At 36.8% G+C, this 72,089-nt stretch overlaps 2 protein-coding genes across 3 annotated transcripts; both read right to left on the bottom strand.

Annotated features, from left to right (window-relative positions):
- Positions 1 to 22,230: 22,230 nt before the first annotated feature.
- LOC132181372 (uncharacterized) lies at positions 22,231 to 38,905 on the bottom strand. The gene is made up of 7 exons (XM_059594565.2): positions 38,686 to 38,905; positions 30,611 to 30,758; positions 28,006 to 28,197; positions 25,687 to 25,815; positions 25,206 to 25,375; positions 23,264 to 23,394; positions 22,231 to 22,642 (listed from the first exon to the last, which is right to left on the bottom strand). The coding sequence occupies exons 1-7, from the start codon at positions 38,900 to 38,902 to the stop codon at positions 22,562 to 22,564; spliced, it is 1,068 nt and encodes a 355-aa protein (XP_059450548.2). The 5' UTR covers positions 38,903 to 38,905; the 3' UTR covers positions 22,231 to 22,561.
- A 2,744-nt stretch (positions 38,906 to 41,649) lies between these two features.
- LOC132181936 (uncharacterized) lies at positions 41,650 to 59,197 on the bottom strand. 2 transcript variants are annotated; one of them, XM_088516278.1, is made up of 17 exons: positions 59,078 to 59,197; positions 58,827 to 58,987; positions 58,233 to 58,277; positions 58,105 to 58,145; positions 57,882 to 57,963; positions 57,223 to 57,267; positions 54,985 to 55,041; positions 52,791 to 52,850; positions 52,577 to 52,704; positions 52,043 to 52,310; positions 51,881 to 51,947; positions 50,060 to 50,130; positions 49,892 to 49,981; positions 47,373 to 47,481; positions 45,231 to 45,322; positions 42,501 to 42,606; positions 41,650 to 42,037 (listed from the first exon to the last, which is right to left on the bottom strand). In XM_088516278.1, exons 2-17 carry the CDS (start codon positions 58,950 to 58,952, stop codon positions 41,913 to 41,915), a joined length of 1,512 nt encoding a protein of 503 aa, XP_088372404.1. In that variant the 5' UTR covers positions 58,953 to 58,987; positions 59,078 to 59,197; the 3' UTR covers positions 41,650 to 41,912. The 2 variants fall into 2 exon arrangements, with proteins under 2 accessions (XP_088372404.1, XP_088372403.1); XM_088516277.1 differs by lacking the exon at positions 59,078 to 59,197 and having other exon boundaries at positions 58,827 to 59,052.
- Positions 59,198 to 72,089: the final 12,892 nt, after the last annotated feature.

Here is a 72,089-nt window from a genome sequence, read left to right as displayed (position 1 = left end):
GAAAATTATGGGTAATGATCAATTGCAGCAGAATGGTTTCAGCAAGTAATTACCTTTGACGATCCATTCATGTAATCCACTGTAAGTATTCTTACTTACTGAGAGTGATATTGATATTCAATAATACAGCTCTTTGTAGTTTTATTAAATGTCTGGCCTTTTGATATAATTGCTTCAAAAATGATTTATATTATTGTGAATCAATTGACTCATTACTTTACAGTTTTTGTAGTGCTTGAAGGAATGGGAAGTCAATGTAATTATGCAGTTGTAATTAGAGCTTCATATTTGAGATGTACAGAGATTCTAAATTGGTGAAATTTGTCTAGAGATAATACAGTCAGATAGATTTGTATAAATGCATTGTTCGGCATAATTGTGGCTATTTTGTATAAAGAAAAGTATTTTTAAGAGTATTGTTTTGTATTGATAAATTTTAGATTTTCCACTGTGTAAGATTATTTCAGCGTAACACTCGATTTATTTACAAGATAAAAGAAGAGAAATATCGGGATGTTACAGAATGAATAAGAAATTATCTTGATGATGGCAAAACACCACCAAGGCTTCCTTCTTCTCCTCCAAAATCACTCCTCACTTCTAGGGTTAGGGTTTCTTGGTGTGAGGAGAGGATGAACAAGAAATTACCTTGATGATGGTAAAACTCCACCAAGGCTTCCTTCTTCTTATCTAAAATCACTCATCACTTCTAGAGTTAGGGTTTCTTTGTGTGAGGAGAGGCTGATAGTCGAAGGGAAGAGTTTATATAGGGGCTTAGGGTGTGCGCTTCTCTGAAAAGGTAGAGAATGGGTTAAAATTACTTTTCAGAGTTGTCAGCGAACGTTCGGGTCTATGGGGTGAACGTTCGCGTACTATTACCCAATGGATAAATGGATTCAGGCGTATGTTTGGGTATTAGCCTCGTGCTCAAAGACTGGTCAACGAACTTTCGTGGTGGTCCCCTTAGTGTATGCTCGCACTCTAGGTCAAGGGCGTACGTTTGGGTGGTCCCCCTAGCATATGTTCGGTCAGGGAGTGGGTGTCTAGGGTTTTGCTTAAAATGGGCTCAAGGAGTTTGGCTACCCATAAGGGGTTTGGGCATTGGGTTATAAAATCTTGCTTTAAGAAAATATTAGTTGCTTTGTAATAAATTATTTGCCTTTTAAAAACTTGTGTTTTATCGGGGTATTACATAAATAAAATGACAAGATAATATGAAAACACAGTAAAGGTTCAAGGGTTACCCTGAAGATGGCAAAAATCTCCCTAAAATCCTCCTTCTTCCTCTCTAGAACTCTCTTATCACTTTAGGGCTAGGGTTTTTGGGGTTAAGGGTGGCTGAGGGGCGAGATGGGGGTATTTATAGGGGTGAGGGGCATGTCTCATGCTGCAGAGGTGGATAATGGATTAAAAATGCTTTTCAGACTCTTACCGAACATTTGATACTATAGTCGAATGTTCAATGTACTATTGCATAGTGGTTTTAAGGTTGTAGATTGAACGTTTGGTCAATACCAGTGGATCAAATTTTGGTCAACGAACGTTTGGCGTGGTCCCCTCCTAAACGTTTGCACTAAAGACAGGGTCGAACATTTGGTGGTTCCCCACTGAACGTTCGGCCAGAAAGTTGGTTTAGGGTTTTTAGGGCTAATTTCAAGTAAGTGCTTGTTTAAGGCTAAGGAGTACCTTAGAGCATCCACATCAAGCTCTCTATTTCTAACATTTCTCTAAAATTTTAAGAAAATCTACAAAAAGTCTAATTGATCAAACTCTTTATCAAGAGTTAAATTTAATTTATGTTAGACCCCTTCTTCAAATTTAAAGAGACCAGAAGAAAATGTTATTTATTTTATCCGATTATTTTATTTGAATGGCACCACTTTTCATTTTGCTTCCCTCTCTATTTCTATTTCTTTTCGTCCAGAGTTTCATCCCCTCCCCTTTTATTTTTTCTCCCCTTCCATTTTTCTTTTTGTCACACAGCTTATTTTCGTCACACACCCATAGAGCATTTCTCTATAGACCCCTTTCTCCTCCGCAAGCGGGGATCTGTGCAGTGCAGATCTACACACCACCGTCTTCAAGGTCAGCCAATGCTCATTTCTCTCATCAATTGTTATTATTCATTCATTATACTATATTTGGTTCCTTTTTTGTTATGGTTTCAATGGTTGAATGTTGTGTTTCGGGATCGAGAATCCTCATAGGAAAATAGAAGAAATGAAAAAAAAAAAAAAAAATCATCTTTTTGAACCTTTGAGCTTATCGTTATTTGGGTCCTGAATAAAATTGTTCTACGCCTATTACTTGCTTTAGGTCCATGTAACTCATAGTTAGGATTTCATTTTCTGGTAGTTTCTTAATTTTCATTTTTAGTAACCAAATAGGTTCTATGCTTGTTTTCTAAAGTCGAGAAAGATAAGTGAAAATGTATGCCTTGTTGTTACAGACATGTATGTATGCCCTGTTTTCTACATTCATCAATGAAATTTCTTGAATTAAAGATGCAGTTGGGCACAAAAAATAATTCCATGTATGTGAGCATTCCTCAAGTGAGTTTCATGGTAGTTAGTTTTGATGTACAAATTTAATTGTACTCGCAAGCGCACGAGTCGTATGCAATATAGTGTGTGTGCAAGTGCGAGGTCGATCCACAGGGAATTGTGTTTGTGAAATTTAATTTCTATCTAAATCAATTATATCTTAACCTAGTTCCGAATGATTTTGATTTTGAAAATAAACTAACATAAACTAAATAAAATAAAAATAATCAAAAGATAAACGACTAAGGTTTTACAATTCACCTCACCAAATCAAAGCATACATTCTTATGTTTTCATTCATGCATCCGACAAACAATTAAACCCTATATATGTTCTATTGTTTTTTTATAAACCAATTGAATCATTCGATGAATCCATCTCTATTACAAATCACAACGAATATCCAATTGAGATCAAATCATCTATTGTATCCGTAAATCACAATGGATATAAGTCTCAATCAAATCATTCGATGTATCCGTTGGATGAAACACAACGAATATCCAACATTTTCATGATTTATAAACAACAATCAATCACAATTTTGTCACACAATTGAACTGAAACGAACATACATTACATTAAACGACAGATTTGTACGAACGAAACATAAAAATATAAAACTAATCAATGGTGAGGCTTCATCTTCAACCTTAGTTGAAGAATTAGCCTCTCATGACAAAAGAAATCATAAAGAAACTAAATTACTTCATTAAAATTAAAAACTTACAAAAGAATTCGAGTTCCAAGCTACAAAAACCCAGAAAACACGGAAAGCAACCAAGAACGGCGCCCCCGGCGCGTCTTCGTCTGATCCCCCTCAATTGTAAGGCTTAGAGGTCTATTTATAGGGCTTAGGAGAGTCCTAGAAGCCCTAGTAATCCTAGGAATTTCGGAGATTTAAGTCCAAGCCCAATTAGGTTAAAGAAAACCTAAGCCCAAATCGGAATAGGATTCGCCCAGAATTGCGGTCCTATCTTGCGGCGGGAGTTTGGCCTTGCGGCGCTCCGAATTGGGAAAATGCTATTTCACAATGAATTGTATAAGTTTGAGTTATCTTTCTAATTCCGCTTGAATCACCTCAATCGGATATTTGAGCTGAAAGTTATGGCCAAAATACCGAGACGTATTCAGAATCCAATTTTGCATCCAATCCGATTTGACTTCAAATTGAGAAATTCCGAATTAATCCTTTCCTTTATTTGATTAAACTTTAACCATGATTGGTTAAGCTTAATCATATCTTCTAGATCTTCCAAATTTGCCCTTTAAGCTTGGAATTTTTCCAAAAACGCTTTATTTTCTTCCAAAAGCCTATAAAACAAAGAAAATACAAAAAGGAAGTAAAATGGCCTAATTAACCAAAACTAAAAGATTAAAACATGCAAGTTAAGGGCTGAAAATATGAATATTCTAGCACTTATCACACCCCCAAACTTACATATTGCTAGTCCCTTAGCAATACAAAACTAAAAACAAGAATGGAAAAACAGAAAACAAATGATAAATCCATCTTTCGTGGGATGTACGATTGCATTTAGTGTATGCAACAAGCCTTTTAAACCGCTAGGCATCCCTAGAGGACGAGTGAAGTCTCGTGAGGGTTTAATAGAAATGATACCCACAAACATTTTTAGCACTACGTCATTGACAAACACAATTTTCATACAAACATATGGTTCTTATATCATGAGCAGGTTTAACAAAGTAAACACCACAATCAAATCATCAAGCCAACCACAAATCATTCAACTCAAAGGTGGAAATTTGAGACAACACAAGCTCCAAATGTGCAAAGTGAGACTAACACAAAGTTAAGAGGCTTCAATTTTTCTCAAAGTTTGGTGTACCTCAAAATTCATAGGAATTTACACAAATGAAAACACCAAAGGCTTAGATCAAGACATGCATTTTTTTTTTTTTTTATATATATATTTTTTATTTTCATTTTTTTTGTGTAGGCTGTGCAATGTTCGGCTCCCTTAAGCTTTCTAATTGACCTATGTAACGAGTATTGGGCCAGTGACTCCCAAACCAGATGGTTTTAGGGCACTAGATGTAAAACATCCCTAAAGCTTAATTACTCAAGTCAAAAAGGCTACGAAGCCAAACTAGGCATACAGTCAACCAAGTTGAATTTCTCATCTTTTTACGCGAACACTCAATGCTTAGTGAGGCATGAGATCCGGTTACTCAATGAAAATCTCAAACTGATGATGACAATTTTTTTTTAAAAAAATTTTTTTTTAAAAATTTTTATCTTCAAGCCAAGGTTTCATCAACACTTCATCCTACAAATCACAAGGCACACCCTAATCAATCCAAATCTCATACCTCACAAACTTTATGCTAGTGTGCTTGTGATAATCAACTCAGACATGTGAAGTCTCTCTAATCCACCAAATGAGTCAAAGGACTCGGATTTCAAATGACATGTAGTGTTCAAAAAGTTAAACACACTAATGACATGCAAACCACAGTAATGATGTAACTCATGACCAATCAACAACATAGCACAATTTTTTTTTTTTTAAACAAAACAAACAGATAAAAACAAACAAAAAGACACAAACAAACAAAAAGACAATGTGTTTGTCCACACCCCCAAACTTAAATGACACATTGTCCCCAATGTAGCAAGAGACACCATACCGTAGGATGCGGAAACTCGAGTGTGCAAAGGCCAGGGCGTCCCCCAAACTTGAACACCAAAACGCCTGTCAAAATGTAGCAGCAATATTTTCTCATAGAAACAAATATCAAAAGATTAATTGCTGATAGAAATAAAAAGAAAATGACACAAAATGAAATGACAAAAAGGAAAAGAAATCAAAATAAAGTGCTGAAAATAAAAAGAAAGAAAGAATACCACACTTTCCTCGATCGTTTGGGTGTCCAACCAATCCCTTCCATCATTTCTTCTTAAGAATTTGATATCCCTCTGGAAGGATGTTTTGCCGTCTCAGGTAGCCTAGTTGCTTGCTTCGAAAGATCTTCTTAGGAACATGGTTCCTAGATTTGTGACCTTGTGTGCATAGATCCTTGAGAATTTTAGCATGACACGGCTCTTTGAGACATTGAAAAACTGAAGGTTGGGGTTCATGAATTGTCTCAAGAGGGATTTTGATGAAGGAGTGAGCTTCAGTACTCACTCCCTTGTCACTGGACAGATTTGGAGTTGATGGGGGCTCAATGTGATCAACCTGCTCCTCTTTTTCTTTCTCCTCATGGTTACCCACAATGAAAGGCTCAACTGCTAATGAGGGTGAGTTAGGGAATGATATCTCAGTGGTTTCCCCATTTTCAATTCGCATCTTAGGAGTGGAGTCCAATAAGGCATCAGCTTGCTCAAGTAACTTGTCAAGGTCTAGGTCACATCCAAATTGAGCAAAGCACTTTCCCAATGGGTCCTCTAGACTTGTCTCATCAACAGTCTCCTCAACAATTTTCTCTCTCCTAATTGGGGTGGTGGCTTTGACATGCTCATGATAAGGATTGCTAGAATCATCCTCATCAATCATGTAGTGCCTTTCAGCCATCAACTGACTTTGAAGCTCTTCTTCCTCTATTCTAGTGAGTTCAGCAACTAAATAACCAAGCTGTCCTTCCAACTTTTCAATTGCTTGAGTGTTGGCCATGGCTGCATTCTTCACTTCATTTATGGCTTGGGAGTTGACCATGGTGGCATTTTTAAGCTCTTGCAAGGTTTGGCCATTAGACTGTATGAACTCTTTGAGGGTGTTTTCCAATGATAAATCTTGTGGAGGATAATTGCAAGGTGAAGGGGTAGAGGATTGGTTGTCAAACTGCGGATATTCAGGATGGTGCAGTTCATCAAATTGGGGAGCATAATTTCCCGTAGCATTAGCTTGCCACGAGAAATTAGAATGGTTGCTCCAATCGAGGGTGTAGCAATTGAAATTTGATTCAGACCCCAAACTGGAGAAATTGGTGTTCATCTGCTCATGTGAAAAATTGGAAAATTGTCCCCAAGATGGACAATTACCTGAACTATGATAAGGATTAGAGCAGTATGAACATGGTCCATGTGGGTGAAAATGATGAGGATGGTTGGAAAAAGCGGGTGTCCTACAACTAAGGGTAGCATTAAAATTACCTAAAGGAAAATTCATGCTTATCCTCACTCTTTAAACAAAGCACACTTCCACATGAAACATTAACCAAAATTGTTTTTGGATTTTTTTGGATTTTTTTTTTTTTGGTTTTTTTTTTAAAAAATAAAATAAACAAAAATACCAAAAATTAAAAACAAAAAATCAAAACAAAAACTCACAAAACGGACCAAACATAAGTTTGGCAAAATTCAAGGTGTTGGCCCGTTTTGGTGTAGTCTGTGAAGGTGCACTCGAGCGCAAGTGATGTGCGATCGAGCGTACATGGGCGCGGGGTGTGCGCTCGCGCGCACCTGCGGAAGTGTCAAGCGCAGGCACGCGGGATGCTTGCTGTGTTAGGCTCGAATGCGCTCGAGTGTAGGTGATGTGCGATCAAGCGCTTTGGCAGGGACTAGTTCCTTCGGCAGAGCTGCAACAGAAACAACAAAAACAAACAACTTTTTCTCTTTTTTATTTTTTATTTTTTATTAGTAACTATAAACAGAAACAAATAAAAAAAATAAAAATAAAAGGCAACAAATTGTAAAAAGAAAATAACTAGTAGAAAAATAAAATCAATTTAAACAAACAAACAAATCCCCGGCAACGGCGCCAAAATTTGATGTACAAATTTAATTGTACTCGCAAGCGCACGAGTCGTGTGCAATATAGTGTGTGTGCAAGTGCGAGGTCGATCCACAGGGAATTGTGTTTGTGAAATTTAATTTCTATCTAAATCAATTATATCTTAACCTAGTTCCGAATGATTTTGATTTTGAAAATAAACTAACATAAACTAAATAAAATAAAAATAATCAAAAGATAAACGACTAAGGTTTTAGAATTCACCTCACCAAATCAAAGCATACATTCTTATGTTTTCATTCATGCATCCAACAAACAATTAAACCTATATATGTTTTATTGTTTTTTTATAAACCAATTGAATCATTCGATGAATCCATCTCTATTACAAATCACAACGAATATCCAATTGAGATCAAATCATCCATTGTATCCGTAAATCACAATGGATATAAGTCTCAATCAAATCATTCGATGTATCCGTTGGATGAAACACAACGAATATCCAACATTTTCATGATTTATAAACAACAATCAATCACAATTTTGTCACACAATTGAACTGAAACGAACATACATTACATTAAACGACGGATTTGTACGAACGAAACATAAAAATATAAAACTAATCAATGGTGAGGCTTCATCTTCAACCTTAGTTGAAGAATTAGCCTCTCATGACAGAAGAAATCATAAAGAAACTAAATTACTTCATTAAAATTAAAAACTTACAAAAGAATTCGAGTTCCAAGCTACAAAAACCCAGAAAACACGGAAAGCAACCAAGAACGGCGCCCCCGGCGCGTCTTCGTCTGATCCCCCTCAATTGTGAGGCTTAGAGGTCTATTTATAGGGCTTAGGTGTTACAGTACTGATATGGATTCAATACTGTAATGGAGAGTAAGCAAGAAAATAATAAAAGATGAAAGAGAAAAGAATGGAAATTGAGAAGAAGAAGAGAACTTTTATTGAGCAATCAGTAACTTCGAGGGTTACAGCCTCCTAAGCACATTCGAGTGTGCCAATCTCCATGTTCATTAAGAACTACAAACAACCAAGCTGCCTTTACAATTGAAGAGAGAACTATTTATAGTGCTCGTGTAACTAACCACCTAACTGAATTACAACTTCATGCTAACCACCTAACTGAATTAACTAATCAGCACGTGGGATTATCTTCATGCATCACCAACACCTGCCAACTTAGCTTGCTAACTCAGCTCCACCAATTCATGCATGTGACAATACTCCCCTGTTTCAGAACACCTTGCCCACAAGGTGTGGATAGGCCCTTTTCAAAGCATAGAACTCTTCCCAAGTGGCATCCTCCTGAGATTGACCTGCCCACCTAACCAGAATTTCAGTGATTGCCTTATGATCTTGAGGTCTAGACCTGCGAGCCAGCACCTCCACTGGTTCAGGCTGAATGATACCATCAGCATTTACTGGGGGCAGAGTAGAGACTACAATATTGCTGCTACCTACCTTAGGCTTGAGCTGGGACACATGAAACACAGGGTGAATCCGAGCATGCTGAGGTAAATTCAATTCATAAGCCACCTCCCCCACCTTCCTAATCACTGTAAAGGGACCATAAAACCTAGGAGACAATTTCAAAGCCCTCCTAGTAACCAAAGACCCTTGTCTGTAAGGCTGCAATCTGAGATACACCTGCTGACCAACTTCTAAAGTCCTCTCTGACCTTCTCAAGTCAGCATACCTCTTTATTCTCTGCTGAGCATGCTGAAGGTTATGCTGTAGAAGCCCCAGGATTTCCTCTCTAGATTTCAGAACCTCATCTACAGCTGCCACCTGAGTTGTGCCTGGCACATAGGTTAATAACCTAGGAGGGAGCCTGCCATAAACCACTTGAAAGGGTGTCATCTTGATGGACTCTTGCCAACTGGTGTTATACCAGTACTCTGCCCAAGGCAGCCGAGATAACCATTGCCGTGGCCTATCATGAGCAAAACACCTTAAATAGTTCTCCAAGCATTTGTTTACTATCTCGGTTTGTCCATCAGTTTGTGGATGATAGCTGGTACTCATCTTGAGTGTTGTCCCCTGCATTCTAAATAATTCCTTCCAAAATGCACTGGTGAAGGTAGGATCCCGACCAGAAACAATAGAGGTAGGCATACCATGAAGTTTGATTATATTGCTTACAAAGAGTTGAGCAATCTTTAAAGCAGTATATGGATGAGCCAGGGGAGTGAAATGAGCATACTTGGACAACCGATCCACTACTACCAAAACCACAGAATGTCCACTAGAAAGAGGCAATCCTTCTACAAAATCCATGGTGATATCAGACCAAATCTGAAGTGGAATGGGAAGTGGTTGCAGCAACCCAGCAGGAGAAGTGTTCTCATATTTCATTTTCTGACAAACTTCACACTCCTTAATAAACTGCTTAAGATCCTTCTTCATGCCCTTCCAAAAAAAATCTCTTTTAGCCCTCTGCATTGTTTTCTCATAACCAGAATGGCCTGCAATGGGATCACCATGAACAAAGGATAGAACTTGAGCCTTAATGGTTGGATCATTACCTAAGCACAATCTGTTTTTGTAAAACAGCAGCCCCTCCCTGTAAGCATACTTAGTGGTATTCAATTGATTAGTTAACCACTTAGTAATCAATCCCTGCATAAGTAGATCCTCCTTATAATGCCTTTTCAACCTATCCACCCAATCCGAGGTAGGGATTGACAAAAGAGCAAGTGAGATCTCTTCTGCCCAACCTTCCCTCCTAGACAAGGCATCTGCCACCTTATTTTCCACCCTTTTCTTAAATTCTACTGTGAAATCATACCCCAACAGCTTGGAAATCCATTTTTGTTGAAAGGGAGTACCAACCTTTTGCTCCAACAGAAACTTCAAGCTTTGTTGGTCAGTTTTAACAACAAAACTCTGCCCCAACAAATAGGGTCTCCACTTCTGAATAGCAGTTACTAAAGCCAATAGTTCCTTCTCATAAGTGGACATGAGAAGAGCCCTTCCCTTCAAAGCCTTGCTCAAATAAGCAATAGGCCTACTGCTTTGCATCAAAACTGCACCTATTCCTACCCCACTTGCATCACATTCAATGACAAAAGGTTGAGCAAAGTTTGGCAAAGCTAAAACAGGAGAATGAGTCACAGCAATCTTAAGATCCAAAAAAGCACCCTTTGCAGCTTCATCCCAAGAAAATGCATTCTTTTTCAACATAGATGTCAATGGAGCAGCAATTGAACCATACCCTCTAATGAATTTCCTGTAATAGCCAGTCAACCCCAAAAAACCCCTCAAAGCCTTGATGTTAGTTGGAAAGGGCCAATCCACCATGGCCTGAATCTTGCCGGGATCAGCTTTAACACCCTGTTGAGAAACAATGTGCCCCAAATAATCCACCTCATCACATCCAAATCTGCATTTGGATCTCTTAGCAAACAACTTATTCTGCCTCAAAATATCCAAAGTTTGCTGCAAATGAATTCTATGTTGCTCCACATCTTTACTGAACACCAAAATATCATCAAAGAACACCAAAATAAATTTCCTTAAATGAGGTTTGAACAAATGGTTCATCAAACTTTGGAAAGTTGAAGGAGCATTTGTTAAGCCAAAAGGCATAACCAAGAACTCATAATGCCCTTCATGTGTTCTAAAAGCTGTTTTGGGTATATCTTCTTCCACTACCCTAATCTGGTGATAACCAGATATCAAGTCCAGCTTAGAAAATTTTGTAGACCCCCAAAGTTCATCCAAGAGTTCCTCTACCACAGGAATAGGGAACCTATCCTTAACTGTCACTTTGTTGAGGGATCGATAATCCATACACATTCTCCAAGTTCCATCAGCCTTCCTAACAAGCAACACTGGAGATGAAAAGGGACTAGTACTGCTTCTGATAACTCCAGATTTCAGCAACTATCTAACTATCTTCTCAATCTCTTCTTTTTGATAAAAAGGATACCTGTAGGGTCTTACTGACACTGGCTGAACTCCTGGCTGTAAAGGAATGGCATGATCATGAGCCCTGCTGGGAGGCAAACCAGTAGGTTCTTGGAATACATCTTCAAATTGCTCAAGTATATCATCAAATAGTCCATTTTTTTCCACTTCAACCTTCCTCCCTGCATGATCTTCTTGTTCTGGCTGCATTGTATTATTAATAAGCTGTAACATGACACCTTTGCTTCCCTTCTGAAGCCCTTGCAATGACTTCCCATCCTCCAAACTCAATTGAGGACCCTGCTGCAGCCCATGTAACACACACTTCTTATTATCAAATTGAAACTCCATGGTTAACTGATCAAAATCCCACAAAATGGGACCTAACAACCTCAACCATTGTATCCCCAACACAATGTCACAACCAGCTAAAGGCAAAATGTACAAGTTCATTCGAAAAAAATTTCCTTGCACCAGAAGTGTAAGGTCCTGACTCTTTCCTGGGCTGGTAATCACCTGGCCATTTGCAATCCTCACCTTAATAGAATCATCACTAGCACTTACAATTCCCAACAGATTAGCTAGTTGAGCATCAACAAAATTATGAGTACTACCAGAATCTATAAGAATGACTACTTGCTGATTTCTTAAAACTCCAATAACCCTCATAGTTTTCGGATTAGGAGTGCCTGTAATGGCATTCAGAGAGATTTCTGGCTCTTCATCTAAAAAAAATTGTCCTGGATCCTCCTCCTCTTTGTCACTCACATCAACCCCAGCAACTACTTTCTGTTCTATAACCTCTTCAACCATAAACAACTTAGGTACAACACACACATGCCCTCTACTCCATTTGGCATCACAAGAGTAACATAAACCCTTCTTTCTCCTTTCATCCATCTGAGCAGGAGATATTTTCTGTACTAGAACCAGTGCTTTAGGAACATCATTAACAATTCCTCTAGCCTGATTAATTCCTCCAACACCCCCCTGAATCTGTCTAGGAGAATTGGAAAACTGCATTCTATTTCCATACAAATTACTCCCTTTAGAAAAACCAGTATTGCCATCATTCCCCCCTCCTTGATTCTTCCAAAAATATTTCCCTGACCTGCTGTTAGTTACCAAACACTCCTCTTGAAGTTTTGCTAAAGCATAAGCATCATTCAAGGTCTTGGGATTAAACATCCTCATAGGAAGTCTAATTTCATCCCTCAAACCCCCCAAAAACATACTCAGTTTATGAGAATCAATCAACAATAAGACTCTATTAGCTAACACTTCAAACTGAGTTTTATATTCATCTAAAGAACCAACTTGTTTTAGTTTAGATAGGGTCTCCATAGGGTCATCATATGCACCCTTACCGAATCTAACTTGAATAGCCACCAAAAAATCATTCCAACTAGACAGATTATGAGTATTACGCAAAGCTTGAAACCAAGATAAAGCTTTACCTTCCATATGGAATGAAGTAATTCTCAATTTCTGCCCTTCCTGAACACGATAGAAGTCAAAGAACTGCTCTGCCCTATAACACCAAGAATCTGGATCCTCACCATTAAAAGTAGGAAACTCCAGCCTAAAAGCCTTCGTAAAAATCCCATCATTGGTTGTTGACTCCTCTGCAAACTGCCTTTCCCACTGGCTCGCAACAACATGACCTTGAACTTGCCCAACTTCATCCCCACCCTGCTGCAGAGGATGTTTCTGCTTGGTCATCATTCCCATCATGGCCTTCATTGCTGCCTTATTTTCGGCAGAGTCCAAAATCAACTGATTTATAGTTGATTTAATTTCAACATTAGAATCCTGAAGATCCTTCATGGCTGACTGCAACACCACACACTCAGTTTGGACTGCTTTTAACTGCCGGCCTTGTTCCCACTGTATTGCTTCTTCTGCCATCGCTGACCTTGTTTTCATATAGACCAAAGAAGAAAAAAAAAAAAAAAACCAGAATATCCCAAATGGATCAAGGGCTTTGATACCACTTGTTACAGTACTGATATGGATTCAATACTGTAATGGAGAGTAAGCAAGAAAAGAATAAAAGATGAAAGAGAAAAGAATGGAAATTGAGAAGAAGAAGAGAACTTTTATTGAGCAATCAGTAACTTCGAGGGTTACAGCCTCCTAAGCACATTCGAGAGTGCCAATCTCCATGTTCATTAAGAACTACAAACAACCAAGCTGCCTTTACAATTGAAGAGAGAACTATTTATAGTGCTCGTGTAACTAACCACCTAACTGAATTACAACTTCATGCTAACCACCTAACTGAATTAACTAATCAGCACGTGGGATTATCTTCATGCATCACCAACACCTGCCAACTTAGCTTGCTAACTCATCTCCACCAATTCGTGCATGTGACATTAGGAGAGTCCTAGAAGCCCTAGTAATCCTAGGAATTTCGGAGATTTAAGTCCAAGCCCAATTAGGTTAAAGAAAACCTAAGCCCAAATCGGAATAGGATTCGCCCAGAATTGCGGTCCTATCTTGCGGCGTGAGTTTGGCCTTGCGTCGCTCCGAATTGGGAAAATGATATTTCACAATGAATTGTATAAGTTTGAGTTATCTTTCCAATGCCGCTTGAATCACCTCAATCGGATATCTGAGCTGAAAGTTATGGCCAAAATACCGAGACGTATTCAGAATCCAATTTTGCATCCAATCCGATTTGACTTCAAATTGAGAAATTCCGAATTAATCATTTCCTTTATTTGATTAAACTTTAACCATGATTGGTTAAGCTTAATCATATCTTCTAGATCTTCCCAATTTGCCCTTTAAGCTTGGAATTTTTCCAGAAACGCTTTATTTTCTTCCAAAAGCCTATAAAACAAAGAAAATACAAAAAGGAAGTAAAATGGCCTAATTAACCAAAACTAAAGGATTAAAACATGCAAGTTAAGGGCTGAAAATATGAATATTCTAGCACTTATCAAGTTTTACTAATAAAAAATAATATGTAGTTAAAGTAGAAAAATTTAGAGAATTTGATATTTGGTAGTCTTAAAAATTGACTAGCTATATCTAAAAAATTACATTTTGAAAGTTAAATTTAACTAAATTTTCAAAAAATAACTTCCTAGGTTTACGCAAAAATGGTTTATTATTGGTGGCGCTTACTATTGGAAACTCGGGGCATCACACCTTTATCTTTAAACATTAGGAGTACGCTTGGTATGCGGAATAGTTATTCCATTAAAAAAAAAAAAGAATAAAATAGTTTAGGTGTTAATGTATACATATTCAACTATTCTCAATTTAAGGAATAGTCATTCTCTCATTGGCCATGAGAATGACTATTCTAATACTATTTCATTCCATCGTCTTCTATTTATAATAAAAGCTATTCCTTTTTTCTAATGGAATAGCTATTCCACATATCAAATGTAACCTAAGTTTAGTGTAGAATGTTTCATATAACTCTTTATAAAATTGGGCTTGTAAACTTTTACTTCAATTTTTTTCTTCTCTAAACATCAGTTCAACTTAGAAAATAATCTTATTAACTTGTAAAAGAACTAAACTTTTAGCTTACTTTTTAATCTCATACTATGGCCTATACATACTGTTATGCTTTGTATGCGTGGGGCTGGACGTAATCCTGAAGAACCTGACGCCACTTGTGGTCGCATGGGTGTTATCTAGGCCATCTAATTAATTTCTAGGTACACTCAGCGTGACTAACTTGATGATAGCCCATACTTTTACATAAATGTTTTTTTAGTATAGTGCACTCCTGTAGTGATCCAAATAATTAATTATGCAAAGATAGCTTAGTTAAATGGTTAATTGGACTTTTAGGTCACTAGGAGTAGCTGGAGGGTCATTTTAGGAATTTTGGACTTTCTGACCGAACGCAATTGTGGGGACCACCCGAACATACGCCTGCAATAGTACACAATCACTCGTGTGGGGACCAGCCCGAACATTTGTTGACTTTTTGTTGACCATTGGATATTGCCCGAGCGTACGATTGCAACCCTACAACCATTGGATAAACAGTACACAAACATTCGACACAATAGTACCGAATGCTCGCTGCACTGCAGGCCTAATCCTACAAAGCTCACAGCTTTTCCTACCCTATAAATACCCCCTCCCACGCCCTTCACCAAACTATTTTGCTCTTTGAGCCCTAAAGAAACCCTGCTTGAGTGTTGTTGTGAGATAGTGAGAGATTTCCTTGGTTTTCTTGAGGAAGGAGGAGGAACTTTTTGAGGAGTCTTGTTGTGTGGAGGTAACTCTCTCTCTAAGTATTTTCTTAGGTTGTTGTGGTAGCCTTGCATTTTTATAGTAGCATAGTTGCTAGAAATCTAGGAGTATAGGTCTTAATATTATTTTGAGTGTTTTCTTTCCATTATATATATTCTTGTTGCATAATGATGTTATTTTGGGCTAGAATGTGTTAGTAACCCTTTTGTAGCTTTGGAACCAATTTAGGACTGCTTAGGAGATTGTTGGACCAAATGAGGTTTCACCTGAAACTCTCTGATTGAATGCTTGGCCTCAAGCCCGAACATTCGCCCATAAATGTTCCAGGGGTGAACGCCATTTTACCCAATCGTTCAATAGTCTATGGTTTCAAAGTTATAGGTTCGTTTTACCTTGGACTTATGACTAATGATTAGGCTTTTCACAGATTTGGAGACTTGGAACCACCAAAGGATTTTTGGAGGATTTATACAACCCGAGAGAGTATAACCTCACATGATACTAGCCATTATTTTTCCCGCATTGCACGACTATTTTGTGTACCAAACATGCATTTTTACAACTCTCATGAATACACTTTGCTATGTTATGAACTCTACATTTTGTGAAAATGTGATACTTAACAAGGTAATGAATATGATGAGATTGTAAGAGCTTGTATGTAAAATACGAACAAGACTAATTACATCGTATGACATGGTACACCGGTATGTGCAGGATAACGGCCATGGGCTTACTATACACGTTAACTCTATGGTCAAATGTGTGTGTGGATGTGTTCTAATGGTTAATTCGTGACCGACGCAACCTTAATTGGCTAGTCACTACAGGATGTACGTCATTAGTAGCGTGGGCCACCCGAGGTAGGACTCGGTTGCGCTACTGGTGTTATGGACAGTAACGTACAATGGTCAAGGCATCGGCATCGTATTATAGGTCCCTCGAGACAGCGCCAACATTGCTGAGAATGAGTAATATTTCGGGTAGACCATACAGTTGAATTAGCATTAATTCACTTGATTATAGCATGTACTATATCAATACTGCATTCATGAATAACTGGCATGCCCAAAACGCCACATATTTTATCATACGGAGTTCATCAATAAATGGCATAAGTACTATATGTATTTTTACTCACTAAGTCTTTAGACTTACTCCTTGTACTTCCCCTCTCCATTATGTATAAATTGCGTGGTTTAGCTAGCTTAGCAGATGATGAATTCAAACAGCCAGCTATTGGTGGCGAAGGACTTGATACAGGCCATCTTTGAGGACTTAGACCCGGTATGGCTCAAGTCCATGTGGGACGACGGAGGATCCATCCGAGCAGAGATGATAGAGATTATTATCATGTTAGCTTTACTTATGCTAAGACGTTAATGTTATTCTAAAACAATTGCTTATGGTCTGTAATATTTTATAATCAGCTTTGACCAATACATTTGAGGATCTATCTATGTTATGATGCTTTATTATTACTCTGGTTATTATGATTATGATTTTTTAGTTATTGATATCTTTATCCTGTGGTTGAAACTTAAAAGTCTTTCGATGTAGTCTCTCTTATAAGAGGTTATGATCTCTGAGTCTTGTTTTGTGAGAGACAAGGCTGAGAGGCGAACCATGTAGTCAATTACCAGTTAATTAATTTCTACGGAACATTACAACTCCACCTAGCTTCGGTCTTTTGTTGCGTCTTCTTTGATATTTTAAGCCAATATATACAAATTATCTCCTTACGGATGCTCTTACTTTCTTTAAACTTTCTCTTATCTGGTAATAGAATTTTATCTTATTTCATAAGCTTAGAGTTATTTTTTGTTTGAAAATAAAGCTTTATTTTATAAAAATATATTTTGTTTCCCTTTATTTATTTAAAAACTCCTTTTTGTAAAAAAAGAAAAACTTATATTCTTATTTTCCTTTAGGAAACTTCTAAAAATTACTAATTAACTTCCTTTCTTTTTTTTTTTTTGCTACAATAATTAACTTCCAAATTTTGTTTATTGGGGAATGGTCCAAAATAGTCCAATCGGACATTTTCTAACTAGCATACTAATGCTAAAGCTCACAAGCACTCTAAATGGGCCAAAGTATAAAATTACCTTCTAACTATAATTGGGCTTAGTTACCTAAAACATTTATTAACACAAAACTTAAATTAAATGGATTAAATGCGCATGCTAAGCATATTTTTACAAAATTTTTAGAACCTAGACATTTCATCAAATCTCTTTATTTATGCAAAAAAAATGGTGTTTTAAAACTAGTTTAATGGTCTTCAAGAGGTAGCTCAATCGGCTGGGACCATGCCTAATGAAGCGGAGGTCACTAGCTCTAATCCCCCTCCCCCTTCTTATGCGGACATGTGAAAAAAAAAAAAAAAAAAAAAAAAAAACTAGTTTAATGGAAATTCATATAAATAAGATAATATAAAACTTTTATAACTAACTATGATGATTTTCATGGAAAATTAAGCCTCGCAGGATTATGACATGGCTCAATTTTAATGTTCGTAATCCGTTTTAAAAATGTTGACCAACATGTCCAGCTTCAATCAAGTATGATTTTACTCATTGACCATTCAAAATAATCTACATATCACTTGTAAGTTCACTAATCTCATAGGATTAAATGCATTGTTATTAGTGGATGTGAAAATATTTATTAAAATTAAATATTTTTCTCGCGGTCCTGTTCAGTATATCAAAAGATATTCCAATGAGTAATGTTAGGTACCATTTTTTTATCCTCCTAAAATCCTTCTAAAGCTGATGTGATTTTCAAAATTACCATTGGATCAAAATTCAAGTATGATTCATCGGAAATTTAATGATGATTTTAAAAGCCACATCAGCTTTAGGAGGATTTTAGAAGAATAAAAAGATGGTACCTAGGATTACTCTATTCCAATATGTTGATAAGAAGTTTCCACTTCCTACATACGGACATTTCTCTCTAGAGAGAGAACGTCTACCTTCTCTCTAAGAAAGAGTAAGTGAGGCTTTCCCTCCCCCTCTGGTGGTTTTTCAAGGGAGGAGGGATGGATCTTTTCCCCTCCCTCTTCCCTTTTCCCTTTTCCTCCGTTTTTACTCTCTTTTTTGTTGTCTCTTCCCCTTCTTTCTTTGTTGTTGTTTCCTTTTCCTCCAAACAACACCGTTGCAGCCCTTCCTCCACCTCTGGCCCATCGTTCCTTGCTGCTGTGATGCTCTCTGCCTCTGTGCCGCTCCCCCTCATCGGCTACCTCACAAATCTGTAGAGGTTTATAGGTGTTGTTTGGTAAACAACAATGCACTGTTCATGAGTGGTGAGAAAAAATATGAGTGTAATAATTAGTATAGAAAAGTGAGAAAGTTGTATTGAAAAGTAAGAAAATTTTGTTTTGTAGTGATTTTTTTTTTATTTAAATTGTAGTAAAAAGTGAATAATATGATATAAAAAGTGAGAATGTTTTGATGTTAATTTTTTTGAAAAATCAGATGAAAAATGTGGGGGAATGTGATGTTGTTTAACAAACAACACAATAGATTTTATTTCTTCAAAGTCAAGTCTATAAACCTTTGTTGAGCCTACGGTCAGACATGCCCCACCACCTTGCTCTTGGGCCTTCCCACTTCCTGCCCCCCTCGTCTGCTCCCCCTTCCGGCCACCAGGTGCTGGCACGTGGCCTCTCCTCTCCTACGCGTAGCGTCTCCAACTCACTACTCCTTCACCGCTACAATTTTTTTTTTTTCGTTGTTTTTCTAGTGTATCCTTGTTATTTCGTTTGTGCACTACTGCGCTTGTTGCTTTTTGTAGGTTATTGTCTCTCGATTTGTTTGTGTTGATCTAGTCACAAAGACTTTTACAACTAGCATTCGTTCCTCATTGACAAATCTCATTCGGTTCTAGGTCATGCCGCCTCCGCTACAACCACTTCAAAGTGGTTGCCATCACCTCTTGGAGCTCCTCATCGAGTCCTTTTGCACTTGTTACTACTTGTGCGACCGGGTCCTTCTAGGATTATCAATGAATCCATTGCCTATTATTTATTACTTTTTAGGTATTGCCTTTTTGATGTAGATTGGAATTCAAGGCTTATCTTATCTTATCTTATCTTTTAGTCTTTTATTAGGTTTCTTTGTTAGTCGTTTATTCTATCTTATCTTTTAGTCTTTATTTGAATTAGATTTCTTTGTTAGTCTTTTATTTAGTTTAGTTGTCTTTCGTAGACTTCTAAATTAACTTTATTTCATTGTTATTTTAGGGCTACGAGTCTTGGGCTATAAATATATGCTTATAGCATTTAACAATTCAGTTTATGATTATTATTGAGTTTGTTTAATAAGAATTACTCAGAGTTGAGTTTCTTTGTGTTTTTTCTTAAATCATAGATAGAATCTATAGTTTTTAAGAAGATTTCTTTGATTCTTGTAATAGTCTCACAATCTTAGAAATATTTATCCCTTCTATTTGCTGTTTTTCTTGCGCCGAACGCATGGACATCAGCACCTTGCGCAAGCTCATGCCAATCGGCGGGTAAGTTGATTCGAACTCAAAATCCCAAAATTCGACGAGGATCTAGAACCGACAAATTTCTGGATTGGGTGTTGGCTGTTGAAGAGGTTTTTGAATTCAACGGGGTGCCCGATGAACAACAAGTCTCTTTGGTGGTACATACATTCCAAGGAAGAGTTGGTGCGTGGTGGCAACAACTGAAGAGAACTAGAAAGCGGGAAGGCAAATTGAAGATCAATAGTTGGGAGAAACTATTGAAATATATGCGCATCGCTTTCTTATCCCATAGTTATACCATGGGCCAGAAGTCACAAAATTGGAGACAAGGGTCTATGGCTGCGACAAAGAAAATAGAAAATTCTTACAAAAAAAAGGTGTTTAGGGAAACATGGAGTGAGGCGAAGAGTCCACGACAGGCCAATTGGGCCCTTACTTGCCAACCACAAATCCATAAACCGAATCCATATTCTGTGGAGGAGGAAAAAGAATCTGTGGATGAAGAGTTTCAGGAGTCCGAATTCATTGATGAAGAGTTCAGACATGAAGATGTTGAAGATCCTTCGCAAGGATTTGTGGATTGGGATTCCCCACCAACCTATGATGACGATGTCAATGAGGAAGAACCGAGTGAAGGACATTTGGCATCTGACCTAGAGGACGAGTACGAAGAGGATGGATTTTCTCCCATGCTTGACGGCCTCTACCCCGAAGAGGATGACCAAGAGGAAGAATACAAAGAAGATGGTTTTTCTCCCATGTTTGGCGGCCTCTACCTCGAAGATGATCAATTGGAAGAAGAAGAGCCCACGGGTGACATCGACAATTATGAAGAGGTTGATGAAGACCTTTCAGGTGAAGTGTCTAATTTTAATGGTGAAGAGGTTGATTATGTTGATTTCCTTGGTGTTGAGGATATTTTAAATTCTCCGAACGAAGATTATGGTGAGTTTTATGCGGATGAGGAAAATTATATGTTCACAAGGGAAACAATGGTTGACCCGTCATGGAGTATCTTCATGGCACATGAGAGGGAGAAAGAACGAGAGAAGAAGAGCAAATCTAAAGTATTGCCAAGTGGTGTGTGGGCTTTCATGACAACTTTCAAGGTATTTCGATGATGAGAAGCGTCACGTTTATTTTGGGATGTTGCCTTGTTTTGATCTTGAGGAAGGGCGAGTGGAATGAGTTGACTGGACATCCGAAGGACCGTGGAAAAGACAGTCCGAATTCGAGGGCGAATTCTCTCCAACCTCGGGAGGATGATGTAGATTGGAATTCAAGGCTTATCTTATCTTATCTTTTAGTCTTTTATTAGGTTTTTTTGTTAGTCGTTTATTCTATCTTATCTTTTAGTCTTTATTTGAATTAGATTTCTTTGTTAGTCTTTTATTTAGTTTAGTTGTCTTTCGTAGACTTCTAAATTAACTTTATTTCATAGTTATTTTAGGGCTAGGAGTTTTGGGCTATAAATATATGCTTATAGCCTTTAACAATTCAGTTTATGATTATTATTGAGTTTGTTTAATAAGAATTACTCAGAGTTGAGTTTCTTTGTGTTTTTTCTTAAATCATAGATAGAATCTATAGTTTTTAAGAAGATTTCTTTGATTCTTGTAATAGTCTCACAATCTTAAAAATATTTGTCCCTTCTACTTGCTGTTTTTCTTGTTCACCATAGTCCTACACTGCATCACTTTTCCATTTAGGTTTTGTTGGAGTGCTCACCCCATCATGGTTGTACAATCCCTTGTAACCCTTTTCTCCCGTTTACTGAATAAAAATAAATAAAATAAAATAAAAGTCTATACTTCCTTAAACTACGATAAATCAAGGGCAAGAAAAGCCAAGCAAGAGGATTGACATGATGAGGTCTAAAAAAAGAAAAAGAGATGACAAGGTCTTTATCAACTATGGCATATGGCCTACATTCATCAAATGAATGACATTGTGCCCAAAACACGTCTCAAATAATAAAAATAAATTTTATTAAAATTACAAAATCTCAAAAATTTGAATTCTGCAGAGCATTATTCCAACCAATGATGACGTCAGTTTGTCAAATTTGGTCATCCAAGCAAACAAAATACAAGCTGCTTGTGCACAATAGGAAGCATATATACTGCATTGGAGCAGCTTTGTTCCATTCATCATTTCTTTGTTGTGAGCAAGTGTTTGTACGAGCAGAAGAAAAGTTTCATGCTACCATATTAGGCAACACTAAATAATGCTATTTAGTAAACTGCTATACGATTGCCAAAAACCTGAGATAACATAACAATAAAAATAAATCATTGATTTTTTTTTAAAAGCGCTAATCTAAGAGCTAATTTTTACTGTCGCGTCATTCAAATTGTACGACAGTTATATAGTAGTCTACTAAATAACATTACTCTGCAACAATTACGATAGATCTTACCAAAAACAAAAGGAAAACTAGGGGCAACAAAACAAAGCACACACTGGGCTTCTATCATAATTCCAACTATTTTGTATAACACACCTGAAATTAACAACAAAGACGATTTAAAAAAAAAAAAAAAAAAAAACACCAACCAGCACAAGGCTAGTATGTATTGATTTCTTATTTTGACGATGCTAACTACCCTTCCAACTCTTGTTTGGCAACTGTACAAGTAACGAGCTGTTCCCAATCATCAATGGTTAGCTTCTATAATTTTCGTTATAAGATTCTTTCATCAAGAAACTCCAAGCTAGAAGTGCTGCCCCAACTGCAGGCTCCACCTGGTGATGATTCAAAAAGGCCCACACAAAAATCGTAATAAATATCACCAATAGACACATTACATGTACTCCGAGCTACCAAATTTCATTTGAAGGCACATGTTTTGAACATCGATTAAAACTATCAAAGTTAATGCACTGGTGCAGTCTTTCATCGGCACAAGTTATTCATTAATATCTTATGAAAGTAATGCTAGAAACCAAACTTTTATCCCAAGGATTGATCCAAAGGTTGATTGGCAGCGTCACATCAGCATAGTGAGATAGCAGTAGAATAAAAATGTGGTTTCTAGCATTGCTCTATCTGATAAATATGAAAAAACAAATCAACTTCACCAATCCTGGTATTCAATCTCTATTACAAGTGTAATTAGGAGCATATTTGAGCACTTCAGAGACTAGGAATTGGATTCAGTAGTTGCTACTGTGGTTAAATGCTAAATTTAGTTTCAGAAGATTTTCAGCTACTTATAGGTTCTGTTCTTGGGCTAATATTTGTAGCTAGGCTAAGTCAAATTAGTATCACTTAAAAGTGGCTAAAAAGAAGCAATGCTGTACTGGAAAAATGCATGTTGATCAGTCCAGATTACTGCTACTCAGATGAATGTGAAATATGCTTACCTTGGGCCTAATTGATTGCACCCCAGGGTAGTCCTTGGAGACGTAGTTTATGACTTCCTTTCCTATATCCCACCTCTTTTTTGCTTCAAGAACGCCACCAACCATTACGAGAGGAAAAGAATCTGTCCCATCTGCAGCAATTTTTTTTTTTTCCCCATTAACATAATAAAATTAGCACGACACATTCAAGACAGAAAAACTAAAAGGCAAAGGCTTTTGTGAGAAACACTTCCCTACCTTTTTTTTTTTTTTTTTAATAAGTAATTCAATTTCATTAGAAAGTAGAAAGATCGCAACTCAAGTACACTTAGAATATACAAGAGAGACATCCACTTAGGGGAGGAAAAAGAACACAAATTAAAAAATTTCAAAAAAAATTTAAAAAGCGAGAACTACTTGTATCAATCATCCACCCATAAAGGGTTTTGAACAAAATATCTTTTAACTACCACTGTTATCACTCAATCTTCAAAGTTTCAGTAGTTGCGTTCTCTCCAAATACACCACATCACACAAAAGGGAGCCCATTCTCCTCCAAGCTTTAAATTGCAGTGACTACAAAATTGGGCTCTCCAACTTGCCAATAACTCTATCACCCGTTTGGGCATTACCCACTCTATCTCAAAAAGATGAAAAACTAAAACCCACGTGTCTCTAGCTACTTCACAATGGAGCAAAAGATGATCAATGAACTTCCTGCTCTTCTACACATGCAACACCAATCCATCAATATGACTTACATTTTTCTTAAATTATCAAAGGTCAAGGATTCTCCCTAAAGCTGCCGTCCAAACAAAGAAAACCACCCTCAAAGGTGCATTGCTTCTCTAAGTGCTCTTCCATGGGAAATAATAACAAGCAGAGAAGCGTATGATAAGTAGATCTAACCTCAAATATCCGCCTTTTGGAAGGGGACCAACAAATCCTATACTCATCTCCTTGTCTCAGCCCAATTGAGTACAAAACGTTGAAGAATGAGGTGACAAGCTACATCTTCCAATCATGCACGGCTTTGATGAAGGTAACATTCTACTGACAGGTGTCGTTTGAAAACTGCACCTGGTCTACAACCGAGGCTTCCTTAAAGCGTGCAACGCTAAACAACACCAAGAAAGCTTCCTTCAAAGTCACATCTCTAGCCCACACATTAAGCCACTTCCTCCTAATGTTTTTTTGACACTAATAGTAGTGGTAAAACTGGCCCAAAAAGAAAATGGAAAAACTGAAAGGGAAAGGGTAGGGTGGTGACAGGCGGAAACTAAAATTTAAATCAATAGGTTCATATGCCTGAAGGCTATCTCAGATCTAAAAATACACAACCAAATTTACGCATGCAAGTGTATGGAAAAAATTATTTTGCTATAAATATATACTTTTTGCATCCAACTTATTTTTAAAAAGCATATCAACACATTTATTGTCAATTTAAGTTGTGATAGCAGTCATGGAAGTGGCCATGTAAAGGATGTTACAAAATGAATCATAGCTGTGATATTTTTAGGACACAAGCGTACACCTTAAAGAAATCTCAACTTTATTTCCAAATCAAGTTTGGCTTATTATCAATCTTACAGACCTACACTCATTCATAAAAAAATGACTAATTATGCGCTACGATTCATTCTTCACAGAAGAATATAGGGCCCAAAATGAGGTTGGGTTAGCTAATGTGACACAGACGTAGTTTTGTAGTGGTCAAGGTAAGCTAGAAAACCATTATATAGCAAGATTACTTACTGGTACAGGACAGCATTCAAATGAATGAGTTATACTAATTTTTGAAGTAGTGATTTACTACAAATGTTGAATAGTTAAATGCTTTAAGAGGTCAAGCATCATGCCTATATTATATGACCATACAAACAAGGAAGAAAAAGAGAGAATATAAAAGAAAAAAGATTTTTTTTCTTCTATTTTTCAGTTGTAGTTGGATATTTCAGACCTTTCCCACACAAGCCAAGTCTTTGAACAACAGCTTTCACACTTGAAGCCAACTCTTGGACTGAATCTACCAATATCTTATTTGCAACTTCATCACCTGCCTCTGCACAAGATACAACAACTGGAACAAGTGCTGCAATGCGAGCCCATGATGGATCTGCGTAGGTCCACCTAGATTACATTTGAGAGAAAAAAATCGTGAACCCATATCCATTCAATCATGTCCATGATATTCATTCTATATCAACTTATCATGTCAATTAGAGTTCAAATATATATAAAAATAAAAAATAAAAAAATAAAAAAAACCTGACAAATCAATTTTTTCAGTTGATAAATAAATTTGGTTGAGGATGCCAACGGGTGTAACCCAAGCAGACAACTTGCATACAAGAGAAAATCACACATGAGGATCCCAAAATGCTGACTAGTAACTTCAAACACATATGTTATATGACAATTAAAAGTTTTTGGACAGCTACCCAATGAGTTCATCCGCTGAAGAAAGGCCAAGTGTCTGTAGGATACTACTTGTAAGCATTGTATGTGGACCACGACCATCATGAGACCTTATAATCGCGGTTAATGCCTGTGCAGCTATTCCGTATCCACTGCAAGCAAATGATCCCGTCAATCAAGACTGCAACATGAAATATATAAGGGCAATAGTAAAATAGATCCTTCCTCAATAAGCACATCAAGAGAACTTTCTCATTGTTGTTATATATAGGAGAACATATTACTGGGAAAAAAGCGTTTCTTATGAGTTATGTTAAATCAACCACTTATCCCCAAAATTTAAGCTAATAGCACTCTCCCACACGTGTCAGCTCAAATAGGCCCAACAAATGAATTATTTAATTGAAATTAGAGGTAAACTATAGAGTCAAAGTTCAAATTCAGGACCTCTGGCTCTGATACTATGTTAATTCACCATTTTTCCCAAAAGCTTAAACTGATAGAAAATATTAAATTTAATTAATACTTTAACAAGTTGAACAATAGATTTTTAGTCAAATTAGATACTAGGGAAAACAGTTTGTTTGTCAACTTTTTTAGGAGAGAATAAATGTGAAGAGCATAATGATAATAATGGAAGCCTCTAACAGTGAGTTTATAGACATGGGTAAAAATCAAGGAGAAAGAACAACTTATTCCTGGGACGTCAAAGAAAGCATCATCAAGAGACATAACTTGGAAGTTAGTAAAGGTCACATGCTTCTCTCTTTCCTTTCCAGCCATTTTATTATTTTACATGCCACATGGCTCAGAAGATCTAGTCACAGGAATCTTAGGAAAAAAGACAGGATTAATTATGTGCAAAAGTACCTGACTACACAGGTGAAGAGTGAATGGTTTATGCTCGAAGGTGCAACATTGACAAGAAGAACAACCAAAACAACACAAGTCGAGATACCAAAAAAGTAAGAAATATGGAACTAGATAGCATCAATTCATGTGACATGCAATCATGGATTTTCAGAGCGCTTAGCCAAATGTCTATGTGGGTTCCTTTATAAAAGGCTACTCTTCATCTTGAAGACCTTCAGACAGTTTCAATATAACTAAATTATTTAATTTTAAACCAAAGTTAATGACAAGATATTTTGCAAGTGTTTTGAAGTTATTTAATTGTGAAACTTACATTTTTCTACTATTGTCACGAAAGTTTTAAAGAAAACTATGGCACAAACAACGATATGAGCTCAAACTTCTTTGACTCAAAAGGAAAAGCCAGAACACTTTGATGCCCCCAAAGGAAAAATGTAAATTTCTTGTAGAACATGTGAAAAGTATACGAGTGAAAGTGATGAATACACAACTAATTTGATTTTTTGCAAGGTTTATTACTGATTAACAGACTGATACTAACATCCAATAATTGCATCCAACAAGGAAGAAAACTTAGAAGGAGAAGTCAAACAAACCATTATACAATAAAAATAATGTAAAAATTATTTAAGAAAATTACTTAAATAAAATAATATAATTTATTCACATGATTATTAAAATTCCGGACAAAGCCCAAAGAAAACCTCTGAAATTATTTGATCATTGGACCTTGGAGATATAATAGTTTCAAATGAATCTCTCTGCAAAGATCTTTCATCTCACGCATAATCAAGTTCTCTAATGAATATTAATCTGATGATGAATAGAGATTTTATATCATTATAGTATTATTGCAATATATAGAGGAAGCCCCAAAATAGGAAACTGTGCTGTTTCTTTCTGTTCTTTTTTCTATAGATTGCAGACACAACCCCGTTAAGACATTTTCCTAAACTCTTCTGCAATGAAACAACATGATGCTTTTCAACAGCAAACTCAGACATCTATCGACTGTAGAACAAAAAATTATCAACAAGTAAAACCACCTGAGAGAGAGCCTGATATGCCCATATAACTATGCCTTGCTGAAAAAATAAAACTGCATCATACAGGTATAAAGAGAAATTGCTTTAGCTATAAATATTTTTTTTTTTTTTTTTTTTTTTTTTTCACATAGCTTACAGCCTTACATCTACATTTTTAGGTTGGGAATGTTCAGTCCAAGGATCTAACTCCAAGAGAGACTTTAGAATACGAAATCCTCTAAATAAAGAAAAACATCGTGCTTTACAGTGTGAGTGCGAGCTCAACATACTCAACAAATTCTCATGAGAAAAACAATTATAGCTAAACAATATGGCTATCCTATCTTTCTCCACAGTTTCCACAAAGTAAAACGGGATCGTCTTGAGAGAGGGAGAGTGTGCACAGGGAAAAGAAACAAAAAAGATCAGCCAAAAAGGCTATACCTTCCCCAATCACCTAAGGTGGGTCCTGCACCAGCAGCCCGAGCTTCCTTGCCCTCTTCGGTGAATCCATAAGCAATGGTCCCTGTGCCAGCAATTAAAACACATCCATGAAGCTTTCCCATAGTTCCACTTGCTAGAGCTGCTATAGCATCATTCTGAATGTAAAGTCGTACATGGCTGGGGAATATATCCCTGTTTACATGGGACAAAACATATTCAGACTAACAAGATATCAAATAGATAGTCATGTGTAAGGGAGAAGGAAAAGCTATTTTGGTACCATTGACAACAAAAACTAAATTCATTAAAGCTAAAGCAGCATCATGCACATTTCAAATACAGTGTAAGCAGGGTGCTCTGATGAACAAGGAGCAGCTTCTGCCATAACTGCTTCTACCACTCAACGATGTTGAAACATTCTAACATCACTTGTACACAAGTTATACAGCTAAGGACTTAACTAAAAAATGGTCTATTCTCCCACAACCCCTCTCCCTCCAACAGCAAAAAAAATAAAACAAAATTAAATTAAATTAAATTAAAAAAAGGATGACAAACATGAAATGGATGAGGACCATTCCAAAATCACTTGTACACAAGTTATACAACTAAGAACTTTACTGGACACCTTCGAATCTAAAAAATGGTCTATTCTCCCTCAACCCCTCTCCCTCCAACCGCCAAAAAAAATTAAATTAAATTATAAAAAAGGATGATAAACATGAAATGGATAAGGACCAATATTCAATAGGTTAGCAAACAAATCTCCTAACATCTTCCACTCAGATTTTCGTAATAATATAAACTAACCTATAACAATGCGCGGGATTCTTCATTATAATTTAATTATAAAATTTAAAAGCATTATCATCGTCCTTTTTTCATTATAGGTTAAAAACGCATTTCTATTGTACATTTAATGCAATCAAATAAATCCTCTCACCTCAAGTTCAATGCTTAATTAACTCTACGGTGTTTTGAAAGTGTTTATATTCCTTTTCTATACAACAATCAAATAAGTTTTTACCTTTTTTTGCTTTCAAAAGTAGAAAAATTACTTCCAAAACGTGTCTGAAAATTTGAATAAATCACACAAACAAAAAATAAATCACATAAAACATTCAAATGAATTAAAATGAATTAAATCACATAAAACATTCAAATGAAAAAAGTCAGAAAAAAAAAATGCAAGAGGAAAACTTGAATTCTGCTTAATCAAAGCATGAATAGAAAATTAGCAAGAATCTCTTATATTGTTGGTGTGATACCTATTAGATTGCAATAAAAATAAAAGTCAAAATTATGAACATTTGAAAAAAATAATAATAATAATAGAGCAAAATAAACAAAATCTTTTCATGAATACAAAATAAAACAAAAATTTTCACTCTTAACATTTAACGCAATCAAATTAATCATCTCACATTAAGTTCAATGCTTAATTATCTCGCATTTTATAAAATTTGTATTTGTAGTTATAAAATCACATTTAGAAAGTTGTATAGTTGTTCTCCGATTTCTTCTTCTTCTTCTTTTTTTTTTTTTTTTTTTTTTTTTTTTTTCTAAAAAAAAAAAAACACAAAAATCCTATATGATTATTTTTTTTTTCTATATATGGGTTTTAAGGGTTTTTAAGTAACGTATCAACACTTGATTCTATATACTACGATTTTTTTTATATATGATTTTCTTTTAAAATCTTATATATGGGTTTTTTTCTTCTATAAATGAGATTCTATATATGGGTTTTTAACCAACGTATTAATACATATAACTTTTGATTCTATATAAAGGTTTTTGAGTAAACTTATTAATATTTATTAAATAGACCAGTTCAATTTTAGTTAAAGCCGGTTCACTCACTAAAAAATATGGGTTCGCGTCACATGTCGCAATTTTAAGGCACTTCTAAGGAGGTTTCAACTTTTATATATATAGATGATAAGATTTAAGGTTCAACAAACCAACACATATTGCTCCATGGTCCAATCCCCTTTACAAATACAAAACATACATTCTCCCATCCAATTTTGACAAAACATTTTTAGATCATATATTTAGGTTTTAAAGTTCAAGGATCCAACATATATGTGCTCCACCAACCCCGTCCTGTCCTATAATGCAACAAGCCTTTGTTGCAATGAAAAAGAATGGGATGAATAGGCACATTTCTTTCTTTCTATTTTCCCTTTTTTTTTTTTTTGCTGACCAGATTAACCAACAATAGCCTCAAACTATCCAACTATAAAATGGGAAAAAAAAATATTAGGAGATTCTGAAATAGTTAAGCACTTTGTTGCAATGAAAAATAATGGGATGAACAGACACGTTACATGAGTTAGGGACATTGTATCTTACTGACCAGATTAAGCAACAAAGTCAGTGAGGCAAACTGGCCAACTAAAATTTTTTAAAAAGAACAAATAAATCTTGTTTTAAATTTATTTTTGAGTTAGGGACATTGTATCTTACTTGACCAGATTAAGCAACAATAGTCAGTGAGGCAAACTAGCCAACTAAATTTTTTAAAAAAGAACAAATAAATCGTGTTTTAAATTTGCAACAAGTTGGTGAAAGATGCAAAATATACTTTTATGGAGCACACCTAAGCCAAGCTAAAATTCTTTGCTGATCCAAGGGATGGTTAACACCAGATACAGCTAGACAAATGGCTCGAACTGCAGATCGATTTGAACCTGACTTTGAAAGTGCATCTGCCATAACTTGCTCCAAAGTTTCCCTCGCTGCAGTTTCTGTACAAAAAAGAAACTATCTGATAATCCTAACCATACAATAATGTTTCATCATAAATATTGTTAATTACAAGACTTGATCTCATCACATGTTGAAGAGTTCCTTTATTGGAAATAAATATAATTTGTTCAGCAGCAGAAAGGGGAATGAAGCAAATGTACATGGGAAGTATACGAAACTTACTAACCCCTAAGGAGCTAAGGTATTAGTGATTTAAAAGTCCAAATTGAGACTAAATCAGAAGAGTTATCATCTGTATATGGCCATTTAAGCCACACGAACCACATCAGGCATAAGAGCCAAGAAAGATATAGCAATGCGAAAAAGTATAAAAAACTAATGACAAATAAGAACTCATTATTCTAAAATTTGCTGGAAAGCCAAAACACCTTTTTAAACTTGAACCAAAGAAACAAAAATTGAGAAATAGTTGCTAGATTTTAGCGACCAAACGGTCAATGACCGCTGGTTCCAATGCACTTCCTCCCCATACCAAATGAGGTGGATGTGAGATCATCGGTTCAAATTGGGTACAGGTGTAGCTACCAAATAACAAAGAGAGAATAACACCCAAACCAAGGTTCTGCACCCTAGGTGACAAAAATAATAAGTATGACATAAACCAAAACTAAAAAGGAAAATCTTTTTTGGATGAATAATAATTTTATTGAAAGAAAAGGGCAAAGCCCTTGTACATGAAAAGAATACAAGAGAACCAACGCCCTATAAGCTTCTACACCCTAAAAAATTAACTAGTCTACTAGATCTGAAGAGGAGAAGTTAAAAACATGTACAACAACCCAATCCAAAAGAGATCTAAAAATAAGAGGCTTTTAAAGAAAGTACGTTGGACTCGCAATCCTCAAAAAGGCATTGATTCCTTTCTCTTCAAACGCTCCACATTATAAGAAAGGAGGAATAACTTTCCAGATGACTCCTTTGGCATGTCCTTACCCCTGGACCTTCCAATAATGAAGCAACTTGAGGATGTTGAAAGGCATAGCCCAAGAAACCCCAAATAAGTTGAGAATCAAGTTCCAAAGATCACTAGTGTACTTGCAATGAATGAGAAAGTGATTTCTTTTTGCATAGGCAACATTAAGTTTTTTTTGATAAGTAATAACCAGTCTTATTAAAAGCGTAAGGCGCTCCAAAGTACACCGGAAATATACAATAGGATCACCTAACTAGAAAGGGAAAAATGAACAAGAAAATCATCGTAACTAATCGACACCGGAAAGATATGCACAATAGTCCAAAGGTATAAAGTATGAAAACAAGAGGATAAAATGTCTTCCAAGGATCCCTCCAAGGTACCTTTCGGCAAAGGTTGGGTGTCCTAACCTTCGTCTGGAGGAAAGGAGAAAAGGATTCGTAGGGTATATTTTTGTGAGCATTCAGTGTTCGTCGTGGTTGGTGGAAACGATGGAAGCGGCGATTCAGGCTCAGGTGAAGGAAGAAATCGCCAAATCTTACCATGAGGGTGATAAGGCCACGATGGTCCACGGGGGAGGTAATAAGGCCGGAAGGTTCTTGGAGGTATCGGTGTTGGCTGAGGGTGGTCGTAAGGGAGTCATTTGGCTTCCGAAGGGACGCTTTGGGAGGGGCTGGCGGCATTTTGCGGGAGAGCTTCGGCAACTGTTGGCGGCCCAGTTCAAGTTGTCCGGTATGGCGGAGCTTGGGGTTCCATGTTCGGCGGGGCTTCTCATGGATGTTCCTTCTTTGGGGGTCGATTCCGGGAGGTCTTTCGTGGATGTACTTCGATCTTGTCCGAGCGTCGAGGCGAGAGCAGTAGAGTACCCGATGTCTCTCGATTTGTTTCCAGGGTCGTCTTGTTTGGAATCGGAGTATGACGGTATTGGGTTGCGTTCTGCCGTGGATTGCTCTGCGTTGGAGTGCTTGCCTACTCCTTGGGCGGAGGCGGCTGGGTCTGTGAGTTCGAGGAAGAAGAAGAAGGGTAAGATCGGTATTAGTGGGTTGTTGAGGCTTCTAGGGCAAATCCAACGTAAGTTGGACCGGATCCGTGCTGGGGTTGTCTCGAAGCCCAATCGCAGGAGAAAAAGGGTTCGTATTTTGGGCCTAACCAATTCTGTTTTGGGTTGCGTTTCCAGGTTGGTCTCTGAAATGGGATCGGGTCAAAATTTGGATCCGGTTCAATACTTGGATCCGGATCATAACTCAGATCCAGTCCAAAACTTGGTTCCGGGTTCGGAGCTGGGTTCGAATCTAAATTTTGTCTCAATTTCTTTACCTTTGGAGCTTGTTTCTGCGTGTGCGTCGCTTTTGGTGCCTTCTCCGAGGCTTCCTCTGGTCTTTAAAGAGGTTTTGGAGCCGTTGGCTAGGTCTTCTTTGAGTTTGCAGGTTACCGGTTTGGATTCCGGCGATGGGTCTTCCCCGGCAGAGTTCCCTCTCTTCGGTGCGAGTTTTGGGCGAGAATGTTGGGTCTGCCGGTGACGGGTCCTCTCAAGGGGCTGTTTCTACCCCTTCTGTGGAGGATTTACTGGCGAGCCCTTTGCGCAGGGACTGGGAGGTTTCTTTTTCTTCGGTACCTGAAGCCCGCTTGGGTGCGACTGTGTCTTCAGAGCTTTCTGATTCGGTGCGTCTTTCTATTCTCAAAGAGGCCTTCTCTGTTCCTTGGGAGGTGGACTCTCCGGCGAGCCCTCTTTGCAGGGATAGGGAGGTTCCTTTTTCGGGGGGGTAGGAATCTTAGGTTGTTCGTCCTTCTTCTCCGGCGAAAGGTTTGATTCGTCGTGTTTGGTCCGAGAGCTGTCTCTCCCTCTCTGGTGATGTTGAAGGAATCTTCCTTGTCTTCTAAGGGAAAGGACCCTGTTCCGGTATCCTCTTTGCCGGTGGAGGTTCCATTAGGCTCTACTGTCTCGCCTACCTTTGGGGTGGCTGAGCTGGGTCTTCATTCCCCTGCTGCTACCTCCTTGCTCTCGTCTCAGGTCTGCACCTCTCTCTTGACTACTTCCCTTTCCGATGGGGCGGGCTGAGATGGGTAGGAGTCTTAGCCGTTCTTTTCCTCGCATGACAGAGAGTGGTACTCCCATTTATTCCTCTATATCCACGTCCCAACTGTGCTAATACCCGGAGGGTGAAGGAAAAAGTCGCAAAGTAACTGCATAAGAACAAGGACCTGCTTGCCGAGGTTGTGGTTGATTCTTCGGTGGAAGGGAAGGAGGGCTATTCCGATAGGGGGCTTGATGCGATGAATCTCGCTCCCGTTGTGGGGTTGTCTTGGGGAGGTGAAGACAAAAAACTTCAGGACCTCTTTTCCGTCATTGAAAAGAGGGAGCCCGTGGTTGAAGCTTCTGCTCCTAAGGTTAAGGGGATAAGGGAGCTCAAAAATCTGGATTGCTCCATCTCTCCGGTGAATGGCCAGCGTCAGCGAGGATTTTTGGGGTTGAAAAATGCTTTTTCATTTCCCCCTAATGTGCACTAGGTTTCCCCCTGAGGTGCACTAGGGCTTTTCTTGGGTGTTTGGTTGGGTCCCTTGTATACCTTGTGCTCTTAGAGGTTTTTCTGGGTTTTTGGTTTGTTAGGGTGTTTGGTTGGGTTCCTTTGTATACATTATTGTGTACTTAGAGGCGCTTTGCGCTTTTTTGATATATACTACATTACTTATCAAAAAAAAAAAAAAGGATCCCTCCAAGTCTTCAAAGCATCTATTATTTCTCTCCCTCCATAGACACCAAAAAAAGCAAGTAGGCACCATCTTCCAGACCACAGCACTCCCCCTACTCCCCATAGACCACCAACAGGCGAGCAAATCGGAAACCCATCTCGGCATCACCCAAGACAACCCAAACCAACCAAAAAAGGCACTCCACAAAGCATAAGCTACCTCACAATGAAGAAGAAGATGATCTACCGTCTCCTCACTTCTCTTGCACATACAACATCAGTTCATCACAATCACATGTCACTTCCTGAGGGTCAGAATTTTGCCCAAAGCCGCCGACCACACAAAAAAGATCACCCTCGGAGGAGCTTGTGTTCGCCACACACTCTTCCAAGGGAATCTCCTCCTTCAGTACAAGCCAAAGAAGCAAAGAGAAGTTGACATTGAAACGGCCTCTTTTGGAGGAGGTCCACCACAATCTATCTGCACACCCTTGTCTCACTCGGGCAGAGTGCAACACCTGAAAAAAGGAGGCAAATACATCCACCTCCCAATCATGAGCCTCTTCAGAAAAACTAGCATTCCACTAATTGGATCCACCCAACACCTCCAAATTAGCCGCAGTTGAGGCATCCTTCGCACAAGCAATACTGAATAAACCTGGGAAAGCTATCTTGAGAGCCGTATCTCCACACCACCAATCATGCCAAAAACTAACCCTAGTCCAACCCCCACCTCAAATCGCGTAAAGCCTTTGAAAGTGTCCCAACCTTTCCTAATATTCTTCCATAACCCCTCCCCAAAAGCTCCTCTAGGCTCAAAAGAGCACCACCCTCCCCTTAAACTTCCATACTTTGCATCTACCACAACTCTCCACCAAGCATCTCTCTCCGAACCATAACGCCACAACCATTTCCCCAGCAGAGCGCAATTGAACACTCTTAAGTTTCTAATACCCAACCCGCCCTCCTTAGTCGGAGTGCAAACCTTCGACCACTTCACCAAGTGGTACTTGAACTCTTCACCAAACAGACCCCTTAAGAAATTACGCTGTATCTTCTCAATACGCTTGGCAACACCAACTTACAAGAGAGAAACCCCGCCTTCTCAAATTATCAACCATGCGGATTCTACGCTTTGTTGTTGTCCTTAAGAAGAAAACAATGCAAGGAGGGGCCTTGATCTTCCAAATACTTTTTCAACGGAACGAACAATGCCCTCCAGTTTATAGCATTTTTAGTAGCTCCTCACTTTGAAAATGTGTCTACTAGTTGGAGTCCACAACATACTATCCACTTCTCATGGATGGGTTTTTGCAAAGTATAACAAATTGAGAAAGGATTCAAGGAATTCAAGCTCCCAATCCTAGACTGCCCTAATGAAACTCATATTCCAGTAAATAGAGGAGGCATCCAAGTAGTCTGACACCAAGGCCTCTTTGTTACGGGATATTGAATAAAGTTTTCGGAATGCGTACTTCAGAGCCACTTCTTTGACCACACATCATGACAAGCGAATGTGGGATCCGTCCCCAACCTTGAAGGAGACAAGGTTGGAGAAAGACCCTCCAGCCATTTAAAATATTCCTACAAAGACACCCTGTAGCTTCCTATGAACAACAACCCCCTCTCTAGACCCATACTTCTCAACAATCAGCTGTCTACATAAAGAATTCTCCTCTTGCGCAAACCTCCATAGCCATTTACCAAGAAAAGTTTTATTGACCAACATGAGATTTTTTACTCTCAACCCTCCTTAGTCTCTTTGAAGATGCTTCAATCACCTAGCAATGCCTGCTAGTAATGGGAAGAGGGATAAGAAATACGTAGGTGGACTAGATAAGGTGCTCTTGATACGAGCAAGGCACCCTTCCTTAGACAAGTAGATATTCTTCCAACTAGCCAAACTTTTTCCATTTTCTCCAATACCCCATCCCAAATGGTTTTTGATTTTAAAACAAAAAATTTAAATTTTTTTTAAAAAAAAAAGCACCTAGAGGGAGATCCAAATATTTTAGGGGAAGAAACGAGATGCTGCAACTGAGAATATTGGCCAATTCTTCTTTATGCAGTACCTTCCATACTGTTACTAACTCAGATTTCCGGAGGTTGACCTTCAAGCCCGAAATAGCCTAGAAGAAAGGAGAATGTGACCCAAATTGTGGATTTGATTGCGATCCGCATCACAAATAATAAGTGTATCATCTGCAAACAGGTGGGATATTTCCAAGTGCAACGTTATGGATGTCTACCCAATAACCTAAAAAATAATGCCCAACCATCACTCTGGAGAACATACTACTAAGAACGTCCATGACAATCACAAAAAGAAGGGTCGAGAGAGGATCCTCTTGGCGAAGGCCCCAAGAACTACCAAAGAAACCATGCAGGCTACCATTAAAACCAAAACCACAATGCCTCATAAGGTAGGAAAGGAACTCCCAATTAACTTGGTCATAAGCCTTTTCCAGGTCTAGCTTGAAAATAATGCATGGATTTCCTCATCTCAACCTACTATCCAAGAACTCATTAGCCATAAGAATTGAGTCTAGAATTTGTCTCCCCACTATAAAAGGATTCTGACTGTTCAAAATGACCGCTCCTAACACATGTTTCAATATAGAAGCAAGTACTTTCGCCATGATTTTATAAACACTCCCCACCATGCTGATCGCTTTGAAATCCCTAACTTCTAGTTGTCCGGTCTTCTCAGGAATGAGAGCAACAAAGGTGGCATTGAGACTCTTCTCGAAAATCCCATGTTCATGGAAGTTATAAAATTCTAGCATGAGATCATCCTTCACTATAGCCCAACAAGATCGGAAAAAAGCAATAGAGAAGCCATTAGAGCCTGGCGCTTTGTCACCATCCATACTAAGCATTGCCTGAAGAACTTCATGCTCTTGAAACGGTCTCTCCAACCAATTTGCTTTTGTGGAATCTAAACAGGTGAACTTCAAGCCATCTAATTTGGGCGCCAAGGAACAACGGTGCAGCAATATACGGACCTCGGGCCAGGGGGGCTAAGACCTACTCCATGCCCTAAGTACCCCAAAATCGGTGGTCCCAACTAGTCACTTGATGGCCAACACTTAGAAGCAAACCCAATTGGAAATAAAGACTAGATGCCCAACGCCCAACTAGTTGGACTAGCCGGCCATGGGAATGAGGGGCTACTGGAGTACCTAGATACCGAAGGGTCCGTTAGCCCAAAAAGAGGCCCTTTGGGCCCAAGTAAGCCTATGATTTTGGTCCACCACAGGTCTAACTTGAGGCATAGACTCACTAAGAGCATGTTTGAGATTGTATTTGAGAAATAGAGCTTTTAAGTCAAAAAACACTTTTTGGCAAAAGCTTCATTTTTAAGCTTTTGCCAAAAGTGCGTTTTTATCATTTTTAAAGTAAAAAAGTCAAATAAGTACTTTTGAAATTTTTTACCAAACACGCCAACTTCTGTTTAGCACAACTTTTTATATACTAAAAATACTTTTTAAACTCTTTAACGCAATCCCAAACAGGCCCTAAGTGTAGGCACAATGGATCCCTTTCACCCCACACATGCGCTCAAACGGTTGTGGCTGAACAAGGAAAAATGCATGACTTTTATTACCTTACCTATCTAACATCAAGTCACTGAGGAAAGAGTCGATGGGGGAGCTCACTCAAGGAAAGCAATTCAAGAGGATCAACCGCCTTCCATTCTAGTTGCTCACCTCCGGCACTCACCATACTAAATCCATTTACCAATTGAGGATGGGAACTACTCTATGAAAAGTAGAAATATCAATGTCACATGCATACACATTCTTCCTCTCTCGCTCTTTTCATTCAGTTTTCTTTAAGACACCTTATTGACTTAGGCATCGGAGGCTTTCCACTGGCCCCTTCCGGTTGGCATCGCCCCGATAGTCTTCCTCGCCAATCCGACAGTTCAGAAAATTTACTGTATCAACATACAGCAACAAACTCGAAGTAGAAGATTCATCCACCTTTTGTATGCAGAGAGGCTATGACATTATTCTATTGAATAAGACTTGGCCAGTGACGGATTGTTTTATATTAAATATGAATTAAATGATTAAATTTATTACTTAAATAATACTAATAATAATTAATTTTATTATATTAAATAATTAAATTCAATATTTTCTATTCATTTCAGCTTCGTTTAAGTTTGAGATAACACAAGTGTTGATTTAAATGATGATTTAGGGTAGTCTGTTATCAGAGAGAGAAAGAATAAAAACAAAGAAAAAGGCACAAATACTCCAGACAGAAAAAATGGAAGGAAAGTGAAGAATATACCGCCGACACTGTTGTGGTTGGAGCAGCCGGCGACGGCGCGAGCAAGAACAGGAAGAGGGTCGGGGGGGAGAGAGTGAGAGAAGGGAATGAGGGGCATGCATATGCACACAGTCGAGGTGGTGCCACCGTCCACTCCCAACACTACCTCTGTCGCGGTCTGATTGGCCGGCATTTCGTGCTCGAAATCCCAGATTTCCCCATTCCTCTGTCTCTTCATCACTCGCTCGCACCCGGTGGCCAATCAGACGCTCTCCTCTTTGGTTTGGCTTGGCTCCCCCCAAAGAGAGAAGAAAAAATTGAGCCAGGACAAAAGGGACAAGCAGGGAGGAGACAACAGCTGCGAGTCACAATTTTGCTTTACATATTAAAGAAAGACCTGCGAGAGAGAGAGAGAGAGAGAGAGGTGTTTGGTTGGGATTCGGACGGCAAATGGGTCAAACGCAAGACGATGAAGACTGGACGGACTGGACCCTTTGGAATGCAATTTTTATATTCACCCCATTTTTCTTCATATAAAATATTAAAATGCTGGTCGTGTCTGTCGTGGGACTCCTTTGTAAACAACCTGGTCTTGCCATCTTTGTTGTATATTGGTAACTCTAAGTTGTCGTCTTTACGCTAACTTTGATGCGCATCCCATTATATATATATATAAGAGTGATGATGCAGCCTAATTCGGACCACCAATGCCTGCAAAAGAGTGTACGTAAGCATACCGTCTCGGGCAGATGTCATTAGGGTGTAATAACTCATAAAATCTTCAAAGGATTAATTAATTTATAACTTTCTTAGCCAAATTTGATAGATTTGAATTGTTTTCTCGTTGGAATTCTAATGGCTGAGTTTTGGGGTTTCTAGAACGCATTAAAAGGACAAGTTTTCCTTTTCCCGTTTACTCTATTGGGCAATTAACTTTTCCTTCTCTTCGGCTTCCAACTTCAATACATCTTTTCTTCTTTTTCTCTTCAAACTGGATACCCTTTGCTTTCCACCGAACTCCTTCCCTTTTTCTTTGTAAATTCTATTGCGTCTATGTGTTAAAACATAGAGAACAAAACCATTTTTTTTTGCTTCCATATCCAAATACACCACAAAATGGCCTCCCTTATCTTTCTCTATACCATTAAAATATTATCTCTTTACAATACAAGTTTTCTATCTACCTTAACTTTTTTTACAAAATTTCAACACAATCTCTAATGAAAGACAAAAGCAAGGAGGAGAAAAAAATATTTTGTGTTAAAATAATAAATAGGGCAGCTATAGTAAAGCTAAAGTGTTTTTCAATACATTTGGTAGCACTGCAACATTCCCAATGTTTCGAAAAGCAACAAAAAAAAATATTGCATGTGACTTTTTATGAATTTTTTTTTAGATTTTCCCTATATTTAGGGAAGTTGCTGCTAGTACTCTTACCGGGTAATCCCTAGATCTTGAGCCTCTTGTCAAGGTTGGTTCCCCTTTGCTAGTAGTGTTTCCTGGCCTTTCCTCGCTCATTGAGCTCACCCTTCCTACTCTTCAATTTTTATCTTGCCTACTCTTGAAATGGTGAATAGACTAACAATGTCGACTTGGAGTCCTTAGGATCGAAGGAAGAGCATGTTGACGCGACTCTTGTGAGAGCTAACCACATAACCTAAAATAGCATCGCGTATCATTAATATAGACTCAAAGCTTTCAAACAATCATGTCTATGACTATAATGTTAACAGGTAACTTTTATCTACTTAAACCTCACAATAAAAGCCATTTGCTTGGCATTTTCACCACAGTGAATTTCTCACTTTATAGCTTGACAACTTGATATATAGCAAAATACCGAAGTGTTTCACAAGAGAAAGAAGTAACTGCGTAAGTTCACGATTTAGTAAGTAAATTTATTAGAGAACTGGTTATATAATGAGCCTTAAGTAACAATTTGTAACCTTCAATTATCAAGCATGGGTTTTCGCAAAGAATAGTAACTGTTGTCCACGTTATTACGCCATCTAAAAAGTGTGGTTTATTTTGAAAAGGAATGACATAATTTCGGTAACAAGTCATTTGTGTTTTAAATGCAAAGAAATCATACATTATACATATATAATTATTATTATTACTCAAAGTTTTCTCCGCATGGTCTATCCAAACACTTAACCCTTTCTTAGTAGGGTTGACATTGTCCTGAAGAACATGTAGTATAATAATAGTGCCTCACATATTGTTGCATACTAGCTGTCTGACCGACGTCAATCACAGGTGGCCCACACTACTAACAAAGCCATAATGATGACCCATCTTTTTGTGGTACAACTATCACAAATAGCCATAAATCCAAGGCCACACAATAAAATTAGCACTTTATAACCATAGGGTCAAGGGTCGAGCTCATATAATTGTAGTCCACACTGAGAGTCAATATGTTTAGCCTTGTTACCACCACTCAGCAGAATCAAATCATATTGACCGGACCAAATTATGCGCAATGGAAGCGTGATTTGGTTAAGATGCTGATGGCTGAAATACATTTTTTTAATTTTTTATTTATGTTGTCCCAGCCTTGCTCAAGAGAACAAACGACATGATCACTTGCAAAAGTCAAATGAAAAATGCTACATCTTGACATCTCTGTAGATGTACACCAGCATGACATACAAAACTTTTCAATCGCCTCAGACATGTTGGCTAGTCTGAAGGAGAAGTTTGGTGAACAAGGTTGTGCTGCTAGATAGAACACGACACAGAGCCAAGTTGATACAAAAAGTAGAGCTTGTCCCTTTCGCGATCATATTAAAAACACCGATTTCAAATACGCCCCGGCGAGCAAGTAATTTGGATTATGGTTCTAGGTTAAGCATAACTCAATAAGTAATGATAAAGAGCAGGATTTCCTGGTCAATCACTGACTGGTTAAGTGATTTTGATGAGGAAAAAATAAAAAATTTATTATCAATAATACCATTAGATATTACGACAAGAGAGAGAGACAATAAAATAGTATAGCACAATTTAAATAGCTAATCACTGCAAGTATTTTTAAATTAAATCATCTCAAACTTATAAATTTCAACATGATACAGATTTCTCTCTCCACCCACTTACAAGTTGAGAAGCACACCCATACTTTATAGTTAAACATGGAGCTAGGATTCAAGATGCTACTCAAAACCAAACCCATATACAACCCATGGAAAGAGGATCAAACATGAGTTAGGTTAAACATGGTTTTAACCTGCTTAAAACCAAACTCATACATCTGTTTTCTCCCCCACTTTCATATCAGTTGAGTTATATGCAGCATCAGCCGAAGACGTGTCAATATCATTCAGACCCAATTCCTCGTTCTGCTCCCACGACCTCTCGTATTCTTCAACTGGAGACAACCAATTAAGTATCATATGATAGAACCATCAAATCTGTATATTGCAGCAGAGCATTGCATAAACAGTCCAATGCATAACTAGAAGCAGTAGGCACTACAGAAGCAAAAGAAGGCTCCTAATTCCCAACCCTACCCCACTGTCACACGTCTAAAATATGGCAGTGTAAACTTAATCTACTTGGTCTCTGTATTATAATAGAATATACTGAAAAATACAAAAGAAAAAAAGCAGAATCTTCTCTAGATGTGGAAAGCCATCTCATTTACATATCTCTATGGTTTGATCATGAACAGACTGAACTGAACTGAACTGAACAACTAAAGATATCTCCTTTCAACAAAAGCATTATCAATCCAGGTGAATCCTCAAATGGGTAAATTTCTTTTACCATAGGTACTATTATAAATTATGTTTCAACAGCATGGTCTGAGATTTGTGGGAACCAAAACTTACACGTCATCTGATCGTCATCTTTGATATCCTCAGTCACTGGTGCAACAAAAGAATTTGCTAAAGCATCATCTAGTATTAAGGTCCAAGGCTCTTCCAAGCTCAGAAGCTGCAAAATAGTAAAGCGTTGCAGCAGTGAGACAAGGTAAAAAACAGAGTTGCCAAGCCATGAAGGATTATGTTCCAGAAGAACATATCACCATGCAATTCCTTTTTAGTATCAACAACTATTGCGACAAAGCACATCTAGCAAAATTCTTTAAAGCATCATGACCATCAGAGCCAATGTTCAAATAACATACATCATTGAACTTATTTTTGCAAACAGAAGATGTTCAGTCAGTATGTTCGTTGTTGGAGGTGATTTTGACATTTCAACACCAAGTCAGACTACATCTTTGAAAATTTCAAGCTTGCCCAAGGTACACTTTAGTAAGCTATTTTGAATCTGGGATCGTTTTGAAAAGAGAAAAGGAAAAAAGAATTTGGTTTGCCATGTGAATACAATATTTTTTTTCTTTGGGAGCGCTCATGAATTCACAACTTCACCCCCCACGCTCGTGGAGGAAACTGTGCTCTTGGAGTAGGAGCTCATTAGCCACTGATTTTGCATACTAAAGATTCATATCACGTACTCAAAATACAAACCTAAGATCAATATCTTCTTTTAAATATTAATTTTTAATATTTCCAAAGAGGCTCCAAGAATGCTTCCTTAAAAATACTAAGATTTTCAGCAACCAATAGTTCTGCAGAAAATTAAAAGAAGTGTAGGGAACAATAAAGAGATGGTGCCAACTCTTACTTAAGGCTGTGCATGTGTTTCGATGCAAAATGGTTTCCAGTGAAAATAGTTTTGGAGAAAATAACTGATTTTTCATTGTTTTGCGGAGACCCTGAAAATAATATCGAAAATGTTTTTCGTTGTTTAGTTGGAATAATGAGGCTTGGGGAGTTAAGACGGAGTGGGGATCATGGCCAACAGTTAAGAGGATGGCACCAGAAGGAAGGGCACTGGGTTCCTTTGTAAGGATGGGGTTAGACAAGCTCCAAAAAATGACTTACGCGTCAAGAGGCATAAGTCATTTCTCCCCTACAGTGACAAATTTGTTGTTGGCCCCAAAATCATTTTCTGTAACCAGTATTTCCACCCACACAGAACACCGAAAGATGGAAAAAATAATTTTCTGCAAACATTCTATGTCAAAATAAACGCAGCCTTAAAGGATAAAACGTAAGGACACTTGTCCAACTTTGCCCATTTCTATTCACACTTCCCCACTATTCTATTCTGTTAACCACAACTCCTATGCTTAGAATTTTCATTTAATCACACCATTCCATTCGTACACGTTTAGAAAATTGGTAAGGTAATTGTGTTTCATGATAGTCATGTGGTACACTAATCAATGAGCAAATGACGTGTTTTGAGGGAAAAAAAAGTGCATATTCATATCATTATCTCATCTATCAAAGCTAATTCTTATAAAGAAAGCGGCAAATATCAAATAACCATTTTGTGCCTTGGTCGATTTTGATTTTAAAACCTTAGTTGTTAATTGTTCTATTTCACTAACTTAGGCTATCCCACTTTTGCAATGTGCGACCTTCATCCAATTTTCAGTCAAATTGATAACAAAAATGCTGGGAAATTACAATTATACCACATTAGATGAAAAACTAAAGAAAAAGCAAAAAATAAGAAATATATTAAACAATTCTAGCTGTGGCTGGGTAGGCATGACCCTACCACGGTGGCTATGGTGGTCAACCTCCATGGCCACCATGGAGGTGGCCATACAGGTACTTCTATGGTAGAGCTCCATGGCCATGGCCATGGAGGCTGACCACCATGGCAGTGGAGGGCCATGGAGGCCCAATCTCATGGTGGCCGGGCATGTGAAATTACAATTGTATCCCCTACTATGAAATGAAAATTAAAAATTAGAAAGAAAAAGGGAAGACAAAAAAGGTTGGACCTCCACCATGGTTTTCCATCTCCACAGCTGTGGAAAACCATGGTGGAGGTCCAACCTTTTTTGTCTTCCCTTTTTCTTTCTAATTTTTAATTTTCATTTCATAGTAGGGGATACAATTGTAATTTCACATGCCCTCTGTTATCAATTTGACGGAAAATGGGATGAAAGCCATGCATTGCAAAAATTGAATAACTCAAGACAGTGAAAAAAAAAAAAGGTTTCTAAATCGATCAAAGCACAAGATGGTTATATGATATTCCCTAAAAAAGAGATTATAATTTCTATCAATTATTCTATATATAAAAAACAATGGTGTAAAATATTATTCCAGGTTGTGGGTTCCACCAATGTCAAGTCCCACAGGTTGCATGTGTAGCTTACCACTCAAAAAGTATTAATCCAGGTCATGTGTGTGACATACTAGTTTTTTAGTTAAATGACTGCCATGTAATGGAAGGGTTGCCATTAAACCAATCATTTAAACCATTAAAAATTAGGGGAGTGGGATTAGAAAAGACTCAAAGTTACAGGGGAATTGGCACAGTTTATCCTAATTATAAACAGTTTGCTGCCCACAATCCTGAAAGGATTAGATAAAAACAGGAAGGGCTTCAGACAATAGCCATTGCACTTTACTACCAGGTTGGAATCATTAGTTATTGCATCACATTGACTTGTGTACGTGGTCATTTATGAAGCTCAACCTACATTACTGCTTTCTAAATCAAATTTGTCCAAATTCATGCTCTGGTACCTTGTTTAGCCTTGCTTTGAACTCTTGCCACTTGGTCCTTTTACAATCATCAAGACTATCTCCAAGCGTAAATCCATGCACTCTCTCAAGACCTGCACATGTAAGTTACATAATTTAAAAACAAAGCACCAAACAAAAGATGTAGGCCCTGTTTGGCAACCCCTTTTTTCCCCTCAACACTATTTATGCACCATTTCCAAAAAAAAAAAATCAACATCAAAATATTCTCACTTTTTTCACTTTTTATATCACATCATTCACTTTTTATTACTATTCAAATAAAAAAATCACTACAAAACAAAACTTTCACTTTTCAATACAAAAAATTGAAAGCTTTATACTACATCAAGCATTTTCAACTACACTAATAAAGGCAAAAAAGCTTTGCCAAACAAGGTCATATACCTGCATATAATGCAACAAAGGAAAAGGGGGGCCAACAAACCGAAAAAAAAAAAAAAGGCTGAGTGCCAAACTTGTTGGACAAAATAAATCAAACGCATTGCATAATATTGATCTAAATATTCAAAGACATTTCACAACATTTTGCAGCCAAGATTCCATACCTCAATGTTTTTTTTATTATAGTGCTAGGACGTTTCAAACAATTTCAGTGAAACATCGCTTCAATGATAGAAATATATCATACATTTTTGCTTCAGATCCTTACATATACCAGAATATTGTAAATAGTTATCAGCAGTCACCTTAATCAGGTTTTTTATGAGCTGCCTGTTTCTGCCTTTCTTTCTTTTTTTGATTGAAGGTAGAACTTGTGCATCTATCGGTAGGTTGTAAGGTGTAGGAGGGGGTTTTGCTTGGGGTCTATTTTGGCCTATTGTGGGGGTTTTCTTTTTTCTTTTCTGTTTTCTTCCTGGGTATTTAGGGGCACCTCACGCTTTTAATAAAATTAGGCATGACTTATAAAAATTAAAAAAAAAGTAAAAAAGAAAAAAAAAAAAAAGAAAAGAAAAAGAAAAAAGAACTTGTGTATCTATCTCGAACAAAATCTTATGATATCCCGTAGGCAGCAACTACACTTGGTCTAATAACCATGACCCTCCAGCAATGTCCAAAATTGACAAGTTCCTTCTCTCTCTTTAATGGGAAGCCCACTTTCCTGATGTTTCTCAAAGAAGGCTCCCTAGAGTTTTTTTCGGATCACTTTCCTTTATTGCTTAACCACAATGTTGTCGGTAGGAACAAAGGGTATTTTTAAGTTGAGAATATGTGGCTAAAATTTAACGGTTTTGTGGAAAAGGTGAAACAATAGTGGCTGTCTTATAGATTTCAAGGATCCAATAGTTTTGTCTACCCCCAAGGGGTTGGCCTAGTGGTTGAGGCTTGTGGTCTTAGGGAGTATCACCCCTTAGATCCCAAGTTCAAGGCTTGCTAAGTGCAAACTTTCCCTTGAGGTCACACCCTCGGTGTAAAAAGCCAGCGAGTTACCATGATTTGTGTAGAGAAACTTTTGAGGGTGCGATGCACGGGTTCGAGGTTTACTCTGCAGGGGTGGGTCTGAAGGGCCCTACCTTATTGAGGTTCCTCGTCATAAAAAAAAATATAGTTTTGTTTACCAAAATCACAAAGGTGGGCACAACTTTGAATGAGGCTTTGGTTGCCTTTTCAAATAGCTAAGGTAATACAAGAAGATGTAGGTAAAGATGCTTGACTTTTTGAAAATGGGCTCTTAGTTAGTACATCCCAGGAAGAAATGGAGGATCCTTATTTAGGGATGGAGTATGTAATTTTTCCATCTATTGAAGTCTTCAAAATGAATTCTACGATGCAAATATATAAGGCACAAAAAGCATTTGAGGCATCAATTTTCATAAGCCTCTTGAGTTAAGAGGTGTGCACCATAGAGGACTGTTCAGCACTTCAGCACTTCAAGGCATTCTCAGAATACCTTGCATCGAAGCACACCTTAGGTGTGCCTGAAGAATACTTCTGAAGATTATGATCTAAAGAACACAAAAGTGTAATACCACCATCAATTCGTAACCCAAAACAAAATTCTCAACCATAACAAATTTGGGCTGAATCAATTCAGGGTAACAATATCTCAATCAACTGAAATAGTCCGCATATGCATAGAAAATATGGAATGAAAAAGAAAAGAAGAGTAGACTTGTTACTCACTTTCACTAATTTTTGTAATCAAACCTTCAACAGTTGTAACAACTCCTCCCAAAGTGCCACTAGCCAGCTCCAAGTCAAGCTCTGGGACCTCCACACTTGCAGTATCCGACTGATACAACCCAATGACTTTTTATCAGACAATATTTTGTAGCCTTCTACAAACAGGTCTAAAAGGAGAAGAACAGAATTCTGTTTCCCAATTTCAGTTCAAAAAGATTTACAATTAAATAGCAAGAATAAGACAAAAAGAAACAGAAAAATGTGAGTTTAGACTTTACTTCAAGGAGATATAGTATATGATAACCACAGTTATACATACAATGCTGGTGTACCTATGTACTTACTTGAGTTTCTTTTCTCTAACTTTAAAAAATATATATATTTTTTTGATAGGTAACTTAAAAAAAATATATATACTGTTAGGAGGGAGCGTGGCTAGGATAGATCCAGTTCAGGGCAAGGATAATACTGTTTTGAACCAATCTTTCCCTAGCCAAGAAGATTTCAACGAGAAGGTTAGACCGAGAATTGCTGAAATTTCTTCTCTGGTCGGGCATGAAGAACAGGTCTGTTGTCCTACAGATGAACCACTTCCGCATTCGGAATTGGTTCTCTGTGCTATGCAGGGGAAGAGCCTACCTTACCCCCTTGCAACCATTAAAGAGCCAATGTTTCCCGCATACGATTCTTTAGATTGGGTGCTGCAAAAAATTAGGGACTTTCATCACTTTGTGGGGGTCCTGTGAGGTGTTTGAGGAAGAGCTGATGGCTTTGCTCGCTGCCATCTCAAAGTGGACCATAAACAAAAGGCTCTAATTAGTTCTTTTTTTTTCTCTTTCTAAATCAGTGAGTAGAGGGGACCATGAATTGAAGAGGTTATCTTGTTCTATGAATTACAACATTAAGGGAGGCATTTCTAACAGAGGTAGAGGTAAATTAAGAAGCATAAAATATTTAGGAATGTGAGACGGTTGAATGAGAGGGATAAACGGCTGAGGTAAAAGGAATTTACTCCGAGATTGGAAGGCTTGTTTGTCTTCAAGAAACTAAATTGGAGTTTTTGTCTAGGGCTGATGTGTGTAGTTATAGGCAGTCTACATGTGGACTAGTGTTACTTGGGTTCAAGAGGGGCTTCTCACAGGATTTTGTTAATGTGTGATGGTAGGGTGGTGGAAAAAGATGTGGTGGTATTTACTATAACTTGTTCCTTCAGAAATGTTTCTGATAACTTTGCTTGGGCTTTTGCGGGTGTTTATGGCCCTAATATCGATCATGAGAGAATGTTGCTTTGGGATGAACTGGCTGGGTTGCTTAGTTGGTAGAATTTACCGTGGTGTATTGGGGGTGGTTTCAATAGCATCCGCCTTCATGCAATTCCCATTCTTCCCCTCCCATATTAGAGCTTTCTGAATTTATTTTTGAATAGGGTCTTATGGATATCCTTCTTGTAGGCAAAAACTTCACATGGTCTAATAACCGAGATCCTTTGTTGTGGTCCAAAATAGACAAGTTCCTTCTCTCCCTTGACTGAGAAACCTAGTTTTCAAATGTTTCTCAGACGAGGCTCCCTAGGTTCTTGTCGGATCATTTCACAATGCTCAACTGTGGTGATGTTAATCAGAGAAATTTATAAAAAGCGAAGGCAGCCCTAAGCATACAGGTTTTATTTCTTTTGTTCTTTTTGCAGATGGTACTTAAAGTTTGAGAATATGTGGTTAAAGTCAGGGTTTTCTGGAAAAAGTTAAACGGTGAAGGTTGTCTTCTAGCTTTCAAGGATCTCCAAGTTCTATCCTGGTGCGTAAACTGAAAGTTTTGAAAGTGGATTTGAAAAAATGGAATGAGGTATTTGGCAATGTTGAGAAGAAGAAAAAGTTCTTTTTGGATGTGCTCTCTAAGGCCTGATTTATGGCAAAGGAAAGACCTTTATCTGACAATGATAAGTTGAGAAAGGCTGAGATTATTAGGGAGTTGAATAGGATTACTCTATTGGAGAAAGTAAATCGGAGACAGAAATCGAGGGCACTTTTTCTGAGGGAGAATGCATCATTTTTTTCACCGTATAGCTAACTTTAATAGAAGAAATAACTCCATTGAATCTTTAGAGGTTAATGGTTTGTCATTTCTACAATTTTTTCACACTACAGGATTTGAACTCTCAACATGACCAATGGGAATATTAACATTCCCTGCTCAAACTGATCCAAATTTTAGCAGACCCCAGATTTGTCATCTTCTTGTGTCTAAAACTCCTTACATCCCACAACTCACTTTGATATCCCCCTCCATGGCAAGTCTTTCTGTTTCCTTTCAACATACTCTTTTTCCTTTATATTATATACTCTTCACTAATCACTTTAAACATAGGATACTATGGTGAGGTACAAAAGATAACCACCGAACACCCAGTAAAATAAGTCAGTGTGGCTACACTGATGCCACATAAAAATCTAACTGGTATGAAAGCACATTCTATGCATTGCACATAAACCAGCAAAATTCAGATAACAATCATGACGAACCTTTATTAGATCACGACTTAGATCACTGATGTTTTTCACAGTAAGAGCAATTCTCTTCCCTTTTTCAGGAATTCGCCCACCAGGCTTCAACTGCATAAAAGAGTATGATTATCACCGAAAGAAGGAAATTAGGAAAAAAAAAAAAAAGTGTAGCAAATTACTACAAACCTCAGAATTGCGGTAACCACAAGCATCACAAGTGGATGCCATGACGATTACTTCTTGGAAGTAGGGAATCTCTGTTTTGGTTAAGATCAACAAAATTCATTCTAAGGGATGCACAGAGTTCAAAGTCATGGAAAAAATTCAGATTGGTTAAATTGTAAAATTGAAGTGATACTGAACGCTGAACTGAATTACACGTGATTTGTTAAAGCATCCAAGCCAATAGCCTAAAGCTATCAGGTGGAGAAACCTAACCAATATGGGATAAATTACCCTCTCACATCTCCAGGCCCAACAAAAGCCAAAACCAACACAGACAAACCCAATGACCCAAATGAAACCTCAACAAAGGCAAACATGCTTGATACATGAGGTCCACAAACAAACAAACAGGGATCAATGTTAAAACCTCCAACCTAAAAGCTTAAGCTATTACATGGAGAACCCCAACTACTTTATAAACCCACAACCAAGCTCAAATCTACCCATTGTTGGATCATTTTTAACATAAGTCCCAAATTTAAGATCAGACTTGCATTTGACAACACTGACAACTCCTAATGGCAATGTTCAGACTAAAACAAAAACATGATGTAATAGCTAACTTTTCTCTCAAAGAACTAACTTGAATCCATAGTTGACTAAAACGGTTTTAGAAATTCTCTGCATCAATATAAACACACATTCTCGTCCAAATATTACTTCATAGTAAACTGCAAAGAGACTGGGATTTTGCCAATAACACAATATAGCAAACTAATAAAATTTTCAAGAAGCTCATCTACCTTCTGCCATTCACCTGTCCCTTCAACATATTTTTTCATTTCAAAAATTTCTTGTTTGGAGCAATTCCAATAAAAGAACCACATCTCAACATTCTTGGTTGTCCTCATCCTTAAACTGTGTGGCCTTTTGGCACATTCATCCTCTCCAAAAGATTTTTCCATCTTTGAGCATCCCAGTGGTCCCCATTGATCTATCCTTAAGTTGGCAGTGGAATATAGCCTTGGACTTCAATATTAACATATACACTTCCTTCTTACACCTCTTTTCTTGAACTTTAACATGTTTTTCTCTCTTTTAGGCTATTATATTTGCACACTTGTTTTACCTTTTCAGATGATAATAGGCTTTTGAATTTACATAAACATATGTCTTCATCCCTCGGTAAAAACGTTCCACCATTTTAGCTGTATACTGACATAGATGAAGGTATTCCTACCAAACATGAATTCTCAGGAAATATCTACAGAAGATCTCAAACAGTCAGAAATGACTACAACTTTAACATGACAAATTTCGCACTGAAAAAAAAAGGTAAAAAAAAAATAATAAAAATATCATCTTATATAATCTTACTGTATCATGTGATAGTGTATACTCTCAGACCTAGAGGACTATGAGGCAGATATTAGAATTCTGCTACTCTTTACTGGCAGGAAATATTATATTTTTCAAGCATGATATTCCACCTTTAATTAATTTATAGTACAATCTCCTGTAAACCCCCATGATGTGATAAAGGGAGGATATTAGGGGAAGCAGTGTGTAGATTTTAAAAAGCAGTTTCACCACAAATTTAGTTCACCTAAAAAAGAGCAGAAACTACTATAAAGCATTCATATTTTCATATTGTAAAAGACGGTCTAGAAAAAAGATAAAAAGTATGCAAATAACTATACCAAGCACAATTAATACAAAAAATTAATCAGAAACAGATAGGACTAAAAATTTCACTAAAAACAAATATGTTATCTATATTTGCCTGACTGAGGAAAAACATCAAAATATAGCTAGGAAAGTCAAATGAAGTAACAAGGATACTGGTAACAAACATTCGCGTCTCACACTTGGAGGCACAAGTTCCACATGTTGATGGAAAAGTCATCACCTATCAAACAAGAGCAGGCAAGACGTACTATATAAAATTTGAGGTGCACAGATAAAACAAAACTTAACCAGTTTAAACTTCAGCAATTGCCTTACTTCTTCTGGTGCAGAGTACCGAAACACAGTTTCCACAATATCTGCACTATTACTCTGAGCGATGGACCGATGAGCAGCTGTTGCCCCAACTGAGCCATGTGGTTCTCTTCTGACTTCATCGGAAGCACCACTTGTTTCCTCTGTTGATGGTCCACCACAGTGGTCTCCTGACTGTGAAGGGTCCGCAAGATACCCCAGTGATGCTTGTTGCTCTGGAGTTCGCTCATAGAACTTGATTATCAAGGATGGATCCAGGGAAGGAGAAAACCTATCCATAGATAATTATAACCTAATTGAGCTAAAATAAGAGCAACTGATGGTTCAAAATATTAATGGAAAAAGCAACAAAGGCCAGGTCTGTCCCAAATGCAAGTTAATTGAGTTCTTTCATCCCAGAGAAATCACAAAAAAGATTGATGCATAAGACCATCAAGATTAATGCATAAATTCATAAAAGAAAACCAGTTCAGAAAAATGAAGTTTTCCCTATCATGTATGAGTAAGGTTTCCCAGTCACATCAAAGTATTTCTTACGGGTTCTCAATGAAGCTGTTTCCAGAAGGATCATCCAGGATGAAGGAGAAGGATGAATCTCCAGTTGCACAAGCTTTCAGTTTCAACAAAAACTGGTCTATCGCTTCAGCAGTTTGAGGATTCACTTTCTGGAAAACCCAGAAAATTGCATTAAGTTACTTAAAGAGGAAATTATATAATATTTGATATCGCAAATCCCAGAATTAATATGCACCTTGCGTTCTTCTTGAAGGGCCTGCAGCTCATCTACAGCTCGTACTAGTATCCCTTCCACCTAGAGTAATTACATCAGATATATAAGATAGTTAAAAAGAGAGTAGGAAGGAAAAAAGTTCTGGAAACATGTTATAGAAAATGGTGAACCACACGCTGAAGATATGAGAGATTCATACACCAAAGTGCATGATCAAAATTTATACAACGGGACCTAACATGATTAGAATGTTCAAATTGATATAAAATCCACCAGAAACCTTACAGAATATACTCAACACTACTCAAAACTTATCCAGACCTGACGAAATTTTTTTTTCTCAAAGCAATTGCAACAGAAACTTTTGCAAGTGAAACGTGCCATATCACACAGGGTACAGGCTAGTACCAACACCAACAACAACAATAATAATAACAATAATAATAATGATGATGATGATGATGATGATGATAAGCGCATAAACATATGGCAAGGGTTTTATATTCAGGGCAAAAATACTTGTCTATGAGTATCAGAACATGACATGACACCTATAAATTAAGCACCCCACCAAACCCCCCAACACCCCCCCCCCCCCCCCCAAAAAAAAAAGGACACCCATAAATATTGCAGAATTTTCATTTTAGTCTCTTCTATGGTATAGTTTCTCATCAGAAAATATTAGCAACCTGAGGTTTGTACATGTGAAGTCATTGTAGCAGAAGTTTCACATGCTCATGAGGAAACATGGGTATCATAACATGCTTAAAAATCAATGCTCTACTTATGCGCCCATGAGCTAAATGCACCTCCTCCCCCCATATAAATGAGATGAATTATAAGTTCGTAACGCAACCCACTGGATACTTGAGCCAATTACGAATCCAAAAAACAAAACAAAACAAAACAAAACAAAAAAACAAAAAAACAAAAAAACAAAAAAAACAAAGGTTACACTGACAACCCTACACAACTTCAACTTGAGCATCATAAGACTTAAAATATTTTTTATGCAAGTAAATTGGAAAATCTGTTCACCAATGGTAAGGGGGAAACTCTGTGAGTGCCAATGCATTATTGTAGAAACAGGAAGACGAACTACATGTTCAAACTTGTTTCCACCACTTGCAAATATCTTCTCTCTTTCTTTTTGATAAGTAATGCATATGCATTCAAAGCACAGAGGGGAGCAACCCTAGTACACAGGGAATATACAAGAGAACCCCTAAATTATAGAAAAAAGAAGCACATAACTCCAAAAACTCAGAAAAATTAGAGACATGCACACTATTCCAGGCCACTTTCCAAGTATACAGGGATTGTAGCATCATCTTCTTTCTTTCTTAAGGTGTGTAACTATTTATTTTCCCCATACAGCACTATTAGCAGCCATAATATGGTTTCCCCCTATGATTGATCTTAGTAGAATTATCAGATTTTAGTCAGTGTACAAAATGAATTAAGACTATCTAGGGGGAGAATGCATAGCTAAAGTTGTGTCATGGAAAATCTGATTAAAAATTTAGTTTCAAATAATTAAAAAACTGGGAAATGGGTTACATATTACTAAGCTTGATCCATCTAATTCCTTAGAAACAGAACTTCTCTCACTATTATCTCTGGATATAATTATTTTCAACATGTTCTTTTACAAATCCTCATCCAAAGAGTTCTATAATTATGTATCCCTATATTTTACATCATTTTGATGCAACTTCAATCTGCAAACTTTGGAATTAGAAATATTACTCTGCATTCGAATTCCAAACCCAAATTCCAATCAGAGTCTTAGCGACAACAGTGTTCATGGAGGCAATCACAGAGCAAATCATTTAAACATCCAATTTTTTTCCTCCAATTAAATACTAAATTTTTCTTAAGTTAAAAATAAAAAGGGGGGTATTTCATTTTAAAGCTTTTTACCCTATATAAGTGCATTCAGTTATATCTTGATTGCACCTTCCAGAAAAATGAAAGGAAAGCTATTTTTCTACTTTTTTGCCTTCTAATAATACTTCAAAATCTAACGCATACTAACATCATCCTAGAGAGTTATTCAAATGTAGCAACAAAGGCCCACTACTAACTGAGCTACCATCTCATAAGGATGAGAAAACACATTGCCAGCTGAAGATATTCATCAACAAACCAGAGCCACTTAAAAACTCAACTAGAGGGAGAAATAAAACAAAAGACCAGAGTTTAAAGAAGATACTGTTGACAGAGATCCACGCTGAGCCTCGGGAGGAATTTCAAAATCCAATTCAGGAATCTGCACAAATAAAGAATAAAAGAAAATGCACAACTCAATATCCCAATATTAGAAACTCAACAGATTGCTTGCTGAGCCAATGCACACAAGATAGCCATGTCATGATCAAGTAAAAGTCAGAATTTACTCCATTATTGCAAGAATCTGATATATTCTTCTTATTTTCCTTGAGTTTATTCATCTTGGAAGGTAAAGCACGGTAGTGAATGAACCAAATTTAATATTTTTTTAAAAAAGAAAAGAGATAGAGACTACCTTTGCAGTTCCAACACTCTTTTTTTTTTATAAGTAAATATGATATAAAAGAGCGCAGAGGGGCACAACCCACATACACGGGAAGAAACACTCTTAGAACAACAAAAACCTGGTGTAAGAAACACCAGCTAAAGTACTCTTTGCAACCAACACAGGGAGGGAGAGGGGAGAGAAAAGATTTAAAACGAAAAAAGAAAAAAAAAAAAAGTTACTTTATGTCATCTCCATACAACAAACTAACCCACAGCAGGCCACACACCAAATTCAAAGTGTTTCTATGTACAAGGTGTACAATGTGACCACCATTTAAATAGAGAAAAGGCCAAATGCGTTTACCAACTTGAGACACATTGCCCTAGGTCTGCTCCAGATTTATCATGCAAAATTCATAATGTAAAGAAGTAAAAAGAAATGGGGGGAAATCTCAGATATCATCTAAAGAATTGAACTGAACAATAGCTTGACCTGAAGAAATATATACCCTCAATATTCATACACACAAATAACTTACAGTAAAACATAAAGAACACAATCCTTTTAACAATAGCAACCAAGAGTAAGATTTTGCTGGTATAAAAAAAAAAAAAAAAAAAAAAAAAAAAAAAAAAAAAACAGATACCAAGATCAGGTAATGCTATCATAGAAGAAAACAATTTTAACACCACGGTCTAAGGTGACAGGGTAATCGCATGCAGAGTAGAACACATTACCAAATTGAATGAATAAATAAATAAAGAGTCTCAGACAAGTCATTTAAACAATCAAAAGTTAATTGAACTTTGGTGATATGTATCTTATATATATATGAAAAATTATCACCAGCCACACTAAGTTCCCACTGTTCCAAAAGTGAATCAGAAATAGATAAAAGAAAGATAGTAAGTAATGTCACTACCCCAAGGGGTTGGCCCAAGTGGTGGAGGCCTTGGTCTTGAGGTATTATCCCTTCAAGGTCCAAGGTTCAACACCTCATGAATGCAAACAATCCTTTGGGGCCACACCCTCTGGTGAAAAGTCAGCGATTTAACCAGTTCCGTGTAGAGAAACTTCCGAGGGTGCAATGCACGGGACCGGAGTTTACTTCGCAGGAGTGGGTTCGAAGGGCCCTACCTTGAAGAGGTTCTCCGACATCAAAAAAAAAAAAAAATGTCACTACCACCAAGTTTGCCAAAGTCCATTAACACCATCAAAGAGAAAAAGCTTCCCTTTACACCATTAAAGATGAAAACTTGCAACAATAGACTAAGATGACAAGGTAAGTCAGACGCGCACTGAAGGATATAATAAAATAAGTAGTACTAGGATGAGTGACCTCCTGGGAAGTCCTCGTGTTGCAACCCTCATATTACTTATCAAAAAATAATAAAAGAAGTGAAACCTGAATGAAGTAAGAATTACAAACGGAAACAGTATTCGACATTCTCAGAAGCAACAAAATGGATGAACAAGAGTACCAAGTAAACAAGCAAATAACAAAAGCAAATTCACCAACATCATTACTGCATTAGTCATTGGTTTCTCTTAGGCATCCCATTACAAACTACCATGTTTGGTTAAGAACATGCGCTAAGTATATTGAGGGTAATTTAACACTTATCTCACTAAATCAGTGAGAAAGTGCTCTGTGATGGGTCAGAGTCTCAAGTATATAACAAACTGCCTCGGTATTGATGCAATTTGACACTCGATGTTTATGCTGATCAATTACAAGAAAAATTCTACTCTTAGTTTTCAAATATGCAAGACTCAATTGTATAAAAAAGAACTTATAACAAACAACTATGTCCAATGAAGATTAGGAAGAGATGGATACTTAATATCTCAATACAGCATAAGATTGTGCACAAATTTAAACTCTGAAAACAAAAATGGAAAATTCAACTTAATTTGGAAGGAGACTTTTGCAATAAGGATCTAGTGAAGCACCTTAATAGTTGCAGACTCAGACTTCACTACTTGACGGTCAAGCATCTGCATTAAAAAAACTCGTCAGATGGCCTATTCATATCGGAGGTACCATTTCTTCAAAGTAAGGGGGAAAAACAAAGGCGCTACCAAAAAGGAAAAAAATTAAAACTAAAAATATTTTACGTGCACATTAGAACACAAGAAAACAATGTTGTATGTCAATAAGACAAAAAACAGCAAATCATTGCATGTTATACAAACAAATTGTGTAACCCTATAAAAGTCAGGAGACTGGCCCAAACTAACAACCATTGTGAAATAAGATGTTTATGATCACAACTTCAACTGAATACTTGGCACTTATCATTCTTGAATCACCAGAAAATATACAAAGCGCCAAGCATATCAGATGGAGGACACAATGTTGAGAGGCCAAGACAGCACTGTTCGAACTATCTCCAAACAAAAAGAAAAATCAAATAATTATGCAAGGCAGAAAAGCCAACATCAACGAAGAATTAACTGCCTTTCAAATATTCAAGCCTGTCATCGGAGCACTGCTACATTTTATAATGCATGAATTTCAGTTAAGCTTAAGGCCGTATATATTTTGGAAATAGATGCAACATAAATTGAAAGAGGTCACTTCACAATTATTTTACTCTGATGGATACAACCTTTGGATCACCTGAAGGGACCTGCAGATGGTAGCAACATCCCCGGGCTTGAATCTCACCAGCAAACTGAACTTCATTATTCCTATGAAAAAACCAAGGATAAATAATAACAAATGAACATCTCAAGGAAGATCCAATTGGACTAAGATCAAATTGAATTATGTACCTCATTAATTAAAATCCCAACATCCTAGAAAGAAAAAAAAAATATATATATATATACCTCTCACCACAATGTGGACACTCAAAGGCTGACAACAAGATCTGCAGGCAGAAAACATTAACTGCAAAGCTCAACAAACAACAGAAAATTAACAAGAGGATGTAAATGGGAAAAAACAAGAGACATACCTTTCGAAAATGGGGAATTAAAGTCAACAAGAACTTTGTTATCCCCTGTTCAAAGTATAAAAATTTGCGTCAGAAAAGGGTTAACTCAGACACTAAACAAACAATGATAAAAGTTGTAATCCAATAATTGTTAGGCTCCTTCCCAGCCAAGTTAACACAAAAATTCTTCCTATGCGTCGATAAAATATTAAAATTCCTCTTATAACTCACTCAGCTGCTTACTTAACTGGATGAATTCCAACCTACACAATCTGATACCAAACAAGTAACTTTATATTTATTTTATTTGTATTTCTCTCCAAATTTTCTTCCATTGTATGTCCCCTCTGGGTACAAAACTTTTCCATCCAAAAACAACCAAACCCACATTTGGGCTCAAACGCACTTTGTGAACCAAACCCAACAGTAAAGCATTTTACTACAAACCCAATATCCATTTATCCAATACCCTCTCAAAAGCACAAAATTTGAAACATTCTTTTCTTTTCAATGACGAAATTCAAAGAAACATAAACACTTGAACATGCATTAACAAACATAAATACATGAAAAAAGAAAAGGAAAAGCAAAGAGAGAAGGTGTCTGTGTGCGTACGTTTTCGCCGCAACGCATACAGAGGCTTTCGACTTTGTAAAGAGGGGCGTCGCCGTCGTCTGCGGAGACAGCTTCGACCACCGACCTCACATCCACGATTTGCTCTTTCTTGCTGTTAGCTTCCATCTTCGCTGTTTGTTTGTCTCTGTAAATCTCAACCTCTACGTTGCAGAAGAGCCAAATATGAGAGAAACTGAGAAAGGTCTACAAGTTTCTCAAAACAGAGGGGACTGGGTTGAGGGTTTTTTTACCCGTCAAATACCGGGTATATCCGACCCGGACACGTCACTGTACACGCAAACAACCCCGTGCCAGCGTTAGGATTCTTTCCAGGGAAATCAGGGATGTACGTTTTACGTGGGAATCGCAACTTCTGGAGAGGAGCAGCTTCACGATTTGGATCTCTTTAAAGACATCTAAGCCCAAAAACTTGCCGCGTCTTTGAGACGTGATTGGCAAAGGACTTGGAAAACAAAAAAAAATAATAATAAGTGGATCGAAATTGTAAGTAGATTTGATTGATGTAAAAAAAAAAAAAAAAAAAAAGTAAAAATGTTTTGTATAAAAAAGTGAAAATTTTTGTTTTGTAGTGATTTTTTTATTTAAATCGTAATAAAAAGTTATTAATGTAATGTAAAAAGTAAAAATGTTATAGTTAATTTTGAAAAGAATTTTTTGGTCTTTAGGTCCGGTTTGATCCGGTCCACTCCTTTGCCAAACGCACCCTAAAAAATGGAAAAGTTAACACTGTTAACTACCTCAAGGATCGGGAGAAGCTGCCCATCAAGTTCTTTGAGTTTTAGTGCGTTTAGGATTGCGATTTCGAAAAAATAATTTGTGTTTTTAAAAGATATCGCAAAACTCCTAGATATAATGCACAAAGACACCTTCTCTCTGTGTTTTCCTTTTTATTTTTCTCTCTGCATTTTTTAAACTCCTAGAGATAATGCAGAGGATGATAAGCATTAAGAAAAAGACTTATAAGAGGACTCTAGTACTCTCCTATAGTTTTTAAACTTGTATAGTATTGTATTGTATTGTAGAGTTTAAGTGTTTTTTTTTTTTTTTGTGAGTATTGTAGAGTTTAAGTTAGTATTGACTTGTAACTCTTTATTGACTATATATTAGCATTACACACAAATCCATATTCTTAGTTTGCTTTCAATGGAATAAAACAATAATTCATATTCTTAGTTTGCTTTCAATGGAATTGAATCAAAATTACTAAAATATCTCTGTGAGGCTAACTCAGCTACTACACTTTTTGACTCTCAGACTTGATTCTAAGAGTATGTTTGTGATTGCGGTAAAAAATAGAGCTTTTAGATATAGAGCTTTTGTCTATATCATAACTGCATGTCATAAGTGCTTTTTTGATGTTCCTATGTTTGGTAACAAAACTACAAAAGTGCTTTTAGTTGCAAAAATGACAATAAATGACATGTAATGGTTTATGTAACAAAACGTCAACATTTTCTTTCTTTTGTACTTATATGTAATAAAAAGTGATGTCCATCATTTTCTTTCTTTATTTTTTTGTACTTATTTTGAACAAAATGTCAAAACATGTATAGGTTCTAAGATATAAATAAATATTAAATACAAAACCATAATAATAGTAAAGAAAAAAAAAAAAAAAACCCATGAATGTGCAATAATTAACACACTTACATCATTAAAATAAAAAAACATATAATTTGTCAAAAGCTGCACCACAATACTTCAAAGTATTTAACACACAAAAAAAAAAAAAAAAGAATAACATTCAAGGAGATCCTTACAACATTTTAAATAGTTTATAACAAAACAACGTAAAAAAAATTTAAAAAAAAATAAAAAGAAGAACATTATCGGTTCATTAGTAGATTAGCAATATGATCACGTTCAATGTTCATAGAATTTTCATTGGATGTCTCTGATTGTTGTGTGCCTGACTCATCTTGTGCTTCGTCATGGCTTATACTGCCAATAGGTAATAAATCATCATCATCATCATATGGTTGAAAGTCAGCATCCTTTATTGCATGCTTCCTAAGGAAATTATGAAGAGTCATAGACACTACCACAATTTTCACTTGGTTATCATAAGGAAAATTCGGCATGCAATGCAATAACTTTCACTTATTTTTTCAAACTCCAAATGTTCTTTCAATAATGCATCTAAGTGATGAATGTGCATGATTAAAAATTTAATGCATACCCCTTGGTTGGCTTCCGCGACGAAAGTCTAGTAGATGATACATCTCCCCTTTGTATAGCCACATGTATCCCTTCATGTGAGGATATCCTACATCTACCAAGTAATACTTTCCTGGAAAAAATATACGAATAACAGGTATAAAAAATATGGAAAAGTATATTTTTTTCATATATAATTCATAATTGTTATTTAATTTTATTAAATACAAACCTCTAAGTGGGTGTGGAAATCACAATTCTTCCTTTCGAATAGCTTCCAAAAAAATACGTGTGTCATGTGTAGTACCTTCCCATCCAGCCTAAACAAAGGTGAAACACATACGAAAATCATAAACAACCATAACATTCTGAGTAGGAGTCCCTTTTCGACCAATATATGGTATTTGTTTTGATGGAGAAATTTTAACTGTCACATGGGTTCCATCAATGGCTCCAATACAATCTTTGAAGTATGGCCAATACCACTCATCATCACGAATTTTACTTGGAATATTCTTAAACTCCTTATCGATAGGATTAATAATGTCAATTGTCATTCTTGAAACAGCCATTAAAACATGAGTAAAATGTCTACTAATTGTTTCTTTTGAATATTGAAATCTTTCTTGCACTATTCTATTCTCAAACCCATGGCCTAAAGTAATCAAAAACATAGCTACCAACTCTTCAACAGTTATTTCCCTAGTACCTCTTAAATGATATTTTTCTTTCAACTCTTTACACAAGTAAAGAAATACGTGTATTTCCATTCTGAAATTTTGTTTGCACCTATTAGGATTACCTTATAGAATCTCCATAACCCACTTATAACATATTTGAGAAGAGGTCCTAGAAGGTTCCTTTACAATATATGACTCTCAACAAATTCTACTGCTACAATAAAAATATCATTTTCATTTTCATTTTCCTCTTCACCATAATCACTATCACTTGTATCATCTTGAGTGCTATAATCACTATTGTCCATGTCTGTAAGAAAGAAAACAAGGAAATAAAGAAATAAACACAAAAAAGGGAAATAAATAAAAAAACACAAATCAACACAAAAAAATAACATTCAAATAAATGCTTACAGCTTTTCAAATAGTTCATAACAAAACAACATTAAAAAATAACAACGTTATTTCATGCTACGACAGTTAATTTTTCTATTTCCCATTCACTTGATAAAGTCAATTTGCAACCATGGCTCTTTAATAGTCACAAACATCTCTCTATGTGATCTATTAAAAAATACCTCTGTTGCAAACTTAATTAAGGATGTTAATGTCATTTTCTCTTTCAGCAATCTCCCGAACAACATCCATAACATCTTCAATACTACATCCAGGTTTATCGTAGCTCTTAGATGTCAGTGTATTCTTACTTTATATTACATCACAAATATGACTCAAATGTTTCTTTATTCTCTTACATTGAACCGTAAGACCAACCTTCTTATTTCCTTTATCCCGCGTATCTAAATCAGCAGGAATATCATCAATGCCATGTGCATTGAGATTTGGTTCATCATCCAAAACATCTCAACCTTTTAGAACATTGCCATCTTCATCAAGCATTGCGTCTATGCCATCTATGACACTAGTATCATTAGGAACCAACCTTACGGATGGTGCCCAAGATCCCTCCCTGGTCGCAGTTATATCTCTAAACAATATTTCCACTTTTATAGCATAAGCCAAACCAGCCGCACGAAACTTAGTTGCTTCTAGGACTTCCTGTAGTTAGGTATATGTAAAAATCAATAATAGACATTTTATAAATCATTTAAACAAAAACAAATAAGTAAAAATATAATGCCTGCAATTTTTTTTTCCCACTAATCATCGAGCGTATCAATTGTCTTTTTCACCGGATTCCATCTAATGCCAGTTTTCTTGCCTATCAATCTCTTCCAAATGTTCCACTCTTTTTTCAAACTATCCCACTTGTTCTTTAGTTGTTATAGCAATATTGTTTTCCAGTTTTTTCATTAAATTTATTTATCACATTTTTCCATTATGTCTTATTAAAATGTGTTCCTGGGCAATTACCAGCATGAATCTCAGTAATACATATGTCAAGATAATCTTTTAGCATTTTTTTAGTCTAAACTACTTTCTCTATCTGAGTATTTGCGGTAGCAGCAGCAACGTTGCTTTGATATTTTTTACTCATGTTTGTCACACAATAAATAAGTTGATAAAATTATAAATAAAAAAAGAATGTAAAACACTATTAAAAATTAATAATTTGTTTAAAGTGTTGGCTTTGATAAAATGCAAAAAATCATATTGACATTGAAAACATGCATGTCCACAAACAAAAGGGCAACAATAAACAATATTATCTCAAAACAATTAACTAGTATTATTAACTAATGTTAACTTTTTGGAGAACTTAAGTAAAAAAATATAGATCAGAAAGAGTCAATAACGGTAATAGAAAAGTAATAAATTTAATTTCTCTTTCCAACTTTCCCTTCCTCTCTCTCCCATCACGCTTCACTCTCTCTCCACCACAAACATGGTCTAAAATAAGAACATGTTTCACTTTGGTCAATAAAATTCTCTAAGCTACAGACAAAAACTGTGAAGACCCACCCTTTCAGTTTAATGCTTTTAATAAAATCTCTACTAGGTACATGTTATGCGAAGAAATCCATTAAAAATAATTAAAAAAAAAAAAAAGGTTTTTACATCACATCGTAAACTGATATACTAATAAAGTTGTACATTCTCTTTTTGTGTGAGTGACCAAATGATCAATAGAGTAGAGTGTCTCCCAGCTACATCACGTGGGCTACTGCCAAGGCTGTTATCTCTCTATGTGGGTTACTACAATGCTATGTGTATTGTAAAATCGCATTGCTTTTTTCAATTACCATCTCAGTGACACAATCTTTATTAGTTGATTTTTTTTTTTTTTTTTACTGCACACAACACAAATCTCAACACATTACATTGAATCATTTCACACGCAATTAGAATTGATTTCAACACAAACATAAAGCTTGCTTCTTTGTCTCTCACTTCACACTTCAATACCCTTCTCTCTCTCTCTCTCACTCGCTCTCTTTCATTTCATTCTAAATCCTCTTCTTACATTGAATCATCTCACACGTAATTACAGTTGATTTCAACCCAAACATAAAGCATCTTTCTCTCTCACTTCACACTTCAATACCCCTCTCTCTCTCTCTCTCTCTCTTTCATTTCATTTTAATTCTTCTTCATCATCAACCCTATACGTACATAGTGAGCAACAAAAAAGAAAGACCTTCAAACCCAGATTTAACTCCAGGTATCTATGTGAAAGTAAGGCCCTCAAACCCATATTTTATCTTTTTTCTTTTCTTATTTTTTCGTGTATTTCTTTTTATTGTAAAGTTTTTTTTTTTTTTTTTTTTTTGGTTATAGCACTACAAAAAAAACATTTTTTTCTTGACCAAATGTTTCTAACGTGTCAAGCATAGTGACACGTCAAAAACGTTTTTTGACGTATGTCAAAGATTAAAAAGGCGGGTGTCAAAACTGCAAATTTTTTGACGTGGCAATTTTGACGCATCAGGAATTACTGACATGTTAGAAATTGGCATGTCAAAAACATTTTTTTTTGACGTGGCAGTTTCACCACGTCAATATTTATTGACGTGGCACACGGTTTAACACTTCAATAAGTAGTGACGTGTTAGAAACCTGTCACGTCAGTAAAATAGGTAATTTTTTTTAAAATTTTTTTGCTTCCTCGTATATATTTTCTGAATTATTCGGGTTTATACCTAGATTTACGTGTTAACTTGATAGATAAGTTGCAGGGTCCAACACAACACAAATATACAAAAGAACTATCCATCGTCCATATCTACAATTTACATATCTACTACATTGATACATCCAAAAAAAAGGTTCCAACACAACACAAATATAGAAAATAACTATCCATTTGCCACAAGACAAACAAATCAGTCTCAACAAACAATCAAATTATCTCTGTTATCACAAATACATATAGTTTGATTTAACTATATACATCAACAAAATAGGAACAAAATATATATACAAGTTAACAAACTACGATGGAAAACCACTTGCTCAATCCAACTCAACATCATCATCACCCAACATCTTATCTGCACTACCTGCAAATAAGTTGTAAACCAAGAGTTGCAATATCATTCCGAAATCTAATGATAATCAATACAAAAATTCAAACACAAATATACAGTGGTGCAAATATACGTTAGTTTTAAAATGAACCACGGGAATAATGTGTTGCTAACTGAGACTTTTGTGCAGACATAATTCTAACGATTAAAGTGATCGATACATAAGAAAAACAAAAACAACACAAATATTGCATTACCTCTGTCTGGAGGAGTCCTACGTTGAGTCACCTCGGGCACGGATCCGGGGGTAGACCCGAACATGGCCTCAAGCTAGAGAAAATGGGCCTTAATCATTGCATCTTTTGCTGCCATCTGAGCATTTTATTCTTCAATTCGTTTAGCCATCTCATCCATCTGTGCTCTTTGTTGTGTCCTCTCCACTTCAAATTCTCTAATCCTCTCGATTATCTGTGAGACCGTATAGTTCCTGGAGTTTTGTGACCGTGCTTGGGATGGTCTATAGTACGAGTGTATGTTGCCCCGCACAGGTAGAACATTCGGACCAACCTGTCAAACCCTGCCAGCGTACTTAGGCTTATTTTCGAGCGCCTGGGCAGACGCGTCGTTCGGTGCCCACCGTACCGTCCCTCCAGTCATGCTTGACGTCAATGCCGGGTCACTAGATATCAAATCCTTCATCATCTCCTATATATTAAATTAAAAGTTAGTGCATCATATAAGATAGCTTAATCATAAATAAGTTATCACAAGATATATCGGTGAGTAGCATACACATCTCTCCCTGACCACATCATTTGGATAGTCACCATTCTTCTTATTGTGTATCGAGATGTAAGACTATGCTCGCGTAGGAGGATTGCCCAAAGTTACGGTCTGCATAAAAAAAAAAAATAATAATAATAATAATAATAATAATAAAAAACATATGTTAGATACGTATCGCCATATACTTGTGGCGTTCTCTCTCGGTGGTATCTTACCACTCCCATTTCAGCTTTGGTTAGGGTTCCCAGATGGAATATTAATCACTTTTTATCATATGGGTATGGTGCGAGACATGTTTGTGTCTTCGTGTTCTCCAGATTGGGGTCATGTGGAGCACTTTGCCACTGATCTCGATTTGAAGCTCGATGAGGACACCAGCTTGCTGACATAAAAGCTTTTTCTCACAGTTAACATTCTTAATATGTCAACCCTAACACAATTAGAATTAATGAAACTACACAAAATAGTAATACAACTCATGACCTACCTGATTCTTCGGGTCACACAATTTATCCAACAACATGTCCAAGTCATCGAAGTCGTAGTTGTCAACCCAATTTTACCCCATTCTCACCTTCACGGTGTCAGGAGTATCGCCAGGCTGAATTTTAAGATCATCTTTCACTAAGTGTCTCCATATTCAGCTTCCCGCCCATATCTCGGAACACGTCTCGTTTTACGGCATCAAGATTGCACTCAAGTGGGATATAGAAGTCCATCTACACAAGTTAAAAAATAAGGTATATATATATATATTTCATTTTTGATATATATACATTAGCATTAAGGCGTATATATATATCCTACAGGCTGCCACACATTATTGTAATCTACCACGACCCTTTGCTCCTAGGGATTTCCTATGTCTTGTTCGAGGCTTTAATGGTCAACACTCGAATATGGGTGCTTCCATCTCGATTGATGCCTAACACATTAATAATTACCGATGTTAATTATTTAGAATTCAATACTAACTACAAAACATATATATGTATTCAATATTGGTATTTCTAGCTGAAATACTTACTTATCGTCTGGACCTGGTCACTGCTCAACACTTGTGGAGTGGGGTCTTTAGGCTGGGAGTCATGAGTGGCACCTATCCCACCATCCATGTTCTCCGGTTTCTGTGTCTCACTATTGTTCGGTTCTTGTGTCTTACTGTCGTCCACACCTGTCTTCCTCCTAGGGGGGGGAGGGGGGAAGAGGTGCTCTACATGGCAATGAGAAGACAACCCTAACTCACTCATCGTCGGCAGCAGATAGGGGCAGACCCAAGATTTATACTATTGGGGGGCCCGAGGGGGGGGGGGGGCAAATTTACCTGAAAATATAACCATATAGATACATATAGTATCTCTCTATATGTGTATTTGTGTATGTTTATCTAAAATAAATATAGATAAGTCCTAAATTTAATTTCATAGTAAATTGTAAGTTATTATTGCATACAAAAGTTATGTTATAGGATTAAAAAAAAAAAGTACATTTAGTGTGAACTTTTTCTCATAACGATATCACTCGGAGCTCCCATAAACACTAGAGTCAAGCTAAAATAATGTTGCAAACTGAAAGTCACTAATAAAATTGGGGAATTTTCAATTTTTTAAAGCTGAAAGAGGGGACAAAACTAAAAGAAAATTTTAAAATGGGGTAAAAATATAATTTTGGAGGGACAAATCTAAAAGAAATTTGTTATAAAAGGGCAAAAAACTAATTTTGTGGGGATAAATTTATAAAAAATTATATTTTAATAACATTTTCAAAATGTGTTGGGGGGATTTGTCCCCCCAACCATATGCCTGCTTCCACCCCTTGCACCAGAGTAGGTATATGATACGTAGCATCTGTCATACGGAGATAGTTGATACTGATACCCCAGTTGGGTCAGTCCTGTCAGAATGTATGTACTAGGTACAAGTGTCTGCCATTCCACATAATCTGGAATTATTAGTCTATATCCCGGTTGCTGCCTCATAAACATAGCAACGTTGACCTGTGGATCGCTGTCATCATGGTCACACAATGTCGACCGATGCGCCGGTGATGATGGCATTGCAAGTTCGGACCTCCGTGCTCTACTCTTCCCCTTAGTACTCTTCATGTCAACCTGCAAGATACATCACGTACCCAATTAATTATGTATACAATAAATGAAATATGCACCGCCATATATCAATGACTCACATATTTAAAAATGAGATATATACCATTTACCCAATGCACAAATTAATTAATTGTGTTGACGTAATAATTACTGAACAATTATCAATCACGATAGAAGAAATAACAGGAAACCAGTCAATTAATGTGAACTACATATATAATTTTTTTTTGTTTTTGAATCACATACACTTGGATTGGATCTAAGTCTAGTCGAACGTATTCAACGTCATCCTGCGGATCCACTTTATTATTATTGGTCAATAGGAATGACTTACACTCGTGGTAGTTAGCACATTCATCATGAGGACCTTCATCCTGACTAATGCCGTATACGTTTCTAAGTTTAGTCCTTACAGTGCAAGCCCAATCTGGGTTCCTTTCATCTTCGACGTAAAATACTTGGTAAACTTGTGACGTTAGCACATATGGCTCATCAGTAATTTGCTTTTCCCGGTGGACATGGTTTTGGAAGTTGACAAGCATTATGCCATATTCATCTACCTTGTACACCCTGTTCCTCGTGTTGTCCGCCCAATCACACTTGAATATAACGTACTTGGTCTTGTCAAAGTACTCCACCTCAATTACTTTCAATAACTTCTCGTAGTACGCTTTGCCATCAATAGTTGGCACACACATGCCGCTGTTCCGAGTCCTCTTTCCGACATCAAATGCAAGAGTGCGAAACAGCTTCCCGTTAACCACATAGTTGTTATATCTGATAGCTGCCTCCCTCGGCCTTCTACAATGCATTACCAGTTTGTCACCCATTTCCTTTCTACATCAATCGTCCAATCGATCGACCTGCGAGTATATTACGTACAATAGACCATAAAGAAGTTAATTTGGTTAATTGTTATTAAGGGTGTTAAGTGAGCAAGCCACTCGAGTGAGCTCGGGATTGGCTCGTATAAGCTCGTGTGTGTGTATATATATATAAACTAAGTAACACATAATTAATTATAAATCTCAGAATTATTAAAATCTTAAAATCATATTTATATTTAAAAGTTAGAAAATGAAAAATTCTTGACCCTTTGTAATCGAAGAGAGAGAGAGAGAGAGAGAGAGAGCAATCATTAAAAAGACCCCGATTCAATTAGAGCAGACCCAAACGAAAGGAAGAAGAATCAAGCAAAAACTATTAATGGAGATCGTGAAAGGTAGAAACTATTGAAGAATCAAACAGACCCAAACACTATCACTACCTGTCTAGTGAGCGAGAGTGAGAGAGTGGAAAATAAGAGTTCAGGTGGAAGATGCGCTAAGACTAGTGAGGGAGATTGAGAGAGAGACATTGAAAAAATATTTTTTTTTGTAGGGGGCATTGTCCCAATGCAGTCTAAATAGAACATGTTAACTTGTCTCACATTGCTAAGAAAACATCAATCCCCAAGTTTGCTTATCTGTAAAAGGATGTATATCCTCTCTTTGAAACTAAGTGCCTTACTGTATTGACTTAGGCTCCATATTCGACTAGCCAGGCTAAGCAAATACTCATATGCAAGTTGGTTTCTTAAGCCGTTTAAGAGTACTTGAAGTTTAATTTTTTTTTTTTTTTTTAAAAAAAAACATTAAATATAAGAGTCAAATCGCAAGCTGGCTCGGCTCGATTTATTATAAGCTCGAACTCGATTTTTTTGGCTCACCCTTGAGCTCGAGCTCGAGTAAAATTTAAATGAGCTAAGTTTGAACAAGGGAAGCTTGCTTAAGCTCGGCTCGTTTACACTCATAGTTGTTATGAACCAGAAGTAAATATAATTGGACTGCAATAGTTAAACATCACATTAGTTTTATGTAGTCATGGTACCAATCGCAGAACTGCTCATGATGTTGGGTTTCCAACTAATCGTCCGCTATTCGCCCCCAATTGCATGATTGCCTAAGTGTATCAATGTGCATCCTACAATTCGAAATTAATTTCATTATAATTCACAACTAAGGATGTAAGTGATATTGAACATGCATATGCTACTAACACGATTTACTTCCGCAGTTGAAGGAACTCGTCTGAGTTAAACATAATGTATCGGTGAATCTGTGTCAATGTGATACAGTCGAGGATGACTCGTGTTCTTGCCCCCTTTGAACCTGGGTTTCTTTGAGTCCTATTGTGAAATGTTGGTGTGTTATCTAAATACTTCGAGCAGAGTGCCATCAACTCAGTTGCTATGTAGCCCTTCGCAATGCAACCCTCACGAGCTACTTTATTGCGTACATTAGATTTGAACCCCTCAAGGTTTCTACATATGAATATAATTCATTCATTACAGTAATTCATTATCTTACAATTGAGGAAAAATAAAATCATGAATAAGCGTAAACAAATTTTATCTCTCTCCCGGATACATCCACCTATACTGTACTGGTCCACCGAGTCAGCATTCATAGACAAGATGTATTACCAAATGAACCACGATGGTAAAAACACTGGGGGGAAGACCTGTTCTATCTTGCACAAATTGATACAAACGTTACCCTCTAGTCGGTCCATATCGTCTTATGTCAATGACGTAGAACATAGGCCCCTGAAGAATGCCAACATGCTAACAAGTAGTCTAACCACGTTACCTAGCAATGATCTACGCAATGCAATAGGAAGAAGTAGGGCTGTAAGTAAACCAGTCTGTCCGACAACCCGCCCGACACCCGCTCGGCTAAGCTCGGCCCGAACCCAAGCTCGAAAAACCCGCTCGATTAATAAGTGATACATACCCGACTCGCTCGACAAAACTCGATAGGGGCTCGTCAGACTCGTTAGATTATATATATAATTGGTTATAGTTATATTATATGCATATTGAATAATATAAATGCATAAGATAAATACTTAACCATATGATCCAAGTACAATTCCAATACTTAGTCAATTATTTATGTACAATGACAATGACAATGTGATTCATATAATATCAAATTAAGTAATTGACCTTGGATTAAACAATGTGTTACTTATAACCACAATTGAAGTATTTTTGTTTGTTTGTAAGTTTATAAGATCAACACTTAATCATATGATCCAATCACAATTCAAATATTTAATCATAATATTTATATACAATGACAATGTGATTCATATAATGTCAAATCAAGTAATTGGCATTAGATTCAACAATGTATTACTTATAACAATAATTTAAGTATTAATGTATTTTTCATTTTTTTGAACACTGTTTTGACAAATTTTAAACCATTTTATGAAAAAAGAAATTGAACCATTTTTTGAACAAATTTTTGAACCTTTTGTTGAACAATATTTTAAAATTGAACAAATTTGAGGGCCAAAACTACGTCGTTTTAATACCCATATTTATTTATCTCTTCCTAACGCTAAACTAAACCTAAAGCAAAATCAATCCCATTCTCTCATTCCCCCACGGCGTCGCGCAAAAGCTCCAAAGATCCAAAGCTTCCCTTTCTCCTCCTTCTCTCCCTTTCCATCTCGACTTTCACTCTCTCTGTCAACCATCTGGGTTTGTCTTCTACCAGCCACCAGGTATGATTTTCCTTCGAATCTAGGTTCTTTTCCAATTGTTATTTTCCTTCTCTACTTCTCAATCTCGACTCTCACTGTCTCAGTGTTTCTCTGTTCTCACTCATCTCACACCGTATTCTACTAGCCAACAGGTACTAATTAATTGAATAGGTTTTTTGGTTCAATAAGATGAAAATCAAATAGGATAAATATTTTAGATTGCCTATCGCTGGGTTGTGTTTCTAAATTTTTAGATAGTTGAAAATCAAAGAGGATAAATATTTTAGATTGCCTATCGCTGGGTTGTGTTTCTAAATTTTTTTTGCTGTTCAGGAATTTGTGGATATGCTAAACAATTTCTGCCTGAGTTGTGTTTCTAAATAACACAATTTATTGAAAGATGGGATACCATCTATAGCAATCATCAATCACACGAAAGACCTAACAAACATAAACTTATTACTGGAAGATGAATGTACTAGACGTTTTTCATTCATGTTATTACTTATTAGTTATTACTGACCCTTGTTGATTGGAATCTTGAAGCGAA

This window comes from Corylus avellana, chromosome 5 (genome assembly GCF_965113065.1).
Source record: "Corylus avellana chromosome 5, dhCorAvel1.hap1.2, whole genome shotgun sequence".
Classification (NCBI taxonomy): domain Eukaryota; kingdom Viridiplantae; phylum Streptophyta; class Magnoliopsida; order Fagales; family Betulaceae; genus Corylus; species Corylus avellana.
Note: the sequence above shows the minus strand (reverse complement) of the source record. Positions and strands in the feature narration are given on the sequence as shown.

What these genes read in the sequence shown, in the direction of transcription:
- LOC132181372 (XM_059594565.2), bottom strand. Translation starts at nt 38,902, where the DNA reads ATGAAGAGACAGAGGAATGGGGAAATCTGGGATTTCGAGCACGAAATG. An exon ending in ACTTGGCTTGTGTGGGAAAG is followed by an intron (nt 23,395 to 25,205) that starts GTCTGAAATATC and finishes AAATTGCTGCAG; the next exon opens with ATGGGACAGATTCTTTTCCT. An exon ending in TGCAATCAATTAGGCCCAAG is followed by an intron (nt 22,643 to 23,263) that starts GTAAGCATATTT and finishes AATCATCACCAG; the next exon opens with GTGGAGCCTGCAGTTGGGGC.
- LOC132181936 (XM_088516278.1), bottom strand. Translation starts at nt 58,952, where the DNA reads ATGGAAGCTAACAGCAAGAAAGAGCAAATCGTGGATGTGAGGTCGGTG. An exon ending in CCCTTCAAGAAGAACGCAAG is followed by an intron (nt 52,705 to 52,790) that starts GTGCATATTAAT and finishes TGGGTTTTCCAG; the next exon opens with AAAGTGAATCCTCAAACTGC. An exon ending in GATTACAAAAATTAGTGAAA is followed by an intron (nt 45,323 to 47,372) that starts GTGAGTAACAAG and finishes TTACATGTGCAG; the next exon opens with GTCTTGAGAGAGTGCATGGA.